Genomic DNA, 57,084 nt, shown 5'->3' on the forward strand with positions numbered 1-57,084 from the left:
AACAAATTAAAACATTTTATCATAGTGAACTTACAATTACTTTTATAAATTTACAAAGCGTTAGTAAATATTAATTCATTTAATAATTTAATAAAACACGTGTTTATAATTATAATATTTATTATAAAGGTTAATATGAAAGTCACAATTATCAATATTAATAATTAATATTTATGTAAGATACTCAATGCCATTTCTTCTTGTCTAGAAGAACCTTATTGGAATTCTGCGCCTAACCAAAATAGGAACAAAATTGCCATTAGATACAAAATAAACAACAACACATGCAAGAACAAGGTATCTAATCAAAACAGTCAACTTACAAACTTAGTGTAAAATCGTTATTTTTGGGGCTTACTCAACCGGGTCTCACAATGCAAATTCACCTCAAATATCCCTTTAGTTGGTCATTGGCAAGCACTCTCTCATTGTACATGAAAATAACAAAACAAACATTTACTGATCTGGATAAAATTGATAGTTAAAGTAAGACTCACCCGGGGGTACTCCGCCCCCTAGCCACTGACATCACTGACATTCTATTCAATATATCCCATTCCATATCTTCCATCTAATTCAAATATTATTCGGATCTATTGGTTAATAATCTTCAACAACTAGCTCGTGTCACCTGAAATAGTATAGGGGCTTCCCCCGGACGCAATTCTGCCGCTAAACAGATTCGCATCCCAATCGAATAAGCTATTTGGGTGGCTCACCATCCCAACGCCGCATCGTCAATCGAGAAGACATTATGGAGACCTCAAACTCTCAAGACCAACTCGAAGGCAGGACGTCACAGAGGTTTTCTTACCGTGGTCAAACGACCCCGTTGGCTTACAGTCAAACGACTTGCAATTATATTAGTCAAAAGACTCGCAACCTCCATTTGTCAGCTCTGTGACAAAACACAACACTACACAGCCGGCCGGCCTATCAACGACTGACTGACCTGCCGCGCCCGTGCAAGCTAAGCCTCCTCTTACATCACAATTTTACCTGATCACAAATATTTACATCGCTTGCCAATGAATCATACTGTTTTCTCTAATCGACTTTCAAATAGAGTGTTTTAGCATTACTAGATAAATAAATAGAGAGTTTCTAAAGGAAAGCATATTCTTTATTAGAATAGTGAATTAATAAAAGCATTATCATAACAAACTTATTTTCCAAGTTTTACATTAGAGACTATGGATGTATCCGAGTCCTCTACTCCGATACTCTATTAAATTTGTTCTCCGAAATACACTCAGTGAAAGAATAAATAATACTTAGAGATATTATGTTGATATACAGAGATCACGAAACAATTATGTTTACATAAAAAATCGCAAAAATTAAAATGCAAATTGTGTTATCTAAGAGAGCTGGCTTTATATTTACAGAAACTACATATAAACATAATTAATATAATATACTTAGCCTAAATTATAAAAACACTAATCGCCCACGCATTGAGACTCACCTGTTAAAAAAACTGCACATTAAAATGTTCTTCGTCCTTTCTCTAACTACGTTTACAATTGATTATTTAATTCACATCAGTTTGACAAGAAGTGACTTGACGTGGCCACATTTTTTACTAAATATATTATGGTAAATTCACACAAGGGGGGTTTCGTGAATATGTCTAGAGATGTGCAATTTTACTACAAGATTTTATTTCTGATTTAAATTTAATTTTTAAAGTCACAAAATTCATTCTGAAAATAATGTCGTTTAGTAATAATCATTTAATATTAATAAACTGGTTTTGCAAAGTTACATTTTTTTATAAAACTACCTATATAAAAATATTATATTTTTACAAGTTTCTTTTAAAAATACTCTAATGTATAGATATTTTTGTACCATTTGTCAGCCCTTGACAGCTTGATCTCTTAAAATACCATTTTTTAAAGCGAAATTGTCAAAAGTTGACATATTATATAGTAATTCTATTCAGAGTGTCATTTTCTATCGAACAAAGTAAAAAAAACACTGAGGGTGACTGAAACAAATTGAATACTTCAATCGCTCCTAATTTATTTTATATACTAACATACCAAATCTCATTTTTTATCTGAACAAATAAAAAGTTATAAGGGTGAGCCACTTTTGAGACGCACACGGTATACATTTTAAAAAATCCGTTTTATTTAGAGTATTTATACTTTATACAAAAAAAGTATTTAAAAATTGTTTTTTATCTAGTTTCTGTTCATAATATAGTTCGACTCAAAGACCATATATTGATATCGTCCATATAATACACTTTAACTTAGATCTAGGAAGTGGTGGGTATGTTTATGAAAAATTTATGACCAAATATGCAACGCCGTCGCCGCTGGCTAAATGGGCTTACTCCGAAAACGCCGAGTCCTTGCTTTTAGTCTATTGCCTAGGCTCTATACTAGTAAGAGTATTGGAACATTTTGCCCTCATATATAGCGCTTCTTTTTTATATTAAAAATATATTGGAAGTAGTAATTTGTAGGTAGTCATAAATATTTTAATCTTTAATTTGATATTAAAAAAACTGTACTTATATGCCTTCGACATTGGGGTTGTTTTTTTACTTTGTTTGATAGAGCTGTAGCTTAGAAAGAAAATGTATACTTTAGCATTAAAGCTTCAGCAATAGCATTAAAATTTTAATTTCCAATTTAACCTTTAAACTCTCAAAGGGGTTCTTATTCTAACATAACAAAGAGCGTATATTCGCTTGGTAATACCATATCCTCTTTAATCTTGGTCATATTTAAATGGTTCAATTTTTTTTTGAGTTATACGAATTTTTGAGAACGAGTTATAATTTATAAAATGGCATATTTCCTCGCTAATTGTTTATATACCCTAGAGCTGTTTTTGTTCTAAGTCTTTTTAAAACATCTAAACCAAAATATTAAAAAACACAATTTTTTGTTACGTTAGGAGTACATATTACGTCTAGGTATCCTACCGACTGCGCCACACAAATAATAAATCGACAAAATTTCATTAAAAATTACCTTATTAACATAATACACGTAGATAAAAAATAGAATTAACAATATGAAATAAAGTAAAATATGTATACTTAAAAAAGATCAAACCAAATATTTCGGTTTTTTACTAAAAAATATCAAATTAACCCGTATACTTAAGGGTTGCAAGTTGTACCACTAAATCTGGGGACATGGCAGTGCCCCCCGCCAAGTCGAGCACATACGTACCATCCTTTTCTCGAAGGTATTAGCGACACTTTTGACCACCCTGTAACTTCGTTGTGGATAAAGCAAGAATATCAATTTTCACTTTCACTACATATGAAGACATACTATAGTGGCTAGGTTACCAAAATATCTAGTATTTATACCTCATAGTTTATGAATTTTAGCTTGTCAAATTTCTTTAATTTCGACATTGACTCACTGAGAGATCATCAAAATTCTAATGTACTTCTAGATGTGTCACAAACTTTATATTTTGAATTTCTTATAATGGAAGGAAAACATGAAAACTGACTTTCTCGTCGGGAAAAATGTTGAAAAATAGAATTAATCGAAGCGGTCTTTTCTGATTTTATTTGTATACTAGTTGAAGCCTGGCGCAGTGGCTGATCTAGGCGTGGGCAAGGTGGGCACCTGCCCACCACTTTAACAAAACACTTTTCTTAACGAAATAACAAAGAAAATTCAGACCAGATGGAAGAAGTTTGACTTTTCATATATTCTTCTTTCTCTCTCCTATGTAATGAGAGAGACAAATATTTGAATTTTTTCGGGTGATTAGGGATTTTATATAAATTACCTATTATGAGATCTGACAATTGTTAAATATACCTATATCCACAAAGTTACGCGGAAGAGTTTTAATTACATTGCTTTCAACTTCTATGCTTAGGGGGTTGATATTTTAATGTTATATTATATTAAAAACAGATTAAACCCCTTCGCAAAGAAGTTATATAAAGAAGTTATATAAAGACTCTTTATAATTTTTATATAATAACATTTTTATATAATATAACAAAAAAAGATTATCACCCTCCACATAGAAGTTGTAACCAATGCAAACAAAACTCTTTCGTGCCACTTTGTGGTTATAAATAATCAGATCTCGTTGGTAAAATAGCAGTTATGGGAAGGAGCCGTTCCTCAGGCGACCGCCTTTCGTAATCTGAGAATGAAAAAAACACGCTAAATTTACGTTCAGCATTGGCAACGTTGCTTTAAATGCCAGACACACATAACCCAACATTTTCAGATTGTTTACGAATTTATTTTAGCAAATTTTCCTCTATTATGCATAGAATTGGTTAAAAAGATAACAGAAAATAGCAAAAACCTCATTGTTTATTGAATACCTAACAAAATATGTGCTAGAAAACCTTAAAAATATGAGAAATTAAGTAAAATTTTATGTTGAAACTATTTTCCGTATTTCTGAAAAACGGTAAGAGACCGCCAGCAAAAATGTTCAGATTCGTAATCTATGACCTCACAATAGGGTGTATTTTTGGTGAAAATCGGACGATTTCCAGTTTTCTCATTAATTATCTTTAATTATTATCAAACTACATATAATTAGAGAAATAATGTGATGGGAAGGGGGCGGGAATATTAAAATATTACATTACTCTTTGGCACGACCGATTTTAACAAATTTGGTGTTTTTTAAAAGGGCTTAATTTGTCCTTTAAAATAATTATCTTTTTATTGTAGTATAAATAGGTATTTGTTTCTATAATACTATTTGCAAAAAATGCAATGATGTAAACGTTTTTACATAATTTAAAAGACCAATTGCATTATAACATAATTTAATACATTTTAGTTGACAAAAAAAGCACTTAGTTTTAACTTGCTTTCGTAGCCTGCTGTATTATCTGTTTTAAAGTATAACGACATTTTTTTTAAAAAACTAGTCAAATAAAAACTTCTATTTTTAAACATAACATTTATTAACATTAGATTTACAAAATTTATAATTTTATTAGCATTTACAAAATAATAATTTTATATAAAATATATAACTTTTGACTTTTTGTAGTAGGTACATGTGTACTAATTGTAAAAATATTTTATGCAAACATAAATATTATTTTCTCTATTTGTAACTTGTAACTTGTACGAAGTGATCAACAATTATTAGAGAACAACGGCATACGGTCGAGTCGGCCTACAAACACGTAAACGTTTACGTACGCATGCGCATTTCTTATATTTTTTATTTTTTATACACGTAAAAGATTCTTTACGTCTACGTATACGTGCAAGCAGCGGCCGACTCGACCGTATGCCGTTGTTCTCTATTATTGAAATAGTTGACCGTTCTGATTTTACTCGCTTGGTTGGGAATAAATTTAAAAAGCATTTTTATTTTATCAAACAGTATTCCTTAACACGCTATGCAAGCCGACCCTGTAAAAAATCTCAACCGCCTACCTCAACGGCTCTATGGCTGGCCGGCCAATCAGGGTAGATTTCGCCGCTGGCTCTCGCCTGACACGTGCTGATCACGCACTGTGCATTTGTTTATACTGGTGCATTTTGAATTTGAATACAGTTTTAATTAAAAAACTTTATTTTTAAGAGCACTAGTAATCGAGATGGTAGATTATTCTTTTATAATTATGGTACTGTGCAATTGCTAAGTCATTATAATTATCACAGAAATAAAGATAACTAATATTGATACTTGGTACTTAAAGAGAGACTAAATAAAATAAACTGACTTTTGGTTTTACATTAGATCTCACAACTTTTTATAGTGGAAGAATTGTGTTGCGAGATTTGGATTTTTTTTATATTCTATGTTTTTGATGGGATTTAATTTTATTAGTACTTTTTATATTAAATATACACTCACCGGCAAAAAAACGGCCACTAAAAACTAGTCCCAATTTCAAAGTTGGATTTCTCGCGAACCACTCATTAGATTTTGTTGATTTTTTTTTTAATTGGAAATTAATTCCTTCTTAATGGATGCTACGTCAGCAATTTTTATTTCGAATTTATTTTGAGCATATACAGGGCACAACAATGAGACGTTTTTTTGCCCAAACTTTGTAACACCCTGTAGGGTGAAGCAGCTGTAGTAGCTATTGCTAAATCAAATCATATAAGCCTCATCTTTTGTGAGCATTTTGTTTTTTTAATCACAACATTATCTTTGTTTGTATTGGAGATATGCTGCTTTAAAACAAACGCCTCGAAAAAAGCAATCAAAAACAAATCAAACATCAGAACTTAGGTAAGTTTAACATGAAAATAAAAAAAAGGTATAGAAATTTTAAGGGACTAATATCTAGTGTCCACTCGCCTGGTCAATTTTCCCGTTCCCATATACCGATTCCAGGCATCCTGGACTGTTGTTCGAATATACCCAGGTTATGGGAGACATAACGTTGACTTCGGCGATCCTCAATTAAAGCCACAATACAAGCAACATCCGTTACAGATAATGGCATTTTTTAATTTGACAACCGTTTATGTCACGTTCCAACTCATAAATCCATTTTCGCCTATGTCGCCTTGATTATTTACACATAGAACTTACTGCATGCGAAGCAATTTTACCAGACGTTCGTTTTAAAACAGCATATCTCCAATACAAAAAGAGATAATGTGGTGAATAAAAAAACAAAATACTCACAGAAGATGAGGCTACAATGTGATTTAATTTATCAATAGCTACTACCGCTGCTGCACCCTACAGGGTGTTACAAAGTTTGGGCAAAAAACTTCGTCTTATTGTAGTGCCCTCTATATGCCGGTTTTTTTTGCCGGTGAGTTTCTATTAAAAATATATTAAAAATTTCTGAAAATTTATTTACTATTATTTTTTTAAGTTTTATATAAAATGTAAAATTTCAAAAAGGTAGCATTTTCAAAGATGATTATAGCTAGATTAAAAACACTTAAAATAATTATATTTTTTGAAAAATAAACTGCCATTACTTCTTATTTTTGGCCTTTGCATCCAGGAGCAAGCGAGCCTTTGATCTGTGTCGGTTTCATGTCGACTCAAAGCGAGCTCCAATTATAAAATCTAACTGAAAATTGAAAGCCAGGGTAGAATTTATGTCATATCGTATTTGGTCAGTACTTCAGAGTAATAAGGGACATAGAGCTACTATATTCTACACAGAAGTTCCAGTTATTTCGTATAACTAAGTTATAATATAATAAAGTTATATATCTTATACAGTATGTCCCCGGATTGTCTTTTAAATAAATAAATAAATAAATGCCTTTATTGTCAAAAAATTTTACAATTTGTAGACAAAGGTAAAGTAAACAGACAAAGTAAACAAACAAATAAAAGAGAATACATAACATTACATGTACAAATAACATTGTCAGTCTTATTGTTTAAAATAAATATTTATAAATGTTTACAATGTTAAAGAACAAAAAAATAAAAAATAAGATTCAAAATTATTTAGTAAGTTTATACTAAATATCAATGACCTCTAGATAAATTTACCTCGATGTCATTGGTAAATATAGTAATAGCAAACATTAGACCAGTGTTTACAATATCAAAATCGATTATCAAAATATAAGTCATTTACGGCGTAGAAAGCCTTGTCTAGTAAATAAGATTTCAGTGCTTTGTGAAATGAAGAAAATGATGTAATGGATTTGATTTCAAATGGCACGTGATTGTGCATTTTTTTCGAGTTGTATAATATTGACTCTGAGCGTGGGGTAGGTAGATAAAGATCTTGTTCCGCGTTCCTGAGTGGATAATGTGATCTTGTGTGTTCCTGAGTGGATAATGTGATCTTGCTCCGCGTTCCTGAGTGGATAATAAGTTGATTTTAGGAATTAGTTAAGTAATAGGCTTTATTTTCTGTTTTCTTATAGAATTAATTATATTCTGTTCAATATAAATGTAAACTACTACTACATAAAAATAAATAAATAAATAAGTGTGAGATGGCCTTTCTTGAGGAGCTGATACATGCTTACGTATTAGGCAATCGGATTCAAATATAAATAAGGAAGGAAAAGTTAATATTTTTAAATTTTTAAAAAAATCCTGGCAATGAGTTTTGCTGTTTAGTCCCAGTGAATATCGAACAGCTCTCTTCTGGAGCTTGAAAATGCGGTCAAATTGAGTCGCACAACACGTACCCCAGAATGGAAGGGCATATCTGAGTTGCAACTCAAAAAGTGCATAATAAACAGTTCTAGCCACTGACAAATTAAGTTCCTTAGAAAGAGATCTTAATGCAAAACAGAAAGAGCTTAATTTTTTCGACAAAGCGTCGATATGCATGTCCCATTTCAGAGAATTGTCTACAAAAATACTTTACAAGATGAAAAACTTTTTTATTATTGAAATTTTGAGAAAAATGCATTCTTTATATAAAATTTTGTCTGTTTCAAAATGGTTAAATTCCGTTTATGCTTTTCCATATTTTCATACCATTTGGAGAAAATTAAGAAAAACATGAAAATATATATGATTATTTTCTAAGTTGATGAATTTTTTCTAAGTTTTAAAAATTAACATGCGTATCTATGGTAATATAACTGCGCTCTCATTATTTGATAGATTGTTACTCATTAAATTTTAATTAACGTAATGTTTGTTGTTTTAAAATGAAAAGAAGCACAACATTTATTTAGATCATTGCTACGAAAAGGGTGATGATATTATTACCGGAAAATATGATATTTTAACAACAGCAAAGACTAGACGTTAATTAAAATTAATAATATCTATCAAAGAATGAAATCGAATTGATATTACCATAGAAACGCATTTTGATTTTTAGGACTAGAAAAAATTCAGCTAAATTTTCATGTTTTTATTAATTTTCTCTAAAATGGTATGAAAATTTAGAAAAGTATAAACGGGATTAACCATTTTAAAATAAGCAAACATATTTTTATCAAGAATGCATTTTTCTCAAAATGTCAATAATAAAAAACTTTTTCCTCTTGTAAAGACAATCCGGGGACATATTGTATTATATTCCATTTTGATTATGTTCTATCAAAATGGAAAGAATCATATATTATCTTCTCTCCTTCTTAGTGTGCCTATCCGTTCCGGATGTTGGCGATAAGCAAAGCGATTCAAACTTTACTGGCTGCTGCTCTAAATAATCCTCCTGTAGAAAGGGAAAACCAACTTCTGAGGTTATTCAACCAGGAGATTCTACGCCTTCCAGGTCCTCTTTTGCCTAAAGCCGCGTACACATCTGAGCAAACGAACCGAATGAGCACTTTGAGCCGAAGGAGCATTCAAATATAGACGGACGTACAGTACGTCTGCTGGATCTGTGTCTATGAAAGGAATGCGGACAAAAAACATTTAAATAAACAGCAATATATTTTATACGTCGATTTGACGAGTACGTCACCGCAAATCGCTCCGCCCACTCATTTTATTGGCTATTTGCAAATTTGTCGAATTTTTTTGAGGGTACGCGTCGTCTCATTTTTTACGAAAAACATCGAGAGAATATTGTTCCCCTCTCACGGATACCCCGTAGCTACAGAACGGACAGACGTACTCTACGCACTGCGCTGAACACGCTCATGCGCTGCGCCAGCCGATCCGAGAGTTGTCGGTCCATCAAAGGAAATTCGTGCTCAGTCTGGACGGGTTTTTAGTAGCGTATGTACACCGAACGGTGGATGGTACGACATGGATTTTTCGGAAGACAGGTGTTTACAATTAATCAAAGAATTTGAGAAATGGCCTATTTTATGGAAAGAAAAGAATCTTAGAGGGAAATTGCTGAAAAAGTGAACAGGGACGTCGTCGGCAAGATGCAAAAAAAAATAGATACGTAAAGATGCAAAAAAATAGATATATCTAAAGGGTTCTTATCGGCGAGAAAAAGCAAAAGTTAAAAAGAATGTTAGAGCGGGACAAGGTAAGTTTGAATTTATCTGAGACTTTCTAGGAGTGAGCCTGAGAGTTTTTTCCTGAGACTTCAATTCAAACTTGCGAGAATCGCCTTTCGGAAGTACGTATCTCTTCTGGATATTTTGTCCTTTGTCCTTAAATATTTTGTCCTTAATTTAGAAGAAATGAAAAATCACTTTCTGACATTCTTGTGAAATTTTTAATTCGCCTGCCATCGCCGTCGCTTCGGATGTCGTGCAATAAAAAAAAACTGCTAAGGCTCCAATCTCGACTTCTTTGAAGATATAATTGTGAAGACCATCTAGTACGACGTCGTCGCCTATTTTTCTTTAGCAACTCAAAATAACTATGAACGCAGCACTAGCTACTCCTAAATGTTCCATGTTTCTCACTAAATCCGGACACAAACACTGGAGCGCCTCCGAATGCAGGCTCATGCGGTTCTGTGCGGAAAAAACACAATTCGCTCATTCGGTTCAGAGTGCTCATTCGGTTCGTTTGCTCAGATGTGTACGCGACTTAAGCCTTGAGTATGAACTGAAGTAGACCGTATGTCTTTTGGTTCCTCATTATGTGTCCTAGATGTCCCATATATTATTATGCCAGTCTTTAAAGGAGCCATGAACTCGGATATTTAAAATTATAGGCGTATTAGCAAGTTAAATATTCTTGGAAATATTCTGGAGGAATTTGTTTATGAACGTGTTTGCTGTAAAGTCAAAGATAAAGTGATTGAGGAACAACGCGGTTTTTTCCGAAAAGATCAGTGGAAACAAACATTAAGCGTGTATGCTTATAATACTACTAGCGTGTACCAGCGACTTCGTTCGCGTCGAATTAATCATTTGTAATGGTGATTATAAAGCAAAGCAGGAATTTCCATTAACATACAAACTGGATAAAATTTTCTCACATTTATGTCAGCATGAGAAAAAACAATATGGCGATATTAGTATATAACTTGGTAATATTTGAGGGGTAGTTTCATCTCGTTGGAATTTGACTTTCGAAAAATCCGTTTGCCAGAAATAAGCTTTTTACGTCAAGCAGTTTAAGCATCATCGTGGTTAAGAAATTACCCAACTTTTTGGAACATCCTGTATGATTTTTTAAAAATTTCAAAATATGTAAAAAAACCAAACAAATTATGCTTGTCCAAGCGTTTACCCGAAAGACTAACCGTTTTTTAAATAACAAATATTGTAATATTTGAGGGGCGTTTTTACCCTTTTGGAATTTGAGATTCGAGAAACCTCTGCTTATCGAACCTCTACACCCCATAGTCAATCCGTTTGCCAAAAATCAACTTTAAACGTCAAGCAGTTTAAGCAGAATCGTGATTACTCAATGGTCATATTTTATGAAACACCCTGTATAAATTTATAAAAAATCTTAAAATATGTAAAACAACAAAATAAAATATACGTGCTTAAGAGTTTTTCCGAAAAACTCACCGGTTTTTAAATAAAAAATATTTTAATATTTGAGGGATAGTTTCACCCCCTTAGAATTCGAGTTTCGAAAAATCCCTTCTTATCGAACCTCTACACCCTAAAGTCAATCTGTTTTCCAAAAATCAGCTTTTTAGGTCAAGCGCTTTAAGCAGGATCGTAATTAATCAATGACTAGATTTTTTCTAAACACCCTGTATACATTTTTAAAAAATCTTAAAATATGTAAAAAAACAAAATAAAATATACGTGTTTAAGCGTTTTTTCGGAAACTTGACCGTTTTTTAAATAAAAAATATTGTAATATTTGAAGGGTGGTTTCACCGTCTTGGAACTGGAATTTCGAAAAATCCTTGTTAGTTTTAATGGTTTAATTTTAATTTTATTAGTACGCATTTCAAATGTTTTTCTTTTATAGAATTTTTCCTTTCTTTGTTTTAAAAGTGAAAGTAAAGTAAAGATTTCAGTTAACGTCTCCTTTTTGCTGCCAGGGCTAATCTGGACGGGGCCTCCTTTGTTTACGCTGAATCCGAACCGCGGTCCTCGGCCATATCATGGTCAGTGGCCTACCGACTTAGGAAGTGTCTAAATTAACTCTTACTCACGAGATATCCGATCTCATCCGGCCTCGAACCGGCGTGAATGAGCAGTGTGTGTCAATAGATTTTACACTTTTCCCCTGGACAACAGCACGATACAGAGTTTCGAACCGGTCACCCGTCCATCCACCGGTATCGCCTTACGTCGCTTAACTTCGGTGTTCTAATGGGAACCGGTGTTTCAACGTAGCTAGGCCGTTGCCTTTTCTTTGTTTTAGACTATAAGCTATCTGTTTGCTAAAATTATATTAACAAGTGGATACTGTACTATTTGTTCTGTTTGTGTCCCAAAAGTTAATAAAATAAACTCTATAAAACAAAGAAAATAAATATTATATAACAGATATTTTTTTATTTAGTTGATTTTTTTGATACTAGCTTTTTTCCGCGACTACATTGGCGTTACACCTCGAATCATTCATGCATTTATTTAAATGATTGTTTTGATGATGATGATTTTTAAACTACGCTATTAACAGTTTTAGAGCTACTCGTATTTTATATGAAAGTTTGCAATAATTGTCGATTTTCTGGGTATTATATAGGGCAAGTCTTGAATAAGTGCAAATATTTTCAGGGCTAGTAGATCTCTATAAAGGACACATATTATCTTTTTACCGTTTTTCTTATTTGTAAAAAGCAGTCAATACACCAATTTCAAGAGCATTTATATTCTCTTGAAATATTATTATGTATTTAAAAAAATGCGAAAATTTCAAAACCGTTTTTTATTTTTTCATCCCCTGTATATGACTTTATGACACACTTTGTATACCAAAAATAAAACTTTTAATTAGACTCAAGAAATAAACAATGCTAATAATTCTAGAAGTTATCGAAATCAAAGTATTTCAAAAAAGTTCAACTTTGGCCCCAAAATGATTTTGATATCTTCCTTTTTAACACTTTTTTTCAAATTTTTCTATCTACTTTCATTGACTGGTTGAATAGAGGGTGGATGGCGCTCTTCCGTGGCAGTTTTTTTATGTCTTAATTATGTATAGGGTATTTTAGAATTCGAACCAAAGTCGAAATTTTGCAAAATCTGAAAATAAAAAATCTCTCGAAAAAAATAAATAGTGAAATGACATTTACCCTCTATAGATAGAACCCTACGTATGATCCCATATAAACTGTATTACTAAAATAAATAGGTAGCTTTAACATATAAAGTATTCAATTGAATATTTGAAGTTCTCAATTGTCGCTTTTCTTGATATGCTCCCCTGATTTTTTTTTTATTTTTCAAGAACACTAATACTCTCTTTATACGTTATTTTTTATTCCTAGAGGGATGATTTGAAGGAGAAATATTTCGCTCATATTATTGATGTCACTAAATAAACCCTTGTATAAAATTTTATACTAGACATTATAGTAATGCATTTTCGTTACAGCTAAGTTTCATTCTCTATTCTACTCCCTAAGGATATGAATTTCATAAATTTGCTATATCCAAATAATTAACTCATGTCTTTGTGCAAATTTTTATGTGTATAATCCAGAGGTCACGAAGGTTTATATAAATTTTTACCAACTTTACCCATTTGGTTTATGAATTTCAAAAATCTCTTCTAATTCTTTTCTTTCTTTAGAATTTCACTCTTCTAGACCAGATAGTAAGCAATTTTCATACAACAAATTGTTCGACATAATTTTACACTCTAATAGGATGGATTTCCTAAAATCGCTTTGCGTGGCTAATTCACTAATCACTAATGTCATTTAAAGTAGACGAATTTTTGTGTTAATATTTATGTATCTAAAGCTGGCGGTATGAACTGACCCCTAAAATATCTAAAAACTTGATATATAATCTAAATCACACACCACTGACAATGCCAAATAATTTATTTCTGGAGGTATTGTGTGTAGGTGTTTTTCAGGTATGTTTTAATATTTATTCGTTTTACATAAAGAAATGGCGATTAAACGATTTAAAAATGCTTCATAACAAATCTAGACCTTTAAAAATATAATCATCAAGATTGGTGAAGCGGTTTCGGCGGAATGGATGTAACAAAAAAAACCCTTGAGCTTATAATGGTTTACAAAAACTGGTTATATGGTTATACTGTACATTATGACAACGTCCATCAAACATTCGGCGATAAGGTTATAATTCAAAATACCTTTTTAATATGTCATGGAATATATCTACTGACAAACTGGAAGTCAAGTCTCGAAAAATTTCTGGTATTTTAAAAGAACTTTGACACATTTCCTCTTAGAAGCGTTCCAAGGACAGTCCGTAAAGGTACCATATTACGAACCTTTAAAGAATCTTTCAATGAAACTTTAATTTTAGGACTGTCCTGCCTACAATTAGATTTATGATTAAAAACAATGCATTTTTTGAAAGTGAGATTTGGTAATAAAAATAACAATAATTTATCAGAAGATAAAGACCCTAAAATTGTTAAAGAAGTAAGACATTTTCCACTAGTTCAAGGTATGTAAGTAAATTTACATTTTTAGTATAAAAAGAATTAAACTAATGTCAAAAACACTCTGTTTCTCAAATGAATCTTCGTACAAGGAAAGCACGTCTAGGCGCCATACTAGCTCACGTGGCATATGACGAATTTTTACTGCTTTTTTTAGCTGTAGTCCTTAGACTAAATTTAATGTAGCGCCAGTCACGCAATATTTTCACGTCAAATGGAATACATTTGCAGAAATATCTACATTTTATTGAAGTTTTGCAGTGCTAAGATGTGCCAAAATTATTTTTGTTTATTAATTACGTTTATCTAAGAGGTCCGGTAAACTATTTAGACATAGATTTTTTTGATCAAAAAGCAACCATTTTTAGTGGTAATTTTAAACAAGAAAATATGCGGATTATGTACTGAACTTTAAATTATTTTAATTTAATTTTTTTACTATTTGGGGGTGGACTCATATTTGACGTTACCGAGGATACACATAACCAAACTTATATGGAGTCATCTATTATTTTTTATAATTTCTGATGGTGCGTTTAGACTTGAGCACGCACGCACTGATCATCCGCGAATGCTCAAGTTTCTCACTCTGAATTTGTCTGTGCGCGAGCAGCCGCGAACGTGAGCCGTCTGGTATCGGTTTTTGGTCCGTGCTCAAAGAGATTTTATGTGTGCGCGAACGCTCAGTTTGCACTGGCAATTTGTTTTGTCTGTGTTCGTGCGTGCGTGTTTGATTTTTTTTGTTTTCTTTATTAAAATTATGGAGTGGATCAATGAATCTTCGTTATTATTAATTGAAGAATATGAAAAGTTGCCTATATTATGAGATGTTAAACATTCTTTGTATTATTAAAAAATAAAAAAAAAACGCATGGCAAGATCTTGTAAAAAAAATGAATATTGAATATGTCGATATTAATGAAATTGCTATTCTAAAATTTGTATCTTTTGTTCGTAATTTTTGGTGTTATTAAATTTTGTAAATATTCAAAGTCGGATCTGGTCATTCTTGTAAAGTTTCTGAACTGATCATAGCCCTCCTCAGACACCAAGTTGTTGCAGTAAATTATATCGATTTTTAAAAATTTGGGTTTGCCACCAGCGACGATGTTTTCGATTTTTCTCCTTTTTAATAATTAAGGTGTGCATAACAATGACTGCAGCCTCGACTATTTTTTGGTCGTCCATTATTTTCGCCCACACAACTCTGCTGTGGGCGCACAAATGGATCACTTCATTCATCGAAAAATAAGTTTTTAATTTGAACGGAGCCGGGAGCGCGAACGAATGCCGTGCGCGCACGCTCAGCTCGTGCGTGCTAAAAGTCTAAACGCACCATGAGACGTATGAAAATTTTGTGTTTATGGATAAAACTCAATCCTTACCAATGACCTTTAATGAATAATAATAATCCATATAGCAATAAAAAATTATCAGTTCCCAAAATAAACACAATCGTATTTTTTTGGTTTCTGAAACGAAATTAAGATTTAAATTTTTAATGGCCAAAAAGCAAAATTAAAAAGAAAATTGATAATTTTAATGATTCTTGTTGTCACCTCTAGCCCTTATGCAAGCTTCTATCCGCACTAGCATGCTTTTTATTAAATTACCAACGTTGTCTTGGGGTATGTTTATTATAGGGACGGATATTGTTTCGACGAGCTCTAACTCTTCTTTTGAGCTGGTCCCACAAGTGATAGGGTTTAGATATGGTGAACATGCAGGCCAGTCCAAAACAATCACACCTTCCGTTTCAAAACATTCTCTAGTCACTCTGCTGGTATGGGAAAGTGTACTATCTTGTATGAAGTTAAAATTATCCTCAATTGCAGCTCTCCAAAGACTAGCGAAGGTTCTAGCACTAAATTAACATACCTCCGACTAATTAAAGTTTGTTGAAGTGGTAAGAATGGAGTTTTTGCTTCCAGCATAATACCTCCCCAGAACATTACAGTTCCTCCTTTATATCTTGGTACAAATTTGGCAGCCTGGAGTCTCGCTCGTCTTCCTGGAGCTCTGAAAACCGGAATTTGATGGTCATCTGATCTTAGGCCAATTCTGGTCTCATCCGAAAAAAGAACATTTCGCCAATTCTCAGTTGTGCAGTTTTGATTTTGAAGCTATCAATTTAACCGGTCAATTTTATTTTCCGAGGTAACTGAGGGATACGTACTCTCTCTTGCTGTAAAACCCCCGAGCACGAAGCCTTTTTCTTATGGTTTCAACTGAAACGTTCACACCTGTAGTAGCTGTCAGAAGTTGTCTTGGTAGCTCTGGATGAGAAACATTGGGATTTCTTCTAGCAATTTGGCACACGAGGCGGTCTTGTTGTTTAGTTGTGACTCTTTGACGACCTTGTCTGGACCTGTTCTGGTGTGTTCCTAATTCTAAGTACCTTGCTTATGTTTTCGATACAACACCCTGGATAACGCCTACTATCTCTGCTACGTCTCTTTGGGGTATTCCTTCTTCAATGAGAGCAATAATTCTTTCCCTCTATAAATCTGTTAATCCAACATAAGGCATTTTTTAATTTTTTGGGTCGCCTAATCTAACTGAACATAAAATTCAAGAAAAAAAAATAAATCGCAGTAGTCGGTTATTCTTTATTATCATGTTTATTTACAACAAACAGCCTTGTCTTAAAGTTGCATACCAATTTTTTCCTTGCAAGAAATTTAGGCAGAAATAAAGAGTGATTTCATATAAGTTTGGTTGTGTGTACATAACACATGACATAAATGACAAAATATCAGGTAATATCGGTTTGTTTTCTTTCAATAACCCTCATTTATTCATTAAAGCCTCTATATTTCGTTAGTGGTCACTAACATCATCAGGAGGTACCAAGAATTAGAGTTAAAATATCGGTACATGCACACCACACATTATAAATTACTTCTCTATCTTTAATGAATAAATGAGTGTCATTGAATGAAAACAGACCGATATAACCTGAGATTTTGTCCTTTATACTAAAGTACGGTCGAGAAACAATCCTTAAATTAACACATGACATAGATAAAAGTAACAAGTTTAGATTGAAAAGTACCCATAAGGACAATGTAAAAACTATTTGGCGCTATTCTTGCAACGGTCGCGATCCAAAGCTTTTGATAATTTCTGAGCGGTTCGGCTTTTTCCGGAATTATATCGCCAAATATTGTTTATTCAAATTTATTATTATTTTCTTTTATTTTTTTAAACAAAATATAGTGTGTTGCATATAAGAAACTTTATTTTATACAGACCGGACCACCGTAGTAGTAACATAGGCAGAACCGGACGAATTAGCGTATACCCGTCCGCCGGATAAAAAGCAAGCGAAAAAATGCGATAAAATAAAAATAGGTAGATATGTGATAAGAATGTTTCAGAATTTGTATTTATTCGTGTTTTAATAGACAAAACGAATACATAGATTCTCGCGGCAGCTCTCGTCTAAAATTTATTTTTTAAGTAAAATAATGGATGTTTACGAAGTTCGTGAGAAAATCCAAATTGTAAAATGGTATTTCCAAAATAGGTCTTATCGGGATATACAAACAATTTTTCCACAAACTTTTGTAAACAGGCCAATTCCATCTTTACCTACTATATCAAGAGTTATTAATAATTTTGAAACACATGGGTGCGTGTCCCCACAAAAACACAAAAAGCCTGATGTGTTGATTAATGAAGAACAGGAGTTAAAGCAAGTGTTCATTTGTGCTTCCGCGGATCAAAATCCCACGTTTTCAAGTAATCAAATTGCTGAGGTAACAGATTCTTCACATAGCACGGTTAAAAGAGTCCTTAAAAAGAATGGAAACCGATCGTATAAAGCGCGCAAAACTCAAGAAATTTTCTATGAAGACCAATTTCGGCATATGGCGTTTTGTGAATCTGTAATGGAAAAGGCCAATTTAGATGAAAACTTTATTCGGCGTATAGTTTAGTTTAGACGAATTAAGTTTTCATTTATTGAGTCGTCATAATCCTACACAAGTACGATATTGGTCTCGGGAAAATTTGCACAAATATTTTGAGGTACGCACGCAATATCCTCAAAAGCGAAATGTTTGGGGTGGTTTTGTAGGGGAGCATATGATTGGTCAATTTTTGTAGAGGGTAATTTAACTGTTGCAAAGTATTTGGACTTGTTACAACAGCAGATTGTGCCTAGAATTCGTGAGTTATTGGGAGAAAGATTCCACAATGTCTGGTTTCAACAAGATGGTTGCCCTGCCCGCAATGCCTGTATTGTTCAAGAATATTTGAACAATACTTTTCCCAACCGTTCAGTTAGTGGATATGGAACTATTTTGTGGCCCGCTAGATCACCAGATCTTTCTCTCAATGATTTCTTTTTGTGGGGTTATGTAAAATCCAAAGTGTATGGTCATAATAGGGCTAATAATCTGGATCAGCTTCAAGTAAAAATACGAGAGGCTTTCCAAACTATTAGCCCTAATATGTTAGCCAATGTCAGACGGGGATTTTACGACCGCCTAGGCTTCTATCTAGCACAAGAAGGTGCTCTTTTTGAACACTTGTTATAACTTTTTTTTATTTAGAGTAATATTTGAGTTTTTTTTTATTTTATTGAGGTATTTTTTAATTTTGGAAATGAGTTTTGGGTTTAGTTTTGGCTTGTAAACACGCTCTAATAATAAATATTTACGTATTTTTATTTTAAATGTTACCTTAAGTGAAGGTAAACACTTAAAATGAAAATAATAAATGCTCGGCACTTCTCGCGTCGTATTCCTAGTCTGTCACGACCGACCCGTCCAAGCACAACTGCAACTGCCTACTGCCTGACCAGCCGACTAGCCGGCAGTGAATAAGTACAAACGCAATCGGATAAGCGTAAATTCGTCCGGCATGTTGCTATATTACTAGTAGCCTGATCTTCTCTGTATAAGGACATGTATGAAATACATGTTTGAAACATTGGAGACCGACGTTTTTTTTAAGTTTTTAATGCCACTTTTTCACAATTATCATGGGTTTGGGGGCACAATAGATCTTTAAGGTCGCAGTGATTAACTCCCCTCTCACTCATTCTACTCACGGGTTTGAGTAAATAAAATTTAAATTAAACTCACAAGATAGCAATAATTACTTTGAAAATGGACAGCTTTGGTATTTTTCAACGAGGGTGGATTTAAATTTTAAAGGATTTTATAATTTTTGAAGATTCTGACTTTGACAAGAGAAAGTTAATTCTGTTCTTGTTTGCGGTTGTTCTTAGCAACCGCTATAGCAGCGCCCTACAACGTATGCGCTCCAAAACAATTATAAGTTTTGGCGGCAAGCCAATCATTCCAATCTAAACTTGTTTCCTTTATCTATGACTCATGGTTTACATTACAGAGATAGAAGGAAAAGCAATGTTGCCATTTCCTCTGAATTTACTAAAAAAAAATTAACAGAGAAAAACCAAAAAGAAACCAAAGAGTAAATAAAAATTCCGGGTATGGTAAAAATTACCCCCACCCCTACATAAATTTTAGTAGAAATATTTGCCAACTCCCCCAACAAATTGTTGAGAAAAAAAATGTTTTTACGAAGTTATGTTAGTATGACACATTATTTTTTGTGATAATGACAATACGCTTCGAAAATTTTAAATTAATTAACGTTCGTGTTTATTCTTGACTGATGTTCTCTAATGGACAAACAAACCACTTTTTATGGAGGTAAATTGTGTACAATTAACTTATTTACGAGTGGGGGTAGTTTTAAGTCCTCTCGCACTTTTCTTACTTTTTGTAAAAGTCAAATGTTAAAGAAGTAAGCAAAACATAGGAACCCCAAATCTCATTGAAATCGGAATAACAGTTCTTAAACTATTTTAAAAAATGTGTTGACAACGAAGCACTTTTGTTTAGAGTTACATACATACATACATACATACTGCCATTACTCGCTGACGAGTATTCGACACGCATCAGAAGATGGTCACGCGAGGCGTATTCTTTCATGAGCTTTTCTGTGACTGAAATGCTCGATACGTGGTGTTATCTGCCTACCGTACTCCGGACATTCAAAAACCTTATTGCTTTGTTGCCTTTTTACTTTTTGGTTTTCGCTGTTAACTGAGTTTACAATTCTTCTCCATTGAGTTCTACTGTGATCTGCTTCTTACCACTCATTCTGCATGTTAATCCCCTTTAAGTTTTCGTGGAAAATGTCCTTGTACCTTTTCAGTTGTCCACCCATTTGCATTGCATCCTCTTACCGTATACAAGCTCACCGTAAAGCAGATACTTTGGTATGCGGTTTTCTTGCATTCTGCATACGTGACTAGCACATCTTAAGCGGGATTTTGTAACCATGACTTAAATACTCTCGCAGTTAGCTTTTTTAAGGACCGATACGTTAGAGACATGATGGAACCACCGGATTCTTCAAGAGTTATCTAAGGTGTCTCTGTTGCAACTTGTTTAATGCGTTCATGTGTCAGCGGTACAGCACCCAGGTTTCGCTCCCATATAACATGGTGGGGATTATAATTGCTCGGTACACTGCAAGTTTCATTTTTGTACTCAAGTCATGATTGTAGAAAACCCTGTCTTTTAATTTCCAGAATGCTCTTGAGGCGCTGCTAATCATGTTCTGAATTTCAGAGTCAATATTGGCCTTTTCCAAAATGCCGATGCCGAGGTAATTGAATTCAGCCACATATTCCAATAGTTCTTCTCCAATTTTTATAGCATTGTTGTGATTTTCCGGGGGAGTGCACATGATTTTGGTTTTGTCGATGTTTAGTTTAAGGCCCAAAGCCTCATATGACCAGGTATATGTGTTCAACATTTCTTGTAATTGTAAGTTCTGTGATGAATTTTGTACCTGTTTTTGCCCTGAGTCTTTTTATGTTGAACAGACCGCCGTCGTATCTGTATCTGATGCCCAATCCTCTCTCCTGCAGTTTGCTGTCCACTATAATGGAGAGCGCTGTCATGAATATGTTGAATAGAAGAGGCGCTAAGACATAATCCTGCCTAACTCCTGTATTTGTTAGGAAAAAAAAAATGTACCTAGTAATTCTATGTCGACGAAATATTGGGACGCCCTGTATACTACGCGATGTAATTATCAGAACTATTGCATGTCTATGATGGTCTATTTAATTTATTTATGATAATGTTAATCCAATAATTATTAACCATATTTGAAATAAATTTGATCAGAACTATATTGATAATCAAATTTAATTAAATCCCTACATGAATTAGCGTATTTATTTTAATTAGCAAGTAAAATATACTAATGTAAATAGAAGCGGATTATACGTAATAAACTGGAAAAAAACGAAAATCGTATACAAAATTTTGGTTCTATAATTATAGAAAAAAAAATTGGGAACAAACCCCAAAGAAATTCTCCATTTTAAGACTTCTCTTAAATTTTATATTTTATAACTTGTTTTTAATGCATTTCAGCGGTATACATTTTTAAAAACCGATATATCGCCTTTACTTTTATCAAATTTGATGTGGTATTTTTTTTCCCAACGTATTTTTTGCTATTAGCCATTGCTGTCAAGATAAAACTACATTTTATTGCATACAAAGATAAACATTATTATTATTATTATTATATGTTAGATGCAAAATAAGCAACTAACATTAAACTTTTTATTAACTAATCGAAATGCAAAAATAAGGGTTATGTGTTATGTTATCAAATTGACTATATCTTAATAAGCGGTAGATGGCGGTTATCTGTTACCAATGTTAAGACAAGACCTGGCATGGTATGTGGATCAGATCATAAAATCCTAGTGGCAAAGTTCCATCGTAAACTACAGGCAGTGAAATTGATCAAAACGAAAAGGTATTCAGTACCTACTAAAGAAGAAATAATGAAAACAATGAAATCGGTAAAAATGCCCACACTAAAAAATGACGTACAAGAAATGTGGAATGACACTAGGACTTGGATAAATGAAATAGTTAAAGGAAGTTGCACATCTGGAAACATTAAATTAAAGTCTAAAACTTGGATGTCGAATAATACGATCAATTTGCTTGAAAAGAGAAGAAACCTAGTCATATCAACAACATTTGACAAAGAACACAAACTAAGAAACATCAATAAAGAAATAAAAAACAGCTGTAGACAGGATAAAAACAAGCACGTCCACGAGATTTGCACAGAATTGGAAAGACACTCGGCAACTAACGAATCTAGAGAGCTATTCAATAAGGTAAAATATCTCTCTCGTGAGTTTCAACTACGTACACAAATTATACAGGATGAAAATGGTCGAAAGATTACTGATCCGGATGGTATTGTTGAAGTCTGGCGAAAGTACTGCACAAAGCTTTACGAAGATGGTGAATCTTCTAATAATAATAATCGTCCCAACCAATTCGAACATGAACCGGAGATCCTTAAATCAGAAGTTGAACACCCCTAAATCGTCTCAAAAAAAATAAAGCCCCAGGTATAGATGGTGTAGCTGCTGAGATATTAAAGTCAATAGGGCAACCGGTAATTGATGTTATTCATTTCATATGCAATCTGATTTGGAAGACGGGAATTTGGCCAGACGACTGGTGCAGCTCGCTATATATACCACTATATAAAAAGGGTAATCCGGCAGACTGCAATAACTATCGAATGATTGCTTTAATTCCTCATGCATGCAAAATTCTCCTGCAGATTATTAACAACAGACTCAGGCCATATCTACTACCACAGATTGCAGAAGAACAAACTGGCTTTATGCCTGGTAAGGGTACCAGAGAACAGATAGGGAACGTACGACAGTTAATAGAAAAAGCGCGAGAATTCAACATAGAAATGTATCTCTGTTTTATCGACTATTCTAAGGCCTTCGATCTAGTCAAGTGGCAAAAACTTTGGCAAATACTCAAGGAAATGGGGGTTCCTGATCACCTTATTCTACTTATCCGACAACTATACCAACATAATTACGGACTTATAAGAATTAATGATGTCACATCAAATAGATTTCAAGCAATGAAGGGTGTCAGGCAGGGGTGTGTTCTCTCACCCCTATTGTTCAATATTTATACCGAGTACATAATGCGTGATATTCTCGATAACTGGCAAGGTGGAGTATCTGTGGGGGGAAGGAAAATCAATAATCTAAGATATGCCGACGATACACTAATCATAACATCAAGTGTGGAAGAAATGGAATTTATTATGCAACGTCTCCAAGAAACTAGTACAGAATTTGGGCTAAAACTTAATCCTAACAAAACTACTGTCATGATTGTGGACCGACAAAACAACAACCAACCTCACGTGGGAAACATAGCTGGATTTAAGGTGGTTAATAAATACTTATATCTGGGATCGCTAATCGACAACAGCGGCTCATGCGAAGGCGAAATAAGACGTAGAATTGCGCTGGCTAGAACAGCCGTAACTAAATTAACTAAGATATGGAAAGATACAGCCATCACTAAGAACACCAAACTAAGACTGCTGAACTCGCTTGTTTTCCCGATTGCTACGTATGGGGCGGAAACATGGACGCTGAAGAAAAGCGATACCAGGCGAATAGATGCTTTTGAAATGTGGGCATATAGACGTCTGCTACGTATACCTTGGACAGCCCATCGTACGAATGAGTCAGTTCTCCAAGAACTAAACTCACAACTCAGCCTCTCAAAAAAAAACCGATGTTTTCTGACATATATTGGTCACATTGCTAGAAGAACGGACTCACTGCAGCTGCTAATAGTCGAGGGAAAGGTAGAGGGAAAGCGACCACGAGGAAAATCACCCAAGAGATGGGTTGATCAAACTAAAGACCTAATCGGCCAAGGCCTTCATGAAACTATCAGCATGGCTCAAAACAGAGCGGACTGGCACAATACGATAAAAACCGCCACAGGAACATCATAGTCACTAATCCCTCTTCAGGGAAACGGGCCAAAGAGAGAGAGAGTTATGTTATCATTTCGACACAATGACTAAAGAATACAAGAACATGTAACGCCCATATACGGGCTGCAGCAGAATTCCCGATGTTAGACGCCATTTTTTTGAATGTAACGAATGAGTCATCAGCTGGTCACCAGCGACTATTTTAACGATTTTTAATAGTTTGTGTGTAGTGAACTTTGTATAAACTTTATTACAATGGTGATTAGTTGTTCAGCTTTCAAGTGTAAAAGCCGCTGCTATAAGAAAGAGCCAAGAGTTAGTTTTCATAGACAAATAAAGAGTTCACTCTAACTTTTTAGCGTTTTCTTAGTTTCCTTATTGAATTCGTTAATTATTTTTCTGATATTATAATGTACTTGAGATGCGCTATACATCGATACTAGTTTTGTGCCTTTTATTAACATTTTAATACGTATTTTTTTCGTAATTAATTAGTATGATGGCACCGCATACACCATAAGCGTAGTCAAAACATTTATCAAAAATATAAATATCTTTTCAAGCAGCTAAGTTAAGAAGAAATATGCCACTGCACTGTTTGGAGGTATGGTAACAATTTGGTCTCGTGTGTTATTAGTCCTTGTATTCTTTAGTCATTTTTTCGACATGAGTTTGTCAGAATGGAGGGACACTATTTATTATTTATTATTCTATAACAGTAATGATTTGGCAGTCGGTGAACCATAAGTTAGGTTAATGTCTAACTGTAGCTCTAGCAATCAAAACATGCTGTAACCGTGTTTTGATTGCTTTAGTTTCACTCTTTTTTTTTCTCGTTTTTCTCTGATTTTCTTTTCATTAAGGCGCATCTGATTGCTTTGAATATTTTGATTTTAAAATTAAATGTATTACAACTCTCAAAAAATTAAGTGCAAAGATATTAGGTTATGTTATCATTTCGGCGGTATTTGAGATCTAAAATACAGCATGCAACCATTGGACGACTTTTGTCCGCCAGGTTAAGTGCATGCATACCGCCGTCAATAACAAATTAATTCCATTTTCCACCGTCAATTACTGATATAGAAATACTGTGACGCCGGATGACGGTATATTTTTGTATAAGTATTGTTCACAACATACGACACGGATTATTGTAGTTAAACCTTTAGATTTTCACAAATTCTAAAAAAAATCTTCTAATTCTAAAAAAAAAGTTTTGGGTTCGTTGAAGGACTATTAGAGCTACAATTTAAAAATATTTTTACAAGATACAGAGGGTCCCAAATAAATAAAAAATTATAAAGTTGTATTTTTTTAAATGGAACACCCTATATATTATTACATTTTAGATTCTACGATTAAAATAGAGGTAAATTTGATAAAGGTTTATAACACTTAAACTTTACCGTTTTTGAAATATTTTCAATTTTGTGAAATTGCAGTCAAAATTTTAAGGCTTCATTTCTCCAAGGGTATCAAAGTTTTTAATATTAAATATTTACTGAAGTTTATTTATTGATCAGTTATTGTGTTGCAATAATAAAAATAATTCTATCTCATACAGAGTGTTTAAAAATTTATTTTAACCTATTTCTAGCTTTAAATGGCAATAACTTGTTTAATTTAAATGGAACACCCTGTATATTTTATGAGACTCAGATGTACAATTTAATTGTCTATCAATTGTATTATAGCATGTTTTACCTATTTCTTTAAGTTTCCGTAGAAAATGCATTTTCTTGTAATTTAGAACTCATTTATCAACATATCTATGGAATACTGACGTTTCAGATTATTTTTAAAGATGTACCAAATTTTTAAAGAGTACGGATAGTAATATTATCGATATAGTTTGTTTATTTCGTTAAAAAATAAAAATAAAACTGTTTAAATATTTGTGAAAGAGGACCAATTAATATGATTCCAGTATTCAAACTACATTAATTGACTGTTTGCGTTGATTAATAATAATTGCTCCAAATACTAAAAAAACTAAATTTTGTATGTGTATTAGACAGTGTGGTAAAAAGTAACACGTTAAAAATGATATTTCATTTTTTGACAAATGCTAATCTATAACAGAGACATTCATTTTCATAACTTATTATTATATTTATTTATGATTCAAATCCACATTTATTTAAAATAATTTATTAACGAACATAATTAAGTATGTAATTACTTAGTATTTGGGCGGAAATAATGGTGGTATATTTAATTAATGGTATACTCTTCTTTAAAGATTTAAATAGTTTTCTTTTTGCATACAAATGGGCTAATAATATTATAATTTTGCTAAGAACGATAATATTACTAGCCCGTACATTTTGTACATTTGTTGCTTTAAAAACAATCTAAAATGTCAATATTCCATGGGTATATTGATAAATGAGGTCTAAATTATAAGGAAATGCATTTTCTATGAAAACTTGAAGGGATAGGTAAAAAGTGGTATAATACAATTTGATAGACAATTAAATTGTGCATCTGATTCTCCTAAAATATATAGGGCGTTCCATTTAAATGAAACAAGTTATTGCCATTTAAAGCTAGAAATAGGTTAAAATAAATTTTTAAACACTCTGTATGAGATAGAATTATTTTTATTATTGCAACACAATAACTGATAAATAAATAGACTTCAGTAAATATTTAGTATTAAAAACTTTGATACCCTTGGAGAAATGAAGCCTTAAAATTTTTACTGCAATTTCACAAAATTGAATATATTTCAAAAACGGTAAGGTTTAAGTGTAATAAACCTTAATCAAATTTACCTTTATTTTAATTGTAGAAACTAAAAATGTAATAATATACAGGATGTTCCATTTAAAAAAAATACAACTTTGATATTTTTTATTTATTTGGGACACCCTGTATCTTGTAAAAATATTTTTAAATTGTAGCTCTAATAGTCCTTCAATGAACCCAAAACTTACAATTTGTAAAAATCTAATCATTTAGCTACAATACTCCGTGTCGTAAGCGGTGAACAACCCTGTATACTCACAATACCGCCGGCGGTTATTTAGCCTTTGTGTATTTTATATAAAAAATCTCCTGTTTAAGAACATTTAAGCACCATACCTAAGTAAGTGAAGACATTAATTCATAACATTAAGATGGAGACCTTTTAAAGGCACAAAAATGATGAAAATACCGTACGCCCAACAACTATACCCACGATTGCCTTACCACAGCCTCCAATATATCGGGTAATTTATTTGATTTTAGACATAGAAGAAGAATATATAGCAGTTTTTTATTTAGGTGGTTTTTAACAACGTATATACCACATTTCTTGAATCTAATCACGTTTTTAAGTTAAAATATCTAGAGAATAGTGATGACGTAGTCAATATCATGTGCTGTGCTGGTCCCCCTCTGTATTGAGCTTCAAATCGATGAGCTCTTCCATGATATTCTCTTTAAGTAAACCAGAACAGAAGGACGTAATGTCATACCTTATAGAGACAGGGTGGCTAGAAGCTAGAGGACAGCTTGTATTGAAACATATTTTGTCCTTACTGTTTCTCTGAAATTTGAAAAAAAAAACACTATTTATATTTTTTTTGATTGAAATTTATAATTTTCCAAACAAATTAAAAAAAAAGTTATGTGTATTAATTTTTCAGCATTTTTTTTGTAAATTTCTACTCTCATTCCCTATCTTCTAGTCACCCTATCTCGGTTAATTTTTATTTGAGCAAAAAAGTATAGAGACAATTTTTATGTAAAAGTAGACACTCTATAACTTTTATTTGAACTTTTATTTTTCTAGTCTTTACCGTTTCTCCGAAATTTCGAAAAAATAATTTTATTTATTTATTTCACCCCTTCTCGGGGGTGGATTTAAAAAAAAAAACTTTACAGGTAACTTCAATTTTTTATGAAAACTTCGTATTTAAAGGCTTATTTTCTTCGACTATTAAGGTTTAGAACAGAAGGGTATTGGTAATTTTTTTCGCTAACAATTTTTATCATAAAATTAACTTTCTTTGTATTCTTCTTCTATGTTCTAGAGTCGAAAAATCTTCCTCTTCCTAAAATGCATTCCGCTCACTCTTCCGCCTCGTCCGGAGGTCTAATGGTCGGGCCTAATTTTAGAGTCGGCAAGAAGATCGGCAACGGCAACTTTGGCGAGATCAGGCTTGGCAAGAATCTGTACAATAACGAACACGTGGCCATCAAGTTGGAGCCTCTCAAGACCAAAGCGCCCCAGTTACAGCTCGAGTACCGGTTTTACAAAATGTTGGGACAGCAAGAAGGTGAGTATTAATAAATATACGTCTAAACAGGCTTATTTATCTCATAAAGCTCTCCTTGAATTATAAATACTTTAGTCCAGTAAATGAAGGTTGAAACCGCGGCTTAATTCGTTGACCGGGACTTTCCAGGCGGATTGTGTACCTTTTGGGGAGTAGTTTTAGAAAAAAAAATCGTGCTTGGCCAGCTTTAGCGAAAAAATGGCCCCAAATGGCTCAAAAATCAGTTTTTCGCAAATACCTGCCAAAATATGCAATTTACAAACTTTTTCTTGGAATAAAAAATGAAGCTTAGTTTTTTACGTAAAATTAGTAGTTTTAGAGATATTCCGCCTCGAAAATACATTTTATTTATCAACTTATTCATATTTTCACTAATAAAAGATTCTTTGTCAAAAAATATGCGGGTGTCAGATATCACAAGCATTGTCATACACAATTTTGTAAGTCATGTTCAACAGCCCTAGACCGCCAAGGGGCGTAGGATGTCTGTTAGAAGCTGATATTTTAATCAAATGGTGAAGGTTATCAAGTTATCCATTATATCCGGGAAAATAGACATGTACAATATACTTTGAAAGATTATTATGCAATTTTTTTTTGTTTCTAACGTTTTTAGTTCGTTTCATATCTTTGTATATGATATATGATGTCTGGCGTATCATCACCGGATTTCGTATCATTCAGGCCTGATAATTTGTTTGAGACGCTTGGCGTAATTTTTAGGTTCTCTAGTCCACAACCCTGTTATTGTTTCACTGCTCTGTGGAGGCGCTGTCAACATCGCTCCAAGGTTTCGCGATCCGTGCTTAACCTCAGCAGGAAAAGATTGACAACCTTCTTCAGATTAAGAAGCGGACATTGTCTAATTCGGTCCCATTTACATCGTATAGGTGTAAATGCAGATTCCTTATGTGAGTGTGGAGAAATTGGCACGTTAAACCACATCTTTTTTGAATGCAATAAATTTCCCGCTTTTGTAGATAAACTATATAAATCACTTATTGGCTTTTACAAAACATCCCCTCATAATTTTACCTCCGCTTTGCATGCTCATCCAGTTGTAGTTAATATTATAGGCGAATTCTTAGATAGTTGTGGAATTAATCTTTGACATTTTAAATGAAATTGTTATTAAATTTGTTTATTTTGCAGGATCTTCCTTTGCCAACATTTTCTTCAACTCAACAGTCGGGGTATGGGATTTCCCATGCTCGCTTTATAGCGATCCTCGTCTGTGTGTCATCATCTATCTAAACGCTCAACCGTAGGTAGTTAATTCTACCATCCGGCCGGATAGCCCTGGCAGCTGTGGCCATTAAACTAATATACTACTTTAACCTCACTTTGTTTTGCCGCTCTGTTGTACCCCAGTTTTTAGAAATGGTAATTTAAATCTTGCTGCAAAATCTGAATCAGCTGCTATTTTGAAGCTACAAGTAAAGATGAGTTATTATCTTTATTAGATTCGTTATTATTACTGCGTATTTTTAGGGTAGAGTTTTGGATTAGCCCATCTTAACTCGTATTTATATTTTGCTGGCACATTGGTGTTCTTTTGCTTTTGTCCTCCAGAATGTTACATGGAAGGAAGGACAGTTTCTTTGTTTATTATTGAGCCCTCGGAAGTAATTCGAGGTAAGTTTATTTGGCTTATTAGACCTTGTTTGGTTTTAAACAAGAGTTTCGTATTTTCAGGGTCCAAAGTTATGGTCCAAGTTACGGACATTATTTTATGGTTGGATGTCTAAGGTACGGATAGTATTCAAGGTCCTAGTAGTGTTCCAAGGTACGGGTAGTGTTGCTATGTACAGATGTCCTGTGGACGAGTGTCCCATGTAGGGATGGTTTATCTTATGTACAGATTGCCCCAGCGTGGATGTGGCGTAGGTCCCATGCTGCTTCGTTTCTGTTTTTAAGCCTAATCGATAGTTACGGCTGTATTAGTTCATGGTGTCCTCATCCTGGCCCCTTTTATTGCATTGGCCGAGAGAATGTACAGAGATACGAATGTCCCACCTCATGCTGTTACTGTTTGAAGCAGGATTGCCTCAAGAACAATCAGCTAAGTTTACATTTAAGTTCTGGTTTTATGTTTTACATTTAGATTTTCAGTCTTAAAACAATAACATACATCTTGAATAATATCGTACAGACTTTACGTCTAGTGGTTAATCTTTTTGACAGTTTAGTATTCAAAATATGATTTAGATCTTAGGTTTCATTACGAACATATCTTGTAATAGTATTACTTTCTGTATATATCTATTGTGTGATTTTAAAGATGAATAACCGAACAGATTCTAGAATCTACGCTTGCAACATCTTAGATTTAATATCGTATCAAATTTAGCAAATTAATTAAAGTAATGCTACATTTTAATATTTTCTTTAGCTCTATCTATATTGTATTTTGCATAGTCTTTCATTGGACGTATTTAATATTATTTTTAACATAACTTTCTTCGACATAATATAACCACTATAATTATTAAAGTTTTACAATGTTATTTACCATCAATGAACATCATGAATAAATATAGTCATTAGTTTTAAGTAATATACAACTGTGTTTTCTTGCCTGGCGCCCAATATCTATGTTTTTTTGTTTATTATTATTAATTAGTTTTTCTCCAGTGAAATAGGTACCTTATCCACGACTGCTCTCCGATGAAAAGCTGCCGTTCGCAGTGGTAGTGGTTTAAAAAAACGCTATATGTTTAAGACATTTTTTCGAAAATTCCAAAAAAGCGGAAAAGCCGCTCACGAATAGTTGTTTTTTTTTATTAAAATGTGATTAAACAAATACTTCAAACTTTCTGAGTTGCACTCATCAATGATACGCTTGGGAAATCGGCCCCTCCGGAGCGTTAAGATATGGAGAGAACATTCTTCGAGGCGGAATATCTCGAAAACTACTAATTCTACCTAAAAAATAATAAGAACCATTTTTAGGTCTAGAATGACCTCCGTTGCTCTTGTTGGGTATGTTCTCTTGGCTCCTGTGATGCAGATGCATTTGCACATGTTTTTCTTTACTGTTGCTCTAGTTTTTTGTACCAAGCAACTACTCCATAGGTAATCATGGCTCTTACTATCATGGTATACATCCAGCGCAAAATGTTAGGGGCGCAGCTCCATCTATTTCCCGTCAGTCTTCTGCATATCATGAGAGCCTTTGTGGCTTTGCTGATAATGTTTTTAATATGCCCGTTTCATAGAAGCTTACTGCCAAGGTTTATTCCCAAATATTTTACTTCTTGTGATGGCAGTATTTCTTTTATCATAATTATTTATCTAGTTGGATTCTTTGAATTTTTTCATACTTCGCTTTCTGGTGAATGGCATAACCGCGGTTTTGTCTGAGTTGAGTACCATCTCTTGGATAATATCACACATGACTATATCATCTGCATACTCTATGCAGTGTAGTCTGCATACTCTATGCAGTATTCCTGTTCTGCCGGGTCCAGATTAAGGCGACAGAAAGTGAACCCAATTTTGAGACAAAAACAAGACAAACCCGCGACAAAAAATGGGCAATTCAGACAAGACAGATTTGAGACAAACTGTCTATACCGCGAGGATAAAACTTCAACAAAGTTCAGTATATGCGAATCAGTTTTATTAATCATGTGACCTTTCCACTAGAAAGAAGATAAATATATAGGGTGAGCCACTGAAAACTTACAATGGCTATAATTTTTAAACCAAAAAAGATATCAAAAAAATAAAAAATACCGTTTCTATAATATCGAGGGGGAATACATATGACGTATTTTTTGAACCACCCCGACCTACCCCTTAGGAGGCACCCCTACTCACTTGAAAATCTTAAATGGCAACACCCCACTTGTGGCGTCTTTTTGGAAAGCCCATGAAAAATGCTAAATGATGATCATAAAGTTTTTAGGGTAAAATTGAAAAACTACCCTTACACTAACAATTAGGTGGACATTAATGAAAAAGGTGATTTTTTCAGCATAAGTTACAAATTGGGACCCAGCTAAATGACGCAAATGAAGTATTTTTCAAACCACCCCAACCCACCCCTAGGTGGCACCCCCTCACTTCTAATCTCAAGATAGCGATACCCACTTGTGACACTTCTTTGGAAAGCTAATTGAAATTGCTAAACGATGGTCATACAGACTTCAACTTAATTACTGGTTAGTAACAAGAAATGTAGGTGTGACAATTTGAAAGAAATTTAAAATGATAATTTATTTTAATAATTGCTCAAAATGACAGCTGTTTTGTTCCATACAAAAATACAAAGGATTTTCAAATTCTTCTCTCACTTTTTGGAAAGTCTCTCTCGGAATATTTCGACATGCTTCAGTTCTCCGCTGCCGCAATTCTTGCAACGAACCTGGTTTTGTCTTGTAGACTATGGATTTAGTGTAACTCCAGAAGGAAAAGTCTAAAGGAGTGAGGTCAGGTGACATTGGCGGCCACTCGATTAGACCCCTTCTGCCAATCCATTGCCTTGTATAATATTTATCCAACCACCGCCTTGTGACAATAGAATAATGCGAAGGGGCTCCATCTTGCTGAAAGTGTATGAGGTCTTCATTAAGAGTTATAATAAATTTCTTTGTACCAGCTTTTTTTTCTTGCAATTCATTCTATTGATTTTGACACGTTTTGACATTTTTTTTATTTTTAGGCTCTATTTTTTTCGTTCTTTTTTATGACAGTCGTTCAGCATTTTTTATACGGTTTCCAAAGAGGTGTCACAAGTGGGGTATCGCTATCTTGAGGTTAGAAGTGAGGGGGTGGCACCTAGGGGTGGGTCGGGGTAGTTTGAAAAAAACCTCATTTAGCTGGGTCCCAATTTGTAACTTGTGCTGAAAAGATCACTTTCCTCATTAACGTCCACCTAATTTTTCGTGTAAGGGGTAGTTTTTCAATTTCACCCTAAAAACTTTATGATCATCGTTTAGCATTTTTCATGGGCTTTCCAAAAAGGCGCCACAAGTGGGGTGTTGCCATTTAAGATTTTTAAGTGAGTAGTGGTGCCGCCCTAGGGGTAGGTCGGGGTGCTTCAAAAAATACGTCATATGTATTCCCCCTCGATATTATAGGAACGGTATTTTTTAATTTTTTTGATATCTTTTTTGGTTTAAAAATTATAGCCATTGTAAGTTTTCAGTGGCCCACCCTGTATATTACTATCAGCCAGTAGTGTTGTCTTTGACTTCCCAAAACATAAATCCCATGTTGCAAAAAGAAACGCAAAATGTTTTTGTTTTTATTTCTCTCGTATACTATATAGTTATTAATATTTCTTATTTTCTTCTTAACATCATCAACCGAGTTTATATTTAATGCTAAACAAATCTCTTCCAATACACTAACTTTCTTGTAACCATTTTTGTCCTTGTTTCTACGCTCCCATAATAATAAATGCGCTGTTAGTTTAGCGCTATTAGTTTGCCGATTAAGTTGCGCTATTTTCCGTGTTTCACTATTTCTCTTCTGACATTTTTTGACTTTTTCTCTTCTGACAAAGATGGAGCACTCCACCATATACCATATGATCGAAAAAAACGGCGTCCAGTTAGCTGGAAAATGAGGATTGATGGCATTTCCCATATAAGTTTACATAGAAAATGATAGCGTTCTTCATTTCATAGCCATAGCTGACGTCGTTTTTTTTTCGTCGTACGGTACTAATGTCATATATTATCAGTACCACTACACAGCACTAATTTTGTGAAACTGGTTTCCTATTTTTGGCAACGCACGACATCCACACTGCGCTGACAACTTATCCCGCTCCAAAATCTCAATCCCGCAAACCCGCGGGATTAAAGCTGTCAATCCCGCGGATCCGCAAAATTGCAGGACTGTAAACAATAGTCATACATTTGGTCCTAAATGGTAAAAAAGGCATTGTAGATTTTGCATAGGTGCACAATATACTGATATAGCGTGTATCTTAAACTAGCTGTACAGAAATTTGGACCAATGTACAGGGTGTTCAAAAAATATATTTAATATTAAATAAACTTAAATTTTATTATAAGTTATCTACTTATTTTTATAAATAAAAATATTATTCTGATGAAGTTTTTTTTTAACTTGTGTTAGTTATCTGCTTTTAGATACACTCTATATCAATAATTTTTTGGCATATGCAGAATTTACAAAGCTTTTTGTACCATTTAGGACCATACGTATGACTAAAAATGCATATTTTTTAAAAAAAACGTCGTATTTTCCTTAAAATCAAAAAAACAATTAAAAAACCTATCAAATTGTTTTTTCTAATTTCAATACAGATTAGTCGTACTTGGTAAAAATTTCGATTTTTTAAAAATTGTAAATTTGCGGTAAAAAAGATTCTTGACCAAATTTTCACACTCTTATAAAACACCCGGTATACGAGAACTCGCTAAATATATTTTCGAAAACCATATAGCATCTTAATCACAATAGATGCATCTAAAACCTGGTCCAAACCGTATCCCAAAATCTTTTTTAGTTCAAGAGATACCTATTCAACTTTAAATTTACCCTAAAAGTTTGCTTGTCCCGATAATTACATATGTCCGGCAGTTTATTTGACAAAATTGTCCACAAGTACTAGTTAAACGCTTTTCTTCATTTACGCACATACGCCAGAAAGAAATCTAACAAGCAACCTGTTTGTTTCCCTTATTTTTAATGGCCAAGCCGTAAGGGGAATCTCCCGGGTTCCGACCGTCGACGCATCGGCCCGGAACGAAACGGTTTGACCCTGATCGAGATCGATTCGGTTACCCAGTAGTAATGGGTCGATCCCGCGGATCCGCACGGTAAATCCCACAACTTTGATCCCGCAGAATCTCAGAGGGATCCCGCATTTGCGGGATTGCATTCCCTATACACGACAAAACAGAGACTTTTTGAACTTTACCGACTCAAGGCGGGACATTCAAAAGTCTCCGAATTTGGAAACAAAACAAAAATGAGATAAAAAATGTCTCAGAAATATATTGGATTTGTCGCAACTTTGTCGTAAAACATAAATGTTTCTATCTTGTCGCTATTTTGTCTGCTTGGTCTGGACCCGGCTTTAGAGTTAATTTGTCTAGAAGTTCATCCACTTCCTAGCTCCGCAGTAGGGGGGAGGTTACTCGACCTTGTACTCGCTTGCGTTGTTTTAACAGCTACACTTTTGGTACCCATCTGAGCCTCTGCTGTCTGTGTTGACACCATTTTTGCAGTCAACACAGCAATTTTATAAAAACAAGAATTCGAAGACCTTCTTGCAGCCTCTCATTGACACCAAAACACGTAAAAGCTTCCCATCATTAATCTGAAATATTTGCCAGAATACATTAATTTTAATAGAAAACAAATTTCTTGCAGTATAGCTATATAATAAAATTATATAAGACTTCTTGCCACTTAACTGCTTATATAGAAATTTAATTCTACGCTGCGTTTGTCATAATGTGGATCAACCTGCCCTCACTACCAGTTTCGGAGCCCTACTCCATCATCAGGTGAGCTTGGGTAGATCCACAAAATGACAACCACAGCACAGAGTAGTTAATTCCGACTAGTCGGAAAGTATCGGTTAGATATTAAGTCCCGAACGGGAGATAGCGGCCTGCGTGCAATGGTAGTACTTTCGTGCCACCGAGGCGCAACTATCGATACTAAAAGGATGGTAAAAGGGGCTTTTTTCAGGAAAGCCAAATTATAAATAGGTAGTGAGAGCAGGTTGATCCACATTATGACAAACAGCGTAGAATTAAATTTCTATATCAGCAGTTAAGTGGCAAGAGTTTTTATATAATTTTATTATTAATTTTAACATATATTTTTTTTTCTCCTTTCTTGGGTATGAGGTTTTTTTTATTAATTGAAAATGGTAACTTTTTTTTATTATGCGACGTTTCGCCTCATCATGGTGGGCTTTCTCAGGCACTTTATTCTTGAAGCCGCAGCCGCCTTGCCACCACCAGTCTATATAGAAGAATGTGAATGTGATTCACATTCTAACTCAATAAAAAAAAACCTCATACCCAAGAAAGGAGAAAAAAAAATATATATAAATTTCTAAAGGTTTAAGGAAAAAAAAAATAAACTCTTATTAATTTTAACAAGACCAATATATTTTAGTTTATTTTTAGGAGTACCCAAGGTTTACCATTTAGGTACGTGCGGCGGCCGGTACAACGCCATGGTGATGGAACTGCTAGGTCCCAGTCTCGAGGACCTGTTCACTTTGTGCAGTCGGAAATTCCGTTTGAAAACGGTCCTGATGATTGCAGATCAGCTCTTGACCCGCATCGAGTTCGTGCACTCGAAACGATTGATCTTCAGGGACATTAAGCCGGAAAATTTTTTAATTGGCCGATCCAAATCGAAAAAAGAGAAAATTGTGCATATCATCGATTTCGGCTTGGCCAAGGAATATATCGATCCCGAATCTGGAAAGCACATACCGTACAAGTGAGCGATGCGAAAAATATTTTATATATTGCCAATTCTGGCGGTTTTAGTCGACTGCGATATCCTCTCTTTTTTCTGAATGAATGTGCATTTATTTTTATCCACGTGAAAGGACGTTTTAATTGCTTTTCTAAATTGAATTCGGTTTTTTAGGAAATTTAATATAGGAAAATAAAATAAAATATGACGGGAAAACGTTATGATAGAGTTTATTAAAATGTTTGAACTGCCTTTAGAAAAAATGGTATACAGAGTGTTTCAAAAAACATGTGCCATCTCTCGTGGGGAGATTACTAACGTAAAAATAAGATTTATTTTTTATATCAACATAGGTCCGATATTGTTTTGTGTTGTAGCTACAGGGTATTAAAATCTTAATAATCGTTCGATTTATTATAATTTCCTTCCAAGTGCTTTTAGTGATTCGAATGAAATTTTGAGGGTAAAAGTTACTATGTAATCGCAAAACAATTTCCGATGCACGTGATCAACTTTGAGTGACAAGCGATGGCGATAGCGCTGCCAATTTGTGATGGATTTATGAGATGAATTGTGATCATTTAATTAGTGACAAGCAATATATTTGTTATATCATTTTTTACAGATTTTTACGTTTTATTTTTAATTTAATAACTGATATTTTAGTAATTAATTGATTTATTTGTTTTATAGCTTATTTTATTTATTACATATTGGCAAAAACTAGTCTATTATGAAGATTATTCTAAGCGTTATTATGGGTTATTTATTTATTTATTCATGTACCATTGCGATAAAAAAAAAGTAGTACAAGAATTAGTAGTCCCAGATAGAATTCCTAGTCTATAAGGATATCGAGAAGTGGATATCGTCGAACAATACAATTATGCCACCTAACTTTTTATGCAGAGTTGCTCGGTATCTTAAAGTATACAACCAATTTAAATATTTTTGCCAAAATTTCATTTAGTCAGGTTTATAGACTTTAGTGTCAATGTCGATATGATTAACGACGTGAATCAGAAAATGTTCTGCGATTACAATGCCATATAAGTGTCGATAAATTCATCAGGGGCGTGCATATGGGGTATTTTAAAAAAATTGATGATTTTTTAAGTAATATGTAGCTAAATTATTTGACTTTTTAGTATCTCTTTCTAAATTAAAAGCGAAAGTTCTTATCTGTTAATTATACGAGGGAAAACAAATTGTTGATATTTTGGTGAAACATTCTGTGGAATATGTTAAGACAGCAAGGAATTTAAAAATTATTTTATCATCTAGGTACATCCTTGTTCGATAGTTTATTCTTTGGTTCATCTCAATAGCTTTTTCAGTTGAAGATATTCGCTTTTTTTGAAGCACTAGTATTTTCTCGTAATTTTTACATCAAAAACCATGTTTTTGCTTTTGGTTATAATCAACAGACCTAGGAAGTTGTTGAAATCATAACATGGAGCTGTTTTGTTGCACTGTGTAGTGGATTACTAATATTTTTTTTATTATTTAATTAGTATTTAAAACACTTCTATTTCAAAAGTTAACTTCAATTTAATACTACTTTTTCTTATTTTTAATACCGGATAATCATAAACACACAAATTATGAATAATAAACTTTGCTTCTACAACTCGAAAGGTGTAAGTTACCTAATTATTTGTTTCGAACTTTGATAAAATGTTTTTCTCCAAAATAATGTTAATAATCTGAAACAGAAATTGTAATATGGAAGTGTTTCAGTCTACTATATAGGGCGATTCACGGAGATGGCACGTTAGACGTTTATGGAGAATCGGATTTTTACATAAAAGCACCTGATCCATCTTTTAAAGATTTTCAGCATTACAATGTTGGCGCATCATTTGAAAAATGGTAGCATATCTCTTATTTTAAATGGAACACCCAGTATATTGTCGCGACCTAGCTTGGGGTTGTTTGCTAGGGTCGCTATACCAGGTTCTCTCTCTTAATCAAAACAACCATTAGATATAATATGCATTTATTTAAACATATAACTACATACATAAGGAATCAATGTAGATAACAAATTTGGGAAATGCCAAGACTCAATATATGGTATACTCAAAGAAGGTACTTACAGGAACATCTTCATTCTGCGCTATCTTCTACTGGTTCTGACTAGCCAACTCACGGACTAACAATGCGACTCACACCGACGGACTAATTAACTAACTAACCTCTTCCCTGTCTTCAGCATACCCTTTTATATTTGTCCGCTCGTCCCAATCATTGGCGGGTGCGTGCTCAAAAATTTTTTTGTATCTTTCCAGCACCGATGTTTATTACGAGCTTGCCTTGAAACATCACGCTACATCGACCTGACTTTAATTGTTTTAAATTAACAATGTTTACTATAAGAACATGTCTAGGTCAACGTATACGTGAACGATTCCCTTTCTCTAGATCAAATTGGTTTACTGGAATTATATTTTACATGATTTTTCCCAATTTGATATAAACCCAAGTTGGCCTATATTTAAGTCTTGACAATATTATTACATTTTTGAAAATATCTTTTATATTTCATGATTTTCCTATTATACTAACCTATACCTAGGTATAGAATGTGTGAGTCGAACTTCCTCTTTTACTTGACAACCAGATGAAAGAGATTGATGACGTCATTACGGCATTTCGTAAATTACTGCATATTCTTTTTAGTAATTGTCATTGTCATTTGATTTGGTGTTATAATTTTATTAACGGACATCAATCAGTGTCAAATTTTCTAAACAATCTGAACTGATCTCAGACACACCCTAAAACTCATATTTGACAAATAATGATGACGTAACGGTGAACGATGACTGAACAGTCTTTATCTCTAACAGTTTTTCAGATAAAAAATAATACATGTACACTCAGAAAAAACATGCATTGTAGAATGCACAATAAATCACGTTAAAATGATGAAAACTCGTTCTGTGGAATTCGATTTACCTAATTATTTGTTTCATAAACGATTGCTGATAATATAATATTGTTTTGTATACATAATAAAAATTAAAGCATTAGAAATAAAGTGAATACTATTTTATCAGATATCTAATATTTAGTCCTTTTAAAGTAATTATTACCCTATATGTTTTAAAAGAACCACGTTTAAAATAAACTGGCATTCCCTTATTGTTTTTTATGTACAATGTACACAAAATTTAAAACCTGAAATAAAAAATGCAGGTCCGTATTTAAAAAAATTAAGTTAGCCTCTGTATCTCACAAATTATCAGCTAATTTGAAGATCTAAAAATACCATCAGATAAAGTGGCTATGAGAAAGTGCAATTAGTTTTTTGACATTCTAAAAAGTAACGACAGGAAAAAATAAAATTGATTTTCAAAAAAATCCGTCTTTTCCAAAAAACTCAGCAATCCTTGAAATTTTTAAAACTTTTTTGATGGCATCTTGGTGAACATCCTAAAGCGCAACTTTGCCCCAATTTAACCACGTTCGTATCTATTACGGTTACCGAAATACCAATGCTCGTACCCCGAATTTTTAGCACCCTGTATACATAGATTTGAATTTAAAATAACAAGAATTTCAACGATTTTGTTTTTAACAAACGGAAATATTCTGACCTGACTGTTTTGATATTCAATCAGTTGACAGTTCGAATGATGTTTAGACAGATCGAATATGTCGACTTTCCTTAACGTATAAACCAAATTTTAGCTTTGAATATGCCGAATTTATGATTTAATCAATCAATATTTTATTTTTGTCAATTTTACACATATGTTTTATTTTTATTCCAAAAACTATTACAGATTGGAATAAGTTAGCATAATAGAAACTTTTTGAAATATGGAAGTAGTTTCAAAAAATATAATAAAATACCGGGTGTTCCATTTAAAATAACAAAGATGCTACCACTTTTAGTATGGAGCGGCAATACTGTATTGCTAAAAAAAATTTAGACAGATAGAGCAGGTATACAAATATCCAAACTTTCAAAAAATCCTATCATCGGTTATCCATAAACGTCTAACGCGTCATGGCCGTGAATCACCCTGTATAGTGGTATAGCAATATTTTTTTATTATTGCAATCACATTATTATTTAAAAACGCTTTTGTTACAAAATTCACCTTCATAATATTTTTTATATTATTTTTAATATCTTTCTATCATAAACACACGAGTTATGAATAATGAACTTCATCTCAACAAGACGAATTGTTAAATATCGCTACGAACTCCGATAGAATGTTTCTCTCTAAAAATACGAAAGGTAAATTTAATTTTGAATTCCTTAGGGAACATAAATCATTAACTGGAACGGCAAGATATATGAGCATAAACACGCATTTGGGAAGGGAGCAGTCTCGACGAGATGACCTGGAAGCGTTGGGCCATATGTTTGTCTATTTTCTAAGAGGGTCGTTGCCGTGGCAAGGTCTCAAGGCCGACACGCTGAAGAACTAGCTATCAGAAAATCGGAGATACAAACGAACTACCCCAATTGAATCGGGTATGTGAAGGTAATTTAGTCCATCTTAAATACAATAATTAAATTTTTATTTTAAGATAAAAAACGAGATTTGGTATGTTAGTATATGACATAAAAGTAGGGATTGATTGACGTGATCAATTGTTTTACTAGTCACTTCCTGTTTCACCAGAAATGACTATACTACAATTCTTTTAAAAGTTCTCAATATGGCCGACCTAGTTACGAAAATTGGTAATTTTTTTAAATGAAAAATAAGTTGGCGTTAGCGAATCAGAAATTGATTTACTCTTTGGTTAACAATAATATTTTTCAGGATTGTCAAGTTGACGTTAAAGTTAGGTTATTAGGTGGTTGTCATAAATAAAAACATAGATTATTGAAATTATTTAATAAGAATAAAGGTATTTTACCGCAGATCCGAAGAGATTTTACTTAAAGGTATTTTATAAACTTTCTCAGTGAGAATATTAACTCCCCTGTTTCTTATATTTCAGTTAAAGGGACGTAAGAACTATAGGAAGTAAATTTTTGTTTTCATGTTTTGACGATATCTGAGAGTTCCTAGAATTATCAAGATTATTGAATAATTATAGTTGTTTAATAAGTGAAATTAATAGAAGACTTGGAAATAGGATGATGCTTTTCATGTTATAGTTGATAGATCACCCCATTTCTCTTAATTTGTTTTTATTTCAGTACAGTTAATCACAAATTGAATTGATGTGTGCAAAAACAGCTATATATTTTCAAACATCTTATTTAAATAGTTCTTTTATATACTGTTAAACTGTATCAACTACAAAGTCTTTAGCAAAAAGTTATAAGGTAATAAATTTTGTAGATATAATTTATGAAAATTTATATATAAGGATTAGAACACAATCCTTTGAGGGAAAAAAATACTGAAAAACTCATTAAATATACTTGATTAAAAATAACAACATACATAAACAGTCATCCATGCAAATAATCAGAACATTATTCACATTATACCTTTATTAAATTTGTGTTCACACTCCTGTCAAGAAAGCCAGAAATGTTTGTTTAAATATTAACTTATGTTAAATTGACAGAAACACATCAGAAAATATCAACAACCACAACTATAGGTTTGGAATCAGTACTAAATTTTATACCTAGTAATGCGTCAACTAACAAGTATAGGATAAAAAAGAATTATTAATATAGAGTGTACTATACGATGTTCTGTTTATTTATGAAATGACTTTCCTTTCAAATGTGAGGAATACCAGTAAAATAAAACATAATTTTTGGTTTGGTTTGGTGTTTGATATTCTAACTACATCTATTACAAACCTTAAGTGCTTTTAGTGAGTAACTGTATTTTTTTATTATTGTTTGTGTATCCTGTAAAGTAAAAAAAAATATATATTTCAAGAAATATAAAAACAATGCAATATATATCAAACAGATTCATAAAAACTACTTACAATTGTACATATTATATATTTCAAGTGTTATTTTTGGTCCCATTACCAAAATTACCTTATTTAGATCTTCTCTACTAGCTCAACTTTTAAACCTGTTTTAAACTTTCTTTATATTTTAAAACTAATTTACAACAATCTGTAATGCCCGCGCTGTTTCTTGAAATTAATATAAGTTTTAATCTATTTATTATCATATACATCTTACAAACCTGAAAATTACTGATACGAGGAAACTTTGTGGACGTGTCAATGTTTTCTAATACGTTTTTAAGCATTTTACACATTTTTTGAATATTTTCCAGCATATTTTCCTCAGTTCTTGATCGGTGAGAATATTATTTATAAGTATATAATTAGTACTGCAGGCTGCATGTTAAATAAAAGAACAAAATCAAGTAGAATTTGTGAATAAAAACTCAAAAAATAATGAAAATATTTAGAAAAAGGAACCGTAAACGTCAGCCAAGTGTCAGAGTTCAATTAGATTTACCACATATTATCAATTTGAACGATTTGAACTACAGTCGATTCCAGTCTAGAGATTTTCGTTTTTTAAGCCTCCCATACTGAAGTCCGCCATATTGGGAAGTGTCAGGTGGAAACAAGTATACAACTGTTGATTTTTAAATGGCAATCTCGCTATATTTTTACTTTATTCTGAATCTGAATTGAGGGGTGTCCAAACCAAACCAAACCAAAATATCATTTTAATGCAAAACGATTGCCAATGACTGCGAGGAAGACTGTCTATGACTGCTATGTAATTATTATATTCGACTGCCGCAAAACTGCCAAGAAAATGTATATGCTATTTCAATAGTGAGACAACCCTCGCTCCAAAAACGTATTTTATATTTCAATCTAGAGTGCTACGAATGTGTTCAAAACTCTAATTTTTAATCAAAGAACCTTGGAAAAAGACATTAGATCCATGGATTAGATAGTCTAATGTTTTTCGTTGTCCTGGTCGGTTAAAAGATGCCAAAATCGTATTTTTAATCATATATCATTTTTTCAAATGGGACCAGGGTGGCTCTTTAGCATATTTGGAAAATGCATTTTTTGGTACCACACACTTGGTATTTCGAGTCCAATTGTCGTTATGAACCGCATGTTACAATTTCAAATCAACCATATCCGAAAATGTCAAAAGTTGACATATGATACGTCATTCTATTCAAAGTGTCATTTTCTATTGAATAAAGTAAAAATATACCGGGGGTGCCATTTAAAAATCAAAAGTTGTAGTCATTTCCGGTGAAACAGGAAATGACCTAAAACAATTGAATACGTCAATCAATCCTAATTTATGTCATATACTAACATACCAACTCTCGTACCTTATCTGAAAAATAAAGAAGTTATAGGGGTGAGCCTCTTTTGGGACGCACCCAGTATAGAGTTACTGATTTGATTTTAGTAAAATAATTTTTGGCATTCGTTGGTATAATCTGCGCCATTAAATGTGATAAAAATAAATAAAAAAAAACGATAAAAAATGTAATCAAAAACTTTGTAAAAAGATATTTTAATATAATTAGTCATAATACTAAAAAAATTGTCTAATAAAATTATATTTTTACAACTGTACACGAACATATTTATTTCTTACTACATTCAGATCTTCATCAGTGCAACCCCAAAGAAAGTTATAAATCCCAATCCAACTACAACTACTCTACGCGAATATTTTTTTAAAATTTGTTGATAAATATTTATATTAAAATTTTACATCTCGTAGGTCAACCTGATGAAGTAGCTACTTATTTAAAATACGTACGAAATTTGGATTTTTTTGAAACGCCAGATTACGACTATTTAAGAGGCATGTTTAAAGAGCTGTTCAATAAAAAAGGGTTTCCAGAAGATGGTGTCTTTGAATGGACAGGTAATTTCAAACTAATCTTACACTGTAACGATAAACCGTCGTATCACTCAAGTTTTTATCCCTTATTGAAGAGTTTCTAAAAAGATCAACACTGACTTTCACAATAGTTAAGAGTCTCTATCAATCTGTTTTTTGTTTCTAATACGCTTTTCTTTTTTGTATTTTTAGTAGCTAATAAATAAATACAAGCGAAAAATACTTCATCTAAGAATCATTACCTAGTGGAATGATTATTAAGTCTAGTTATTTCGGTAAAATCGTAACAAATGCATTATTACATTTTTAGTATGGTCTATTATGTACTCCAAAAACATCCTATATGGGTTTTTCGCCACTGCAAGAAAATCTACAGAATAAAATAGTTATTTTTTTGTAAACACTGCTGCGTTAATCCAACGGAAACTACTTGTCAGCAGTTATTATTATTATATTACAGATAAACAAACTTGCCTAACGAACAAAAAAAAATGCTTAACGTTTCGGAAAGTTTATCTTTTTTCGTCGACGGAAGCAAAAAAAATACAAAGAATAAAGAAAAAAACTATTTAAAATATTTAAATGCAACTATTCGAGAACACTTTAGCTTTTTAAAACAGATACGTCTACAAAAACCGTTAACGTTCTGTTAAAATGCCATTATATCAAGTTAAACTTCAAAATTAACAATTACTACCTAATTAATAACAATTACTTAATAAGGTAAAACCAAAAAGCCTCAAAATTTTCTGCATGATTATTTTTAATTTGTTTTTAGTTTTTGCGTATGTTATGTTTTTTTATGTTATGTTCTTTAAAAACAAAGAAAAACATTGGATAAAAAAACATTGTATTGATTTGGAAATTTGCCTAACGAACAAAAAAAGCTTAACATTTTTTTGTTCGTTAGGCAAATTTGTTTATCTGTAAACCTAACTATTGACAAGTAATTTCCGTTTGACGCAGCAGTGTTTACAAAAAATAACTATTTTATTTTGTACATTTTCTTGCAGTGGCGAAATACTCATATAGGATTTTTTTGGAGAGATGAATCCGCCATATAGATACAAACATTTTTTACCATTATGTACTGTATTAACTTTAGTTTAAATATTAAATATGTATTAAATATTTTGATAAGCTGAAAAATGTGTTCTTACTTAACATAAATAAGCAAATCAGCTGAAGTAAGAGGCTTATTATGAATGAAAATTTAAACAATATTTAATTGTATAGTTATATTTGTTTTCTTTTAGATAGAGTGTCGTGGCTCAACGCCGAAGAGAGAAAGGAAGTTCATAAAACCAAAACCTAATTTCAAGGCACTTCTTGATTTGTTTGTTTGACAGTGTTTTAATATACAATATTTAATTGTCTGACTTTTATTATTTTTTCTTTTGTAATATACACATATTTCTTTTACAGGGTGGCGCCTCTCCGGTGGTTAATTAATAGCATTTTATAAAATTATATGGGGTGTCCCAAAAAAGTTACATATCAAAGTTGTTCTTTTTTGTAATGGAAATACATCAAATACATCTACATATTAATCGATTTTTGGATTGTAGAGAAAAAATAAGGGTCAGTCTCATTAAGAAGCATATGCCTAAAATGTAAGGATTTTGACATATTTTATATTTTGTGAAAATAAACACACACACAATATATTTTAAATTTCAATAACAACTACTTAAATTGTAATTTACCCTGTATAGCCTGATATTTGTTTACAATAACCATTGTATGTTAAATTAAAATTTGGCACGAAAACTTATACAGGGTGAGACTATCTTGAGATTATCCTCAAAAATTGTGTGTGACAAAAATCAGCTAGATGATATTAAATCCTCAGAATGTTTTCTTTCCTGTTCACTGCATAAAATGGGTCTATTTTCAAAATATCTTTTCGTGCGCGCGTTAAAAAGCATTATGTGGTGTTCTACTTCGAAACGCAGCCACAATCATTTCGCTCATGTAAACACTGTCTTTAGCACATCTCCATAAAAACAGTCCAGACCAGATAAGTCCTGAGCATTCTATTAGCAAAGTAGGTATTCTATTAATTGATCGGTGAATGCACACCCAATTAATAGAATCATATCATTCTCTCTGATGTAGGATAGGTTTCCATTTTCGGCAAATTTCGGTGAATTTTTTTTATTTAACTTTAACTGGCAAAAAATGGGGACAAAAAAAGATTTTTTTTGTGATATTTGGACTTAAGAGGTATATTTAGGATATATTGTGATAAAATTGGTTATTTCCTGCTCATCCTATACGGAAATAGAATATAACCCTTTAAAATGAATATGTTTTGTAAGAGTAAATTTGGCAAAAAACAGGATACTTATTCGGGTTTAAATTGTTAAACTTTTTTTCTTCAAATATCGTAGAATACTTAAAAAATACGTTTTTTATAATTTAGTAGATGGTTTTTTATTAATATTTTCTATTATATTTGTTTCTTTAATTTTTTGTTCATTAGTATATTTTTGGTTTATTTATACAGTTCCACATTTTTAGTTAAGCTTAAACCTATGTTGTATCCATGTAATTACCTATGTTTAGGTTAAGATAGTGGTCCTATTATCAAGATATTATGTTTTACAACTGAAAATTAAAATAAATATACAAATTTACTAATCATTAAATTATTATTTTCATTAATCCAAATTTTTTTAAATTACAAAATTTTCAACTTTTTTTGCGGTAAAAACCTTATAATATATGGATTTATGGGATCGATATACTGGGTAAGTCTTAAATAAGTGCAAATATTTTTAGTGGTAGTATACTTCAACGCCAGAAACACGATAATGAGTTTTTTTTTCGCGAGAAAAAAATTGAAAATTTGGAATTTTTCAGAGAATTTTTTGAAAAAAATTTTTGATTTTTTTTTAGTTTTAAGTTAAAAACCATAAATTCTTGACTATATGGTAACATAAGTAGTAGATTAAATTTACCAGAAAGAAAACCCAGAAAAGATCCAGTGGTTCTCAAAATTTCAGCAGAAAATATTTTTTTTGGGAAAATTTCCAAAGTAAAATAACTGAGTTATTTTCGAGGTATTTGAAAAACCACAGTGATTAAAACTACAATGTCTGTTTTTGAATATAAATTAAGCAGTATATAAAAAAGAATAAACAGGAATAAAATTCCATAGAATAATAAGAAAATAAAAATGCATTAAAAAAATACCGTTAAAATTAAAGGAACAATTTTGATATTATCATATTTAATTTACATTTTACAGCAACATGATTTAAACAGTAAACAATAGATAATTAATAATTTTGTATTTATTACAAACCCTCAATATTTTGTACTTCCTGAAAGGTACAATCATGATATGAGATTAAAATGAAGGAGTATTATTTTTAAAATACCAGTTATACTATTTTTTTTAAATTTAAAATATTTAAAAGGCCCTCTTTACGTAAAACTAAATAAAACAGAATATACCGGGTGCGTCTCGAAAGTGGCTCACCCCCTATAAGTTTTTTATTTTTTCATAAAAAAAACGAGGTTTGGTATGTTTGTATATGACATAAATTAGGATTGATTGACGTATTTAATTGTTTTTGGTCTCTTCCTGCTTCACGGGAAATAACTACAACTTTTGATTTTTTAATGGCACCCTTGGTAATATTTCTACTTTATTCGATATAAAATGACACTCTGAATAGAATGACGTATTATATGTCAACTTTTGACATTTTTACTAAAAAACAAATCGTATTTTAAATTTCAATCTAGAGTGCCATGGATGTGTCAAAAACACTATTTTTTAATCAAAGGACCTTGGAAAAATAATTTTGAGCGTCTAATGTTTTTCGTGTCTTTTCCTGGCCGGTTAAAAGATGCCCAAACCGTATTTTTAATCATATCTCAGCTTTTTCAAATGGAACCAAGGTGGCTCATTAGCATATTTGGAGAAAGTATTTTTTTACGAATAATTTGGTATCACACATTTCGAGTCAAATTGTCGTTATTAACCGCATGTTACAATTTCAAATAAATCATATGCAAAAATGTCCAAAGTTGACATATGATATGTCATCCTATTCAGAGTGTCATTTTCTAGCGAATAAAGTAAAAAAATACCGAGAGGAAAAAATCAAAATTTGTAGTTATTTCCGGTGAAAGAAGAAGTGGCCGAAAAGAATAATTGAATACGTCAATCAATCCTAATTTATGTGATATACTCACATCTCAAATCTCGTTTTTTTATCTGAAAAAATAAAAAAGTTATAGGGGAGAGCCACTTTTGAGATGCACCCGGTATCCATAACATTAAAAGTATCTTAAAAAACGATTCAATATGAAACGATATGTTTTTATGAAGAAAACATAATGTCAATGGGATTTATTTTTCTCTCAAATCCAATTTAGCTTCCGCAGCTCACTGGATTTTATTCTATTACAAATCGTCTCGGATCCAACATTTTTTACACCACAAATTGTAAACTGTCACATTTTTTGGTATCTATATTCGATGTTCTTAGCCGACCCTCTTTTTATTAAAATATTGACAGCGTTATCCTTTACTGGGGATTTCGGAGTATTTGGACTTATTTTATGGGGTATATTTAGGGGATATTGTGATAAAATTGGGCATTTCCTTCTTGTGCTATACGTATATAGGATAAAACCTTTGAAATGAATGTGTTTTACAAGAGTAAACGTGGTAAAAACAGGATAATATCTCATGCTTAAAGTACGAAGTTTTCTCTGCAAGTATCGTATAAAGTATAATAAAAAAATAATTTATTACAAATATTTATTTAATTTGTTATATCCATAATTTCAATTTTTTTAATTGTTGTTGTTAAATAAAACCAATTTTGCATAGTGCATGTTTTTTTATTGTTTGGGTATTAAATCTATTTTTAAGAAATTAAATATATGATGTCATATATGTCATTCTATTCAGAGTGTCATTTCCTATCGAATGAAGTAGAGATATATCGAGGGTGCCATTTAAAAATCAAAATTTGTAGTCATTTCCGGTAAAACAGGACGTGACCAAAGACAATTGAATACGTCAATCAATCCTAATTTATATAGGTCATATAGGTTAGGTTGCTGGGGTTCGGGATCCTGTTTGATTCCTCACTCGGAGGCCTTGGGCCCTATGCGATACCTCTGTATTATTGTACCAAACCTTCCTCTCATTCTTTCTTTGCGTTAAAGCATTTGTTGGCTTCACAGATGTTGGCTTCTGCTGCTTCCTCTTTTTTACCCAAAAAACCTTCCCTTAAAGTTTAAAAGCATTGGTATTCCAGTGCTGGACAGGGGTACAGCAGATGCTCTATGGTTTCTTCTTCCCCTCCGTATTCTCTGCAGTAGTCGTCATTGGAAATCTTTCATCTCACGAGGTTTACCCCTGTGGGGCTGTTGCCAGTGATGATACCTACAATTATGCGTAGGTACTAGGTTCTTTTTATGCTCTAGTAGTTTTTTTGTCTGATGTTTGCTATCTACCACTGGCCACAGTCTTCGAGCTATAGCGCAGTCCTCACGATGTTGCCACGTCTCTTGCTGCTTGGCCTTGATGGTACTTTCTATAGCTTCCTTCAGTGTGGTGATCGTCAAAGTGGTATCTGCCACAGACTCTCCCTTGGCTCCCTCTTTGGTGAGTCTGTCTGATTCTTGGTTGCCCACAACGTTGCTGTGGCCTGGCACCCAGCACAGAGTGGCCCCGTCTTGGCGTAGCCAGGACAGTGCTTCTCGGCAAAATGTCTAAAATGTGTATGTCCAAATGTATGTCATATACTAACATACTAAATAATCTCACCGGCAAAAAAACAACCTAACCGGCCACTAAAAACTAGTCCCAATTTCAAAAGTTGGATTTCGTGAACCACTCAATAGATTTTGATGATTTTTTTTAAATTGTAAATTAATTCCTTCTTAACGGATGCTACGTCAGAAATTTTTATTCCGAATTTATTTTGAGCATATACAGGGCACAACAATAAAGGCGGGCGGCCATTGCGAGCGAAACTAAACTAAGCCAAGCTAAGATAAGATTTTTAAAAATCAGCTCCCATACTTTTAAATGCATCAGCGACCACTTGAGCGAAACTAAACAAAAATATGTGAACGAAGATACAAATCGTAGCTTAGTTTCGCCCGTTTTAGTTCGTGACAGGTTCCAGCAAATTTTTCGCAGCGATTACTTCTATGATGGCAGAGACACAATACGAAAACGCAGCTAACTTAGCTGACCGCTAAGCGAAAATCGTTCCCACTGGCCGATGAAACTTATTTTCGTTTAGTTGCCGTTTCTTTCTATATTTTTAGCTTAGTTTAGTTTCGCTCGCAGTGGCCGCCTGCCTTTAGACGAAATTTTTTGCCCGAACTTTGTAACACCCTCTAGTGTACAGCAGCTGTAGTATCTATCTCTAAATCACATTGAATCACATTGTAGCCTCATCTTTTGTGAGCATTTTGTTTTTTTAATCACGACATTATCTCTCTTTTTATTGGAGATACACTGCTTTAAAACTGGAAAAATGCTTCACAGGCAGAAAGTTTTATATATAAATAATCAAGGCGACATAGGCGAAAACGGATTCATGAGTATTTGCAATATGGCAACAGTTGTCAAATTAAAAAATGCCATTATCTGTGACGGATGTTGCTAATATTTTGGCTTTAATTGACGATGTTAGAAGTCAACGTTATGTGTCCGATACTCTGGGCAGGGGCGGATACAGGAATTAATTTTAGAGGGGGCCCAAATAAAAAATAATGTAGAATATGCTATTTAGGGCGCCAATTTTAACCCAAAAGCCTGATATTTAACCCAATTTATAATTTTTAGGGGGGGGGCCGGGACCCACAGCCCCCACTCTGTATCCGCCACTGACTCTGGGATGCCTGGAATCGGTATATGAAAACCGGAAATTTCACCAGGCGAGTGGGTACGGAAGACAAATGCAATTGACTACCGCTTTATTGTCCTGAATACTTTACGAAATCGTAGAATTACAGCATTTCAGAATCAACATCTGCTATAAGCCGTGCGTAGAACTCAAGTCAGTGAGAGAATAATCCAACGAAGACTAAAAGAAAACAGCTTGTCTACAAGGAGGCCTTCCACAGGACCTCAGCTACTTCCAAGATATCGTCGAGCACGTCTTCATTTTGCGCGTTTACATGTGAATTGGTTTGGTCACGGTTTTGCCTGCAAAGCATTTTTCCGAGACGTTCGTTTTAAAGCAGCATCTCCAATATAAACAGAGATAATGTCGTGATTAAAAAAACAAAATGCTCACAAAAGATGAGGCTACAATGTGATTTGATTTAGCATATACCTACTACAGCTGCTGCACCCTACAGGGTGTCACAAAGTTCGAGCAAAAAACTTCGTCTTATTGTTGTGCCCTGTATATGCTCAAAATAAATTTCGGACAAAAATGTCTGACGTAGCATCCGTTAAGAAGGAATTAATTTACAATTTAAAAAAAATCACCAAAATCTAATGAGTGGTTCGCGAGAAATCCAACTCGAAATTGGGACTGGTTTTTAGTGGCCTGTTTTTTTTGCTGATGAGTTTTTTTTATTATCGTTTTTTATATATAAGAATCGCTTTTAAAACGTCCTTCGACGTTGTGCGATGCCTAGTCGCCATTGACTCCGTTCAGTCCAGTCTCAGTCACGCAGATCCCTTGAGCTCATCGCCTTCTTGACACTTTCCATCCAGTTTGTCTTTGGTCTTCCCCGTTTCCTTCTCTTTTGTGGAAGCCAGTTTAGTACCGAGTATTTTTTTGTTGAAATTTAAAAATGTGAGCTTATAACTTATAGCCATACATAGGAGGTGGCAACATTGCATTCTCTCAAAGAACAATAAACAAATTTCCGGAAACTGAACAACTGCACTTAAAAGTATTTTAATATTTTCCGGAAAATGTTAAAAGAAAATTTAAACAGTGCTGTGAGTTGTTTCAAGGATGGTACGGCTGTGCTATATCGTAATAATAACTAATATCTTATAATTTCTATCTACCGTAATAATAATAAGTGCACAAAATCAAAAAAAGGTGGTCAAACTGTATTATATTTACTATGTTGTTGGAAATAATTTAATAATATGCAAATATTTCCAGTCTGCAAGAATAGTGTATTAAAAAGTAACATAAAAATTGAAAAAATATTTTTGGTAATAATAATCAATTCCATTACTAAAAGCATCACGACCGAAATTAACAAAATTTTTATACACAAAATATATTTTTCAATAAATTGAATATGACAAAAGTATTCGATATATTTTACGAATCCATTGTTATTCCCTCCATATCAAATTCTCGTTAAACCATATTTTCTATAAACTTTTAATTATTAAATAAATGGATATTAGTTGCACGAAACTCCTCCATATTTAGACCCCAGCTGTGATTTATAACTATCGAACTGAAAATGACAGGAGAATCTGGCACATCAATCTAAAAGAGAAATATATTGTCAGTTGCACCTACGCTTCTAGCGGGCTGATAGATTTTTAATTATTATTTTGATAATAAAAATATCAAATAGAGCTCCCTCTGTAACAAAAAAAACAATGATAAATCTCTGGTTCAAATGTTCATTAAATTTTTGTAAAATATATAACGTATTTTTTTGATAATGGGTATTGATTGGTTTTGAAATTCAGTTTCAACCTAATTAATAATTGTAGATTTAGTAATCATATAAGAAATTATTACTTTACTAGAAATTATTAGCCGACCATACCAACAGGTATGGTAGGCTATTAAGATCAACAAAAAAAAGTTTTTTTTAAATTCACTCAAAATGAGTTATTTGGGTCATTAATGACCTAAATACAAAATATTTTCATGGTGTGATAACTCAAAAACCGCTAAACCGATTTTAACCAAATTTGGCACAAAAATACTGTGGCACCTGAGAATCTGGCCATTAGTTTTGGTGGGGTGGGGGTTGGTAAGGGGGTATGGAGGGTGTTAAAAATTTTAAAAATCGTAACTCCAAAATTGCAGTAGCTATGAAAAACGGGTTTTAGATTCAAGATTAGGAATAATATTTGCAACAAAATTTGTAATAACAGCAAAATCAGTCAAAGTCGCAGTTTTCGAGATATTAACATATTTTAGTATGGGCGGCTATACGGGCCTCCCGGCGCCAATTTTTTACTGTAATTTTACAAAATTGAAAATATTTCAAAAAGTTAAGGTTTAAGTGTGGTAAACCTCAATCAGATTTACCTTTATTTCAATCTTAGAATCTAAAAATAGAATAATATACAGGGTGTTTGTTCTATTTAAAAAATATATAACTATAATATTTTTACTTATTTGAGACACTCTGTATTTTGTAAAATTATTTTTAAATTGTAGCTCTAATAGTACTTCAAGGAACCCAAAACTTACAATTCGTCAAAATCTAATCATTTAGCTACAATACTCCGTCTGTGACTCCGTGTCGTATGTGGTGAATAATCCTGTATATTAAACTTTAAAAATACATGAAAATCTTAAGGTGTCTGTTTTTCGTGACGGTGTGTGTATCTTTTCCTAGGAGAAACTAACACTGTTCTTAACAAAACAACTAGTCTATTCATATATGTGGTTTATAAGATTTATTGGCTTCACCCCTGTCGAATTGAAAATAAGAGGGGCCAATTGAATTGAAATTTTCGAGACGTTTCGAAACTCGTATTTATACAACACATTACAAATATTGCAGCAGGAAACTACACGTTATACGTCAGATTCAGACAAAACGCCGAGAACGTGCATTGTGTAGCAGAATTCAATCTTCCTCCATTAAAGCGGATATGTCGAGGGGCAAATATTAGAAATGAAACAAAGATCGCTACTGGGAGAGGTCTTTGATACCGATCTAGACGTTTGGCTGTAAATCCCAAATCTCATCCATATTTTTCGGTAGCAGGAAAAGGAAACATTGTTTTGAGTTACGTTAAGTTTTTGAATCAATATATTCTTTGCAGAAATTTTCTTTTATAATAGAGAATTCGCTCTCAAATATAAGTTTTATACCGGGTAAGTCTCAAAAGTGGCTTACCTCTATAACTTTTTTATTTTTTTAGTTAAAAAACGAGATTTGGTATGTTAGTATATGACATAAATTAGGATTGATTGACGTATTCAATTGTTTTCGGTCACTTCCTGTTTCACCGGAAATGACTACATTTTGACTGATTGTTAAATAGCATTCTCGATATTTTTTTCTACTTTATTCGATAGAAAATATCAGTCTGAATAGAATGACAAATCATATGTCAACTTTTGACATTTTCGCATATGGTTTATTTTAAATTGTAACTTCGTAACGAAAATTTGACTCGAAATACCAAGTGTGTGGTATCAAATTATTTGTAAAAAAATGCTTTTTCCAAATATGCTAATGAGGAACCCTCGTTCCGTTTGAAAAAATTGAGATACCCCGTTTTAGAGGGTTGCGGCTAGGGACGTTTTAGGTATCAAAGATCATTAAAACAATCAATATATATATAAAAACAAAATATAAATTTATTAAAGAATTAAATACATTAATTTAGGTAGGAGAAATGTCAAGCAGAATACCTTTTGACCAATAAAATATACTTAAAGAAAATATATAAAAAATATAAACTTACTTTACTGTCATTATGATACTTGGAGAACTCAACTCAACTGAACAGCATGACTTCTTCATTCGTTCTCCCCGAGAGAGTCGAGACTCTCTTCTCATTTACTTTTTAATTATTCTCCATATTGATATTTACAACAATAAGAATTAAACAAAGTTCACCTTCAGACCTTAGTCTGACGTCAACTAGTTTAATTTTCATTGTGCAAACATTATGTTTAGCGTAATATATTCTATTTAATATATTGGGTGATTTATTTTAATGATAAATACATAAATTCTTGCTCTTGACAATATGATTAAAAGTACTATTTGGGCATTTTTTAACAGGCCAGGACAAGACACTAAAAACATTAAACGATGAAATCTATTTTTCCAAAGTTCCTTGATTAGGAATTAGTATTTTCAATATAGCCATGACACTCTAGATTGAAATTTAAAATACATTTTTTTATTAAGCGAGAATACCAAAAGTTGACATACCGGGTGGCGCACCTCATTCGCCTCGGTTGATTATACGAAAACGGAAAGATGTAGAAACAAAATATTTTATGGGTATATGTGAGGAGGCAAAGTGCCCAATTTAAATTATTTTGAAATATACAGGTGTTTCAGAACTAAGATTCATACCAAAGTTATATTTGTTCTTATGGAACACCCGGTATTTTATTTCATTTTTGGATTCCTGGGTCCAAAAAAAGGCATTTATTATAAAGGTTAAATATGTTTAAAATGATTGGTTTTTGAGATATTTAAAGATACTTAAATTTGCATTCTACTATAGAATAGATTATTAACACCCTGTACATTACTTTTCAGAATTAATTCTTGTGTTGAATTTAAAGGTAGAGAAATAAACTTTACTGGAAAATGTTATTGCTTCCTTAAATTTATACAGGGGTATCAAACATTAATTTTTTTGATTATGATTAAAGAGCAATTTTTCAATAAAATGGCAACCAAGCGGGCTAGTGTCGTCATGGCAAGTTTCTAGTGACAGTTAGTACCTATTTTCAAAATCGAAATTAGTTTATGAGCTTATTTATATTTATGCCAGTTTACTTTTATTTAATTTACCTATAATAGTTTAATAAATGTTTAATTTATTAAATATGTATTTATTATTCTCTCAAGAAAAACGAAGAAGTAGTTCTTTGATTTACTTTACGATGACTTGTAGATGGATGGATTGTAGAATATGGATTTTCTATAATAGAGACAGTTACGGTAAATTCATGTTCTTCGCTTCCAACGACAGGTTTCTGGCTATCAGGTTTTTTATAAACCACACTACCAACTCTGCGAAATAGGACAAGCAGTTTTTCAAAGGAACGCTTATCAGGAAAATTCCTATTTTTGGATATCTTTGAGCATAAGCTCTTGAGGCCAAGAAGCAATTTTCCTCACAAAATAGAATAACTAGAAACATATCCATCCGCCAGCAGACACTGCTTTATTTTTCTTGATAAAATAATAAATACTTATTAAACTATTGTGGGTAAATCTAAGTAAACTGTTATAAATTATAAATAATAATGTCCATAAACTAATGTCGACTTTGAAAATAGTTACTGACTGTCACTAGAAAATTGCAATGGCGACACCAGCCATCTTTATTGCAATTTTATTTAAAACTCGCTTTTTATTTAAAATCTAAGCTAGATAGGTATAGGAAACCCTAATATAGTTTGAAAGAGCATTTGAATCTGCTTCGATTTATTTATAAAAATACAGGGTGTTGCATTGGAAATAACGAAGTTT

The 57,084-nt window shown here is 32.7% G+C and overlaps 1 protein-coding gene across 4 annotated transcripts; it reads left to right on the forward strand.

Annotated features, from left to right (window-relative positions):
• Nucleotides 1-14,038: 14,038 nt before the first annotated feature.
• LOC115874279 (casein kinase I-like) lies at nucleotides 14,039-41,360 on the forward strand. 4 transcript variants are annotated; one of them, XM_030889383.1, is made up of 5 exons: nucleotides 14,039-14,165; nucleotides 14,217-14,360; nucleotides 28,239-28,484; nucleotides 36,611-36,932; nucleotides 41,192-41,360. In XM_030889383.1, exons 2-5 carry the CDS (start codon nucleotides 14,255-14,257, stop codon nucleotides 41,358-41,360), a joined length of 843 nt encoding a protein of 280 aa, XP_030745243.1. In that variant the 5' UTR covers nucleotides 14,039-14,165; nucleotides 14,217-14,254. The 4 variants fall into 4 exon arrangements, with proteins under 4 accessions (XP_030745243.1, XP_030745244.1, XP_030745245.1 ...); XM_030889384.1 differs by having other exon boundaries at nucleotides 14,039-14,159; XM_030889386.1 differs by lacking the exon at nucleotides 14,039-14,165 and adding an exon at nucleotides 27,286-27,431 and having other exon boundaries at nucleotides 14,276-14,364.
• Nucleotides 41,361-57,084: the final 15,724 nt, after the last annotated feature.

This window comes from Sitophilus oryzae, unplaced genomic scaffold (assembly GCF_002938485.1).
Source record: "Sitophilus oryzae breed Bouriz unplaced genomic scaffold, Soryzae_2.0 scaffold_125_pilon_pilon, whole genome shotgun sequence".
In the NCBI taxonomy this organism is placed as follows: Eukaryota; Metazoa; Arthropoda; class Insecta; order Coleoptera; family Curculionidae; genus Sitophilus; species Sitophilus oryzae.

Coding starts and splice junctions, on each gene's coding strand:
- LOC115874279 (XM_030889383.1), top strand. CDS start 14,255: ATGCATTTTTTGAAAGTGAGATTTGGTAATAAAAATAACAATAATTTA. Junction 14,361..28,238: donor ACATTTTCCACTAGTTCAAG/GTATGTAAGTAA, acceptor TCTATGTTCTAG/AGTCGAAAAATCTTCCTCTT. Junction 28,485..36,610: donor AATGTTGGGACAGCAAGAAG/GTGAGTATTAAT, acceptor GTTTATTTTTAG/GAGTACCCAAGGTTTACCAT.